The following is a 71,131-nucleotide window of genomic DNA, read 5'->3' as shown; positions in this document are numbered from 1 at the left end:
TTGATGCATCACATTTACTATCAGCATAGTTATTTCATTCTTTCATATGCATTTCTCTTGTTATTTTGATGATTTTTGGACCACACTATCAATTTGTCTGATATGCAAGTGCATTTTTATGAATGTAATCTGAACATTTTAACACTATTCTGCACAAACAGACATTTCATAGTGCTGAATGTATCTGTCAAGAACATGCTCCTCTGTAGGCATGTCCTGTGGATATTTTGACTAGAATGTTTTGCTTTAATAAATGTGTACATATTTTGTTTGGAAGTGCATTATACCCACTGAGAAAAACACACAAGGACTTGCAAAATTATACAAACGATGCAGTTCACATCCTATGACCACTTTCATTTCAATATACGATTTGTGACCTTTACATGCCCAAAAAATGTGCAAATGTCCCCCTAAAGGCAGGGAAATTTAAAATGATAAGCAATGTAAACAATGCAAATTTAAAATTGCCTTTGCAAATGTTTAATTAGAAGGGAAATGAACTAAACAAATCTGTTTAATTCTGTAGACACCCTGCAGCAAGAGCTTTTTGACCAGAATTACTCAGTGTAAACAAAGCATTTGTTTGTTTACAAGAAAATTCCACAGGGTCTCTTAACCCTTAGGTGTCAATTTAAAAGAAAAAGTTACAAAGAGGTCCTTACGGATAAAAAAAAATAGTTGTCATAAAAAAGTTTTAATGTGCATTATTTTTGTTTATGCAGTTTCATGTTTAAAAAAAACACTCAGGACCTTGTAATGCCAGTTTGCTTACATGAACACAAAAGTGAATTATTTTAAATATAAAAAGTGCAAATTTCTTTCTTTTTTTAAAGGAATATCACAGTCTGGGATTTGTCAGTGATTAGAACCAACACTGGTTCTGACACTTTTTTTTTCCAGTGTCAGACTAAAGAAAAACCTTTAGACAACATTGTCTTCATTTAAAAAAAAAAAAAAAAAAAAGAGGTCATATATTTTTCCACTTTCAATGACTGCTCTTTAAAGTCTTGATCACAATTACCTCACATTCATTCATCTTTAGGATTTTGACCCTTTAAATGCCGGTTTGTTTACATGACGCCACCCCTGTTCCTTTATGAGAAAAACACACAAAAAAGGAATATTTTGAGTATATGTAATGCGGAGTAGAAGTTCTTTTCTTTATTTTTTTTTTTTATTGTCACAATCTGGGATGTGTCAATGTTTAGCACAAACAGAGATTTTTATTTTAATGCAGTGTCATGTTAAAAATAATAATAATAATAAAAATAACTCCACAGTCTGGACCTTTAAAACAAAAATATCCTTCTCAAAAATGAAGCCTAAATTGCCCCTAAAGTACACAAATTCACCAAATTGTAGGATATATGCATGAAAACAGCCAAAACTATCAGAAATACGAAAAAATTAAAATAACAAAAACGTCCATGTGCTGCATGAGGGTGAACGCGTCTCAGAGCTGTTTTCTCCGTGCAGCCCCTGAACGCAGCAGCGGCTCCGTACACTTGCAGATGCCTGCAGCCGCAGCTTGCTTCACTGCGCGGGCGCAGCGGAACATAAAAGAAAAACAATGTGTAGGAAGAGGACAGCTGTTTCTGCTCACTAACACTGACTGATCATGGCCGGTCGGTGGCGAGGCGGTCCTCGGGTCTGTCCGGGAGAGCACACCGGGGGCCTAAAAACGGCGCAAGAACCGTCCGGGGAGACCGAGGAGTCGCTGCGGGAGATGCCGCGGTGGATGCGCCTGTACTTCTACGGGATGCACGGCGTGACTCTGGATGTCCTGCTCTCATCTCTGCAGCGGGTTGTAAAATATCAAGACCCCAAACTGGTGGGCTTCTCCTCCCCGTATCTCTGCGTCCTGCATTCACTGACCCACTTCGCCCTGGAGAAGATCTACTCCCGGAGGAGGTGTTTCCCAGGTCGGCCCTCGGTGTTCCATCTGCTCCTCTACCCGGCCGTCTACATCGGGCTGCAGGTCCTGATCGGGAGCGTGAAGTCGTGGAGCGAGCAGGTGAGGCTGCTTTCCTGGACGCAGCTGGCGGTGCACTACATCCTGGCTCAGTATTTCTCTCAGGTGCTCCACAGAGGGATGTCACGTCTGCAGTATCACCCCTCAGTGATGAGAAAACTCACCCAGGAGGGCGGCTGGAGACCTCCTCATGGTCTCCCCGGCTTTGCGCGCTTCTTGTTCTTCGGGATGCACGGCTTCCTGGACGAGGTGCTCTTCACGTCCATCTTCAACCTGGTGGAGAAGTCCGACCGGAGCCTCAGCGGCCACACGTCCCTCTGGTCCTTCCTCATGTACGGCAGCTGCAGCTTCGTGGTGGAGAAGCTCTACCTCCACCTGCACTACACCCGGGGCTGGGGCACCTGGAGGAGGCTGCCCATCTACATCTGCTTCATCTACACCTGGGAGTTCACCTGTGGGTTGCTGCTGAGGCAGTTCGACGCCTGCTCCTGGGACTATTCCCACTATCCCCACAACTTCATGGGACTCATCACCCTCCTCTACCTGCCCGGATGGATCCTCCTGAGTCTGTACCAGGATGTTCTGTCCAACGTCCTGCTGGGGATCAAGTGCACCAAAGACGGAACCGACTCCAATGGAGAAGTCAACGGACGAGTGGAGTCCAAGAAAAAAATATTTTAACACTTCTCTGGCCCATTTTCATTGACATTACTCTATGAAATTGAGTAAACAGGGCACATATTTATTACTAAACTGACTGAATGAGAGGAAATCCAGTAGATTTTGGGTGCACATATCAAAATATTTAACTTTAACTTAATTTGTTTTGGGCAGGAAACACATAGTTGAACACAGGAAGCTATGGTTTACATTGAAGTCTGGATAGGAGTCTGCAGATCAGACATTTTCCACTTGTCAACTCTGCCAAGTCTGATATTTCAGGGTCCATTAATGAAGATAAAACACACAGGATCCCAATTGTTTAAATTCCTACTGCCGTTTTTATCTATGAAATGTAAAAAACTGTGTAATTTTAGCCACTTTTACGTGTCTTCATGGCTAAAAAGGTGTGAATATTCAGCTTTTTTTATTGATTACTGTGGCAGAAGTGCAATCTAATCCGTTACAAGTGGGGTTGGACTAGCATGCTTTATAACTGTAGCTCATATCTGCATGCTAAAGCTACAAATATAATACCATCTGAAAGGTTTGTGATTTAATCTACAGTCAGTGTTTTCATGAAGAAGCAACTGTTCATCTGTTTAATTTCTTTTAATCTTTGTGTTAATATGACCCCTGCATGCACAGCAGCAAATAGAGACAAGATAATCCCAGTAATGGATGTAGCAGAAGAAAACACTTGTAGCTGAAAGGACGTGAGGAGCCGAGTGAGATTTTACTGTGAATTTTTCATGAACCATACGTTACTTTGCTGGAGTGCCTTCCTGTGCAAACCCGAGTCAGCCAGACTCACATAAACAACACTAAGAGTCCACAGGGATCCCGTCTTTATCTGCAAGTGCTACAGTCACATTTAGACTTGACTCTGTTGTGAGGGTTCAGTAAGTCCTTAAAATGTTAGAATCTCTCACTTTGGGTTTTTGAAATTAGAAACTAGCTTTTGTCATTATATCCTGTCACTTGCTTCGTTGATAAAAAGTGGTGCAAAAACACATTTCTGTCAAATTCTACCCAAGCATGCAACTAACACTGTGCCTTTACAGCACTAGTGAGCCCAGTACTGTGGTTGGTGTGGTCTAACTTGGCAGCTAAACTGATGTTCTTAAACATTTGCATTCTCTACCCACCTGACTGAATGACTCTTTAAAAATTTTCCATGGCCGAATAACTGTAATTTACCTTCACTTTTGTGTTGTTCACTTATATAGGAATAAAAGACCAAACTCCTTCTAGAAAAGGTGCAAAAAGCTGGGATAAAATGCAAATTAAAGTAAAAAACAACATCTGACTTGCAGTGGCATGTACTGTATGACTTGCAATTTTGATTAAATCTGAAATTTTCCTGTGACACAACTGGGATTTCTTCATTTCTGACCGTCTGCCTCCACCGTTACGATCACATAAAGTCATAAAATGGACAAAAAAAAATGGAGCAATCAAACATTGACAAGGAGACTGCACAGTACAGAAGACCAATTCTTATCTTTCTTGACTTCCTTATTTGTTTTTCTGGGTGTTTATGCTCCATTAAAAGATAAACTGTCATAGGCTACCTAAAAAACACTGTCAAGGCATTGTCGCCTGAAGGCAACAGTTTGTGTTTCCCCAAACAAGTCTCAACCAAAGGCCAAACCACAAGCAACATATGATTTATAATGTTACTTTTATGCATGTAAATATATTTCTAGAACAAACACACACACACACACACACACACAGAGTAGTTCCTGGTACACACTATTATCTTTCATTATGGCTTCCTTGTTGAGATACTGTTTAGAAAAATTCACAGGGAGGAACCAAAATAAGTCAACAAGAAGTCTACAGCACAGACATTTTTTGGATGTCTGGATTTATCTCGATTTTGAAAGCCCATTTTAGTTTCTTTCTGTAGGTGTTTAAACAGACAAACCAGCCATTGTCACAGCATTGAACTGGTGTGTATTACATGCAGATTCGTGTACAGTACGTGATCAAGTCTATGTTGTAATAGTGGAAGCAAAACTATAAAAACCGAGCACTGAAAGAGGCTAAATTTGTGTTCAAAGGCTACGTTTTATCTGTACTCTCCCTGTATTTATGACACCTTGGAGATCATTGTGACATTAGCAAACACACAACACCCAGAGGACTGTCAGTGAATACACCAGTGACCTACAAACTCCCATTTAAAAGCTCATTAGCGGTCTCAAGCAGTACATTATGACTGCTGTGTGTAAACAGAGAGCAGGAGATGAAACTGTGGCACACTAGATACTTCACGTTCAACAGCTGAAAAGTTAACCTTGTGATGTAGTGCTTAAACATTATCAGTTCATTAAGTGGGTCAATATATAATTGCAGGACTTTTTGTATCATAGTTGACATTTTTGCTGCATACATGCTTCTCAAAGGGCAGCTGCACTGCAAACATAAAATATTATATTATGTGATGCATTGCTATAGTTTAAACCAGCCCTATTCAATTAGCGGCCCGCGGGCCACATGCGGCCCGAAAGCAACCCTCGAGTGGCCCTAAAGGAACTGCCGAGTGATTGGGACTTGGGTCCGAGAAAAACAGAAAAACATCTTTCAGTAACACTGACAAGTTCTTACAAAAACTCCGACATTATTGCAATCTTTGAATGCAACACATACCGTAACCTAGCAACTAACCCACAATGCATTGTGTTGAGGAGACGCGTTTGAAAAGTTAACATTAGCAGTTCTATACAGGCGAAAATAGCAGCATGTCTTTTTCTATCCTGAAACGACAAATCGGTGAGGAAAACCGTCGGTTTAATCCTGCGTGGACTGACAAGTATTTATTTATTTACCACCAAGTCCGAACGTCAAACCAATGCGTTTACTCTGCAACGAGTGCTTTGCATCGCTGAAAGATTATAATGTCCGAAGACACCACATTGAAAAAACATGCCGCGTTTCGGACAAACTTTCCCGAGGGATGTCATGAGAGAGCGGCTATAATTCAAACTTTGACTGCATCTTACAACCGGAGCTGTACTACAATGAAGCGGACCTGCACAGCTCAGGAAAGGGCCACGAAAAAGAGGCTGTTCACAGACTCAGAAACTGTGAAGGACTGCATGTTGGCTGTCGTGGATGAAGTTTTAACGGACGATAAAGTTAAGACGAGTGTGACATCTGCTATCAAACAGGTCTGACACGTCAAACATTCTCGCCACAGATGTCTTCGAGACATGGTAAGTGCAACAAAGCAGCGTGCTGTAGCAGACACTAAAGGTAGTTTTATGTATTTATGTGACTATTTTATGTTCACTTATTATAAGTTTAATATTTAAGAAAGACATTTTGTTTTGACAGTTATTTCACTTAGTTGCACTTTATTATGCACTTTGATGTCAGCTTTATTTCGTTTCAAAGGGATAGTAACTGTGTCACTGTGCCTACTGTTTATTTTTTTTGATTATATGCACTGAAGCTGTGACTGTCTCAGATGAGACCAAATATGGACAGGGACAAACTCTGTTTTTTATTATTTCAAAAGAAGAAAAATGTCTCAAGTTCTGTAAAGTTACTGTTAAGCAAGTTATTTTTTAATGCACTTTGAGATGTGACCAAAACAAAAGATGGTGTTTCTAATCGGCACTTAGTTTTTATGTTCATATGCACCTTAACCTGTGCTCATATTTACCTATCAAAATGTGTTGAAGTTGTGTGTTTGAAATGTAAAATTTAAAGAAGCAGTATTTCAGCACAGGTTTAGTTTAAGTACTGCTCTTCTATTGTTTTTATGTCCTTTTGGATGTGGCAATACGTTAGTAAACATCCAGTGTGTTTGTTATCTAATCTGTTTGTGTTTATTTTAAATGGTTAACTTTGCTCACTGTCTGCTAAAAACATCCGGCCCAGCTCATGTTCTTAGTCTGAAAATCCGGCCCGAGTCAGTTTTTAATTGAATAGCCCTGGTTTAAACCATACAAAACAGTATATAAAATATAAACTGGAACAAAGGGGTTAGGGTTAGGCAACCAACAAACAAACAAGAATAAAGGAAGAAATAAAGGAAGCATGTCTGATAAACACACAGTAAACCACTTCCTCAATAGCAAACAGCTGACAAAGCTAGCTGCTCAAGCTTTTAGCAAGCTAAAGACCCAAATATTTCTCTCAGGAGTTGGTGGAGGCCTAAACACAGCAAGAGGAAGATGAAATATTGAGCTTACCTTAATCAAAGTTGACAGACTAATGTCCCCACATAAATGTAGACCCTGGTCTGTGTCTGCTGGATGTGGAAGTAGGTAGCGCCGTGCTAACCTTGAGCTAGCTGAAGCAGTTTGAGAAAGGGACACAAATTAGCTTCTTGTAGCCTGCCGTTAGCAAGAAAAGCTAAATGATAACATTTAAAAACAGATGCCTTCCATAAAGATGAATTAATTTCAGGAGGTTATGTGATACATTGCTATAGTTTAAACCATACAAAACAGTATATAAAATATAAAATGCAACATAAACACTGCTGGAGTTGTAATATTAATTCAAAAATTGTCATATACACAAGTAAATACTGACAAGGAACATTTTACAGTAGAATAAATACTTTTATTTTTACTACCTTAAGTAATTTTTGATGATAATACTCACATTTTTGTAGTGTGGTATTGCTTTCCTAACATGAACAACAAAACTATGAGGTAAGTCAAGGAAATGTAGTAACAGCTGGGTTCTCAGTGCATCTTTTGGCCAAAAAAAGAGGCAGAAACAGGTGCTTATCAGCTGGAGCTGGAGCACACAGCAGCAACACTTCAGTGTTATTTCTTCCGAGAGAAAATGGAGAAAGACATGAAGCAAACATATATATTCATCCCAAACCAGGTGTGTAATTGTCATTGGATAATTGGTTGAATAGGGCTTCGAATCCATTGGGGGATAAATCCAAAAGTGGGTGTTGAAGTGCCACACCTCCAGAAACACAGGAACACAGGCCTCTCTTAAAGTGACAGAGATGGAAATACAAAAGGTATCAGAACAAACAACCGTCAAAGATGACAATTCAGAGTAAGCATCAGAAAACATGTCAGAAGTGAAACAAACTTCTCTTAGAGGTACAAAAATACAGCTTTAAATATCTGTCAAATTCAGTTCCCCATTGACGCAAAAGGTCTCACTGTGTTTGAAGAGTGGATCCAACATGCAGAGATATGAGTTTAAAATGTCACCACTTGCAGCAGAAGGGAGGATTTATTCAATAACAAAGAACTTTTAACGACGCTGCAGAGACGTGGTTAGTCTATACATAACGTCAGCAAGAGCATAATCTATGTTTTGTGTATGCATGTTCACATATTTAAGTCTTTAATGCTCTTTCTGTTGGTCCAACATCCTCCATAGCACAGATACATTTCACCATATATGCAGCATGTGTGCAGCTGAAAGATTTAATATTCGTTTTAGGGGTTTGTTGCCAGTATGTGCAACTTTTAAAGTACTTGGTGTGTGATGAGTTAGTGGTGGCAGCAGAAAACAGGATACAGTGACTGTATTTGAACTCACCTACTGACAGCATGTACTGATTAGGCCAAAATGTAGCATGTAGTAAGCAAAAGAAAAGGAAAATCTTGCCAAAAATACCCAGATGCTGTAGTGATTTAGAAAAAATCTCATCTATGATTTAACCAGTAGACTTCATATCCCACAATGCAACACACTGGAACATTCGCATAACCATAGAAATGGCTGATAGTGACACCTCTGACTTAGTGGTAGAGAAACAAGATCATTTAGTTAATTTTTTTTGTTACATTGATTAAATTTCACCTGAAAAACTAAGCTCTCATCATTTTAACTTTGTAGCTGCAAATGTTAAATAATGCAGGACACATATAATCATTATAGACACGTGTTATTGAAATTCTAAATATATTGAAGAGGAGAACATGTTCACAATATGGCAAAAGTAGTGTGTACGTTAGAATACAAATCAATATGCCGTCAGTCAGTAGGTTTGATGAAAAGGCACCTATTTAGATTGAAGCAAGGATAAATCCATGCTACATTTGCAGTGCAGTTATGCGGCCAAATGCCAGTAAATCTGATCTCTTCTAATAATCAGATAGGCAATACCCAGGTCAATGTTTTGGGGAAAATAACTAAAATCTACATTTTTAACTGCTCTGGGATTTTTACAGCATAGTTGCCATGCTGTTTTTTACTCTCACTCTCCCAAACTGCTATCTAAGCCTCCCCTTGCACACTGTAAAATATGACAACTAAACAGTTCCATACCGGATACAAAAGGGAAAGAGGATTTCAAAATAAAACAGAATGTAAAATTAACTTGGCTAAACCGCAGAGCACGACTTTGTTGTTTTGTCAGGTGAATACCACAAAAAAATAAAATTAGGAATTGAATTAGCTGCTTTTCAGTTACAGATTACTTAATTGTTGCTCTATCACAGGACACCTGAACAGAACAGGGCTTTTGTTATTGTCATTTGTGCAACTATACTTTCCTGTTGATGACAAGTTAAATTGTCAGCTGTGAAAAAGGCCAATTAATTCTAATTAAATAAATCTGTCCCGAAAGGAGCTCTAATTGGGCCATATAAGTGAAAACACCAATGTGAGTGTACCAAAAGAGAGAGCATGTTCTGTATTGTGCTAGCAACGGCACTTTAGAGTGACTTAGAACTAAATAAACTGAGTAAATAAAGCACCACTCTATATTAATTTGCTGAATCACATTTCAGGACTGAATATTCAAATGTTCGGATGTCATGTTTATTTTAGCAGAGCTCTTCATTCACTCGGGTCATCCCAGAGCAAGAGAAACAAAAACACAGCTGCAGCCTCTGTTTTGTTTTTTTTCATTTATTTACATAAGCAGTCAAATTACATACAAATCGAGACGGTGAATATTGTCACAGACAGGTGATACGACTCTGACATGGCGTAGTGTTTGTCTTTAGTAGATTCTGTCAGTGGTCATTGGTTTATTATTAGCACTTGAGGTACAGCTGGGAGAGCAGTTTTTGCTTAACACACCTAAATAGCAACATGTTTGTGTGATGGGAGGCAGTACCATAATAGAAAGGCTGACAAAAGATAATCAGTAAAGACTTTCACATAAAAAGAATTATCATTAATGGGCATTTATTGTTGCATCAAGACAGAAATCTGCCTTTAGGACCAAGATGGGTACTAGACTGAGCTGGGATGTAGCTTGAAACCACCTTTTCAACTATTAGCTAAACATTAAAGTTCTTTTTCACATTATCTTTAGTAATACTGGTCTGCTGTGTGTCATCTAACGCGGTTTTAATCAAAGCACGTGACTTTTTGTACAGTCCTTGCTTCAGACTAAACATCAGGGCCTTGGCGAGTTCCCTGTGTGTCCTGGGACTGCAGCTCAGTCCTTTGTAGCACCGGCAGGTAAACCTCCTGCTCAAAGCCTTCAGGTTGGCGAAGGTGGGCCGCCCTACAACGAGGTAGCGGCTCTGAATACGCACGACCCTGAAGTTCTCAGCGTTCAGGTGGAGGTAGTGATTGGACTTGTAGCTTTTTCGGACGCAGCGACCATTCCCGCGACACAGGAAGTTGCTGCAGAGCTGGGCGGCCGCCGTGACGTTGGTGATGTAAGGGTTGAGGGTGGAGGTGAGGTAGGATGAGAGGGCTTTACAGGAAGTCTGTGAAGAAAAGGAAAGAGAATGGCAGGAGGAGGTGTAAGACTGTCTGAAACAGCATCACAATTTAAGAGATACCGCTTTTGTATCTGTTTGTTAAAGACGACGGTACAGTTAGCTGATCTTAGCTTAGCTTAGCTTAGCTTATATTATCAATATATTGGACAATATCGTTTATATATTTATATGTTTGATGAATTGAAAATGATAAATTAATGGAGCATCGTTCAGTAACTTTCTGGCAATAAATTTCACAAACTAGTTAGCGACTCACCATAAGGACAAAGCTTTACTCTCTGGCTGAACAAACTACGTAGTGACACAATTTCCTAATTTCCTCAAGCGTCTTTTTTAGATAATATGTTCTGTAAAAGAAAATTTATCCGACAATATATACTCATACCGATATATCAGTGACGAGCCAAAATCAATATATCTATTGGCCAATATCAGCCAATAGATATATCGGTCAGGCTCTAATTCTGGTTTTAGGGAAGATTTTAAGAAGCAGAACAGCTAGCCGATTGCTCATGGTCATCATCAAGCACTAAACCAAACTACAATCTGCTGTTTTTACTCTTCACATTGGATATATGGATTCAACAAATGATCTACATGCTTGTCAAATGAGATACAACTTGTTGATTAGTGACCTTTAGAGATGCTTAATAGCTGCATTCAAATATTCAATTAAGCTAACCAATTCTGCGCTAGACTGCTAACTGTAGCCGTATATTGAAAGGACAGATATGAAAGTGGTATCAATATTTTCATTTTAAACTCTACAAGACAGACAACTAGCATATTTATGAAAGAACCCTGCTAAAATGCACCATCAACCACAACATTAGCATCATCTGCCTAATATTTTGCAGTTGTCCCTCATACCGCCAAAAAGAGGTCTAACCCAACAGATCCTGGATATGTGACCTCTGGTGATGTCCTATGGATTGATATCTAGGCGGTTTGAAGGCCTGGTCAAAGCCTTGGGCTCTTGGTTGTGTTCCTCAAGCTATAAATGAGCAGTTTTTCTGGTTATGGTGGGATGTGTTGTCTAGCTGGAGGAGGCTACTGCTGTCATGAGAGAGATGTGATGATCTAGGAGGTACATGAATGCCTAGACTCAAGGTTTCCCAACAGAAGATTGCAATATAACCAGATGACTGTTAGTGGTTTGAATGTTGTGGCTGACTGGTGTGGATAACTTAAAAAATAACAACATTTCACAATAAAATAAGAAATCAGTGCTCTGAATAACACAAAATGAGGATTTCTAACTTGAACTTATTGCAAGGTCTCTTTCAGAAGACTTTAAACATCCAGTGAAAGTCACGATCATCCAGCTAAATTCAGCTTCCCTGCTGTAGACTGACGAACGCGGTTGTATTACCAAACTGGCACAATCAATCACCAGCTATTGTCAGTCAGTTACAGAGATGAGCAGCTTTCAGGATCGTCTCATTTAACTCTTTGTCTCCGACAGACTTCCCGCCATTGGTGCGCAGTTGTGTCTTTGAGCAGCCCAGTGGAGGTCTGTGGTGTGATGTTACCTGGTCGTCATAGTCGGCACTGGCCCCCCACAATACAGCGCCAGACGCTCCAACTGCTGCACCCTCCCCGATGGTGCTGACCAGATCCACCTGGATGCAAAAATAGTATCAAACACATTCACAAATGTCTCTGCAATCATAATTCACAAATAATTCGAATGACACATTGCGAGCACGCTTCTCCGCTGTTTAGTTTCATACACCATTAGGTATTAATCCACACATCGTACGAGGTGAGAAGAGAGGATAAGGATTACACCCTCGGGTGGGGGTTACACCTGAGCAGTGTGTTGTTACACTAAAGAAACCAAACTCCTGTTAAAGCTGGACCTCTGGGCTGGAAACACTTCGCTGCTGGGATGTAAGAAGTAACCTAAGATGTATCTAATCTAGGCAAGTGTGCAGCCGCTCTTGATGGGTGGCTTCAACAGAGGGGGCGTGTTTGGGAGGTGAATTTTAGCAAGATTGGTGAGCGGTTGTCAAAAAAAATGTCACCTGAGGACACCTCTGCATGCAAAACCCCATGCTGCATGCTGCTGCATCTGTGAACAAGCTATTAAACTTGAGTATTAAACAAATCAGCATTTAAATCTACCTGACTGAGGAAACGTCTGTTCTGGTCAACAAAGACAGGTCGCATGTAAACGAACACAGGTGCAGTGGCACTCCGACCGGGCAGGGCCGACACCCTCAAAGCTTCCTGGACTCGGTTCCTCACCATCAGGGCAGCTTTGGGGTCGTCTGCTAAAGATTCCTGTAAAAAGAATGAAAATAATTACATCTGAGGAGGAAATAAGTGCAGAGACAGATAGCTCATTCATAAACTTTGCTAACCTGCAGGTACACAGAGGGGTAAAGGGCAGTGCTGGACTCCCACAGCCAGAGCAGCTCATCGTTCTGCCTCCTCACCTCCTTGGAACACTGGCCGGTGTAGTCGGGTTCATGCCAGCCGTAATTATAGCAGTTGGGAAACAGGTAGAAGCCCCACAGGTAGTTGGGTCTCATTGCTCTGCCCATTGCCAACATCCCTGACATGAAGCTCTTTGCCGCCTCCTAGAAAGGAATCATGAAGGCTCATCAAACTTTAATGGCTGCTCAGACTAAATATAACTTATAATTTGCTAAACTGAGCTTCACACTGACCTGGAATTGCTGCTTGGCTTTTTCTGTGGCCTCTTGTACTGTGAGAGAGCGGTTTGTCTGCAGAACATGAGCCACCGACAAACTCTGGTAGATTCTCTTCGTGCCCCAGTTTCTGTCCCACAGGGGGCGCCATTCCTCCCAGTCGATCACGGCCAGGCCCCTGGTGGTCCTGAGAGGAATGAGGAGGGGGTGATGAAGGTAAATATCAGCATCAGATGTGTGATCAGTTGCAAAGAAACAACTTTGCCAACTTAGAGAGGACTCAAAGAATGTATTCTAATGCTGGAAATCATATAAAAAGATTAATTTAAAGTTAGATTCCATTGATTGTTTGCTTTACAAAAATTGCAAAAGACTGGAATCAACATGTACAGCATTTTCCAAGTGCCCACAAGTGTCACCAGTGTTGTAAAACATGTGTAAACACAGCCTGCAGTTCATCCCAGTTCAGCTGAAAAAGGACAGAATTTTTATCACAAAAGGCGGGGGTGTCAAACATGCAGCTCGCGGGCCAGAACCGGCCCATCAGAGGGTCCGATCCGGCCTGAGGACGACTTTGTTAAGTGTAAAAATTACAGAGAAAACATGAACTGCACACTGTAAAAGTAAAGTAAAATACTAGATTGTTCATTGTTCTTTTGTCATTTTGTTACTCATTTCTGTAATATTTTGTCTTGTTTTTGTTTTTTTGTCTTTTTTGTCATTTGTCTCATGTTTTTGCTGCTTTGTGTTTCCTTTTTGTCTTGCTTGTGTTTTTTTTGGCTTATTTTTGTCATTTTATGTTTGGCTTTATTTGTTGTCTTGGGCATCGTTTTTGTCATTTTGTTTCTCGTTTTTGTTATTTTGTGTTTCCTTTTTGTCTCGCTTGTGTTTGTGTTATTCTGTGTTTTAAGCATTGTTTTTGTCGTTTGGGTTTTTTTGTCTCGCTTGTGTCGTTTGTCTATTTTTTTGTCGCTTTGGAACTTTTTTGTCTAATTTTTTGTCTCTTTTTTGTTTTGTTGTGTCATTTGTCTCATTTTTTGTCATTTTTTTGCTTTTGTCACTGTCACATTTTTGTAATATTTTGTCTGGTATTTATTTTTTGGTCTTTTTTTCTGGCTTTTGTCATTTTGATCATAAAATAAAATTCTATATCAATCAGTTCATGATACCTGTGATTAAAATTTTGAGTTGTTATTATTTATAGGTTATTGTGCTGTAGTTTAACTGGTCCAGCCCACTGGAGATCAAACTGGGCTGAATATGGCCCCTGAACTAAAATGAGTTTGACACTCCTGTGCTAAGGAGTGCAGAATTTTTCATTTTTTACAGAATCTGGTTAAAGTCATCGGTTTATTTTTGCTGAATTTGTAAATGACACACATAGAATAAAATGAGTTTTGACAATGATTTGCTCAAGGACTGTCAAAAAGTTGAAAATCCAATGGTTTTTTCTGTTTTGACAGCTTATGAATCCAATAAATGGTGTAATTTTGGCAACTTTTTAAAAACAACATGCGTTTCACACTGGATTTTGGGGTTCAGAAGGGTAAACGTACTTACTTGGATGGGATGTAGTAGTTAATATCGGCTCTGGCCTTGTTCATGCTGGCTCTCAGGTTACTTCTCTGAGGGATGCCGCCATGGAACTTTTTTCTACTTGTGAGGTCTACGTGAGGGTAAAGACCCAGTCGGTCTGTATAGAACAGAGACAAAAACTGGCCTGGAACCTGCAGCAGGAAGAAGACAAACAAAATCAAGTTGTGTATTTGTCTTAAATAGGTAAACCATCATGTTTCCAGATCGTTTTCAGTTTTGTGCTTAAGATTCTCAGCATCTCAGAATCTGAATGTGGTTCCAAAATGAGCTGCATTTTGCAGAAAAAGCTGTAGATTTTTCGATATTTCTCTCTCACCTTAGCAGGTGTGGCCACTCCTTTAAAAGGCGAGGTGTCCAGTGAGATATTATACCTGTTGCACACAAGATCAGGGATGTTCCAGGTTACAGTAAAAGGCTGGTGCTCAAACAACGGATCTGTTGCGTGTTGGAGAGAGGGAGGCAGGAGTGGTCCAGGCTGGTGGGACGGTGTTGCTTCTGGAGGAGATGGCGAGCGTTTAGGCAGAGGAACGGGTGAAGGTTTGGGCGGTGGAGGTGGCGATGTTATAAAGGTTGGAGACGATGATGTTGAGAGAGGAGAGGGAAGCTTGTGGGAAGCATTTTGAGATGAAGCTGGAGGTAAAGTTGAGTCGGAAAGAGGAAAGAGGGAAGTAGGTGAGGATGGAGGTTTAGCAGTTTGAAGAGGATGGAGAGATATTTCAGACAGAAGAGACTGAAGAGTTTTGTGCAAAGAAGATGCTCTAGATTTATGGGTTGAATGTTTGCAGGTGTGAGGTAGCAGCCGTGAAATCTGGTTGAAGGGTTGAAGAACAGAGCAGTGGCTTGAATCTTGACTTAAAGAGGATTTTTTGCCAAAGTGACGGACTTTTGTTGAAGCTGTTGGTGATGTTATGAGGACATTTTCGGGGGATGTTTGGTCAAATAACGGCACTGACATTATAGAGGTAGAAGATACCGAATTTGACGGAGTTGTAACTCTGAGTTCGGACAAAGAGGATGGAGAAGTGGAAGGAAAATAAAAGTAGGAGGACTGTGTAGCAGTGGGTGAGTTAAATATTGCAGGAGAAGCAGTGGAAACGTTGTCCGTAGGGACTGAGGTTGATTTGTTACTGTGGCCCATAGAGGGAGCTATTGCCTTCGGTGTTCTCAGGGCAGCTAATGCAAGAGCAGGCCAGAGAGAAACAGCTAGGAGAGTGAAGAAAAAGGAGGAGAAAGGAGGACACATTGATTGGTAGAGTGAGAGAAGCAACAGCAAACAGTTTCTGCTCTTCTGTGTGACTGAAACCATCCTTTGACCTGACTGAAAATAGAACAGAAACAAAACAGTCACACTCCATATATCACTAATATCTGTATAATACTCACTGCAATAAATAAATAAACACATAAATACTGCAATGTTAGGGAATTTTATGTGGTATGTTGACAATTTTTTTTCTAAAACAGAAAAAAACACTATAGTATAAATTATAATAAAATGAACACATAATGTGAATTTACACATCACTTGTGTAAAGTACCATTGAAAACCTGTAACAGTAAATACATAACTACACACAAATTTAAAGAAAAAGATGCTATTCAAATATATTTGCATTAAGCAATTTCATAAATATGTATTTTATTTATTTATTAGATAAAAGCATTCAAGTTTAATATCGTAAATATTTTTCTAAAAGTAGATGCAATTTTGATAATTACCTTTAAATATTTATATATAACAATATAATGATATGTATATACAATTATATGTATATAATATATATATATACACATACATGCATACATATATATTTTTTATACATTTTGTAGCCTTGATTTTTAAATAAGAACATGCAATTTAAAACTGCAAAACTTATTTTAAATATGGAAAATTAATTTAATTTTTTAGACAGTTATATTTCCATTATTTGATAGTATTACTGCTTTTTTTGTTTTGTTTTGTTTTGCTTTTTAAAAAGAATTACACTATACACTGTGAAAAAGCATGCAAATGACAGACTTCACATAGAGACAATTATGTTGTTTCTTGTTGTTTGAGTGCATTTATATAATTCCTGAGCATTTCATGGCACATCCTATTGCTGCAAAGCTGCCAAGTCTAACCTGAAATCTTTAATCCCACTACAGGTGTCAGTTACAGCATAAATTGAGAGTTTCCCTCCCCCCAAATAACACACAAATTCCCAAAATTTGAATCCAATCTGCTTTCTGAGTCCAAGCTTTGCCAAAAACACCAGGGCCTGCTATCTCTAATGCAAACTGATTTCTACTATGTAGGCATTCTTAATCAAGACAAAAAAAAAAAAAAAACCATCAGACACAATACCTGGACATGCCTTCAGCCTATCTGTCCCAGCATAAGATGTCTTGACGTGTTGACCGGCACACGCAGAGTGAGGATGTCCCTACAAAGTGATATAACGGAGGTGCATGTCCAGGAGGGTGAAAGAGGAGGAGAAGCAGGATGCTCTCTGCTCCCTGTTGTTTGCCTCAGTGAAACGTCTTATTTTGATCACACTCTGCCAAGTTTGTCTTGGAGCAGAGGAGGAAGACACCTGGGTGTGAGGTTATGGAGCGTGCAGTGTTTCACAGCACAGCAGGGCATCGATGCTGTAACTTGCTGGTGCTGGTGTTGATGCTGCCGCTTGTCACCTACAATCAGGTAAACAAAGCAATATACAGCAACAAACGGCACAGTGATGTCATTTAAAGTGAGGCTCATGGATCCATTAAGACCCATTCAATCAAGTTATTTTAACAACCTGGTACTGCAAGAGAAAAAGGGGATCCCAGACCATTACATGTACAATATGCAGGAGATTTCTGGATTCAAGCAAGCTTGTGGTAAAAGAATAAATAAATACATTGCATAACATGTTAATGCTATCAGTCAGTGACCTCACATTCTCCCCTGCAGTTAGGAGACAGCAGAGTTTGACACCCAAGTGGGAAGAGAGGAGCTGTGTGCTGATGTCATTAATAACTTTTCCATGAGAATAGGTATATTTAAAACTGACATCTGCCACAAAGAGTTAAAATTTACAGACAAAATAGCTGGAAATATATATTAAAAAAAAAAAAAAAGACAGCAATTTTGATTTGGAAATACTTGTAAACACTGGTCTGTTTACTGTCTGTTTACTTCAGGTGTTTATGTGTCTGCTCAGGCACGTGTAACACACCATTTGTTGGTGGTTGTTTCACATGTTGGTGGCACCGTGTGACCGCTTGGACCGTGACCTCTGACCCCACTAGCCGCTTTTAGGAGGGTGTTGTGTGTGTTCCTGTGTGTGTTTGTGTTCGAAGCTGTTTAATCATGATTAAAGGACCAAAATGTGTCAATGACCTACTTACAGTGTAACATTCACTTTACATATATCAAATTATATCTGGAGAAAATAGACCACACTGTAAAAATAAATACCTAAACAAGAAGAGCAGTCAGAGAGTGCAATACTCCGCCAAGGCTGCTCATTCCCCCATATGGCATTGTCAGAAATGCAGCATTTGTTTGTTAGTTTTTGATGATCAGAAATCATGGCAACGTAGAATGTGGCCATTTAAAATAGATGTACCCACAAACAACATGACCTTGCGCTGATTTTTCTGAGTAACAGTACTGTCCTTTAGCAGAAGAGACAGAGAAGGAACAGTTTCATTTTACGGCCGCTGTTTTACTTCTTGTCTTTAATCAAAAACAAGGTACGGTTATTGTAACATTGGTTCTCTGAGGGAAGAGACTATCTCTTCATCCAGTTATGTATTTCATATGTACGGAGCTGGAGAGGTAGTCTAATGTTTTTTTCTTTGTTCTTTTCTTTTTTTTCTGAAGCCATGTTCTGTTGGATTTTTTGCTTGCATCCAGATGTTCTTTTTTCCAGAGACGATCTTCTTTGTCAGGATGCTGCTGAAGACAAACCCTGTTGTATTGATGGCTCTTTGTTATTTTCTCTTCTTCATTTTATTTTGTTGTTATTTTCTTGAGCCATGTTCTTTTGGGTTTTCTGGTTGCATCCAGACATCGTTTGTTTGTCAGGCTGCTTCTCAGTGCTGTAGTTCTGCTCTTTCTTTGCTTTCTGTTTCTGGAGCAGATCATTCTGCTCCTCAGCCCAGGCCTGCATCTGCTCCAACTCCTGGTTTAGATAATCCACATGTTCTTCCAGCTGGATAATCTCAGGCTGAATGCTGTCGTCCTCAGCATCTGGAGAGCTCTGTAGGTGGAGCTGATATTTAAGCTCTTACATCTCCTGCTGGAAGGACCTCTCAGTGTCTTATTGCTCATGTGATGCTGCTCAGCCAGCAGACTTTTGATGAGCTCAGTCTGCTCAGAGACACTTTGCTGCAGCGACCACATTTCTCTCTGTGGTTGTTGCTCCTGTTGTTCTTTGAGCAGCGTCCCGTGAGATCGTTGGAGCTTGCAGCTCATTGAACTCCGTCCTCAGCTGCTTCTTTTCATCAGCCGTCAGCCCTCTGAGATTCAGCTCATGGAGCTGCTTAGTTGTAGCATCCAGCTGCTTCTCCAGATCCATCTTCTGTTTCTTGTTCTCTGCATGCAGATCTCTTTCTCTGTGACACACATCCTTCCAGTCATTGGTTGACTTCTTGGATTTGTCAAGCTCAATGGACAAATATTTTATTTGACCCCCCAGAGTTTTGTTCTCTCCTTCCTCAGCTGTGAAGAAGGCAGAGATCTGCTGGATCCTCAGATCCTGATTGGCCGTGGTTTCAGTCATCTGCTGGACCTCAGCATCCCAATTAGCTGTATTTTCAGACAGCTGCTGAATCTTGGCCTCTTGGTTGACGGTGTGTTCACTGAGCTGCTCGGTCTTGTGCTTCTGAACCACATTGTTTTCACAGAGTTCTATGTTTTTGTCTCCAAAAAGACAATTTCTTGTTGAGCTCTGTGCAGCTCAGCCTTCAGTTCTTCTACCTGGTTTAGTAGAATTTGTTGTCTGCTCTGCCGAACACGTCCCAGCAGAAAGGATTGAGAGTTAAACTCTTTGTTGACATCAGGCTGGTCATGTCGTCTTCTTTTCTGAAGATTCTCTGGCGACTCTTCACCCTTTGCTTCTAATTGCACTGAGGAAGTCTCAACACGGATGAGTGGAACTGAACATGTTGGGTATTTAAAAGCGTTTATTTTGAGTATTATGATTCATATTAATTGGATTAGATTAGATTATACAAAATGACAATGTTTTGTGTTTTGATGCAACATAGCCATATTTTTTGTCACTATTCTTATCTATTCTGACATCCTTGATGTGTGGACACTGTGTGGTCAGTCAGTAGATTTCAGGTACGGTTTACACACTGGCAAAACAAACACGGAAGATTTCCTTGTTCTGAGGTCATTGGCATTTAAAGGAAGTCCCAACCAATAAACCTTAAGTACACGTCTAATAATGACTTGAACAGCTGCTCGAACTGCATTGTTTTCTTTCCAAACAAGGACACTGCAGCACTGAAAACTCTGTTGTTGAAGCAGAAAAACATTTGTGCTTCACCTCTCACCTCCGTCTTTGCTCTGCTGCTGAAGTTACAGTGTATTTATGCAACATATTCAGAATAACAGAATGTAGGCTGTGTTCAGGCAAATATACAAGTTGGGCAAATGTAAATTGGTTCAGCAATGAATGTAATATTCAGTGCAATGTTGCCATCTTGTGGTTTAGCTACACAAATGGTTCACCTCATCTCTCAATAGTGGTGACAACAGCTGTGTTAATGTGGGAATTTTCCTAATGAGGAGCAAACCGATAGTGAAAAATACCACAGTATCCATCCATCATCTATACACTGCTTAATCCTCATTAGGGTTGCGGGGGGCTGGAATCTATCCCAGCTGACTCGGGCGAAGGCAGGAGACACCCTGGACAGATCACCAGTCTATCACAGGGATACATACAGAGAAAAACAATTCACACTCATATTCACACCTACAGACAATATATAATCACCAGTTAACCTCAGCATGCTTTTGGACTGTGGGAGGAAGCTGGAGAAATCCCAGACATGCACAAGGAGAACATGCAAACTCCATGCACAAAGATCCCAAGCCCTTGCCAGGCTGCGAACCATGGATCTTCTGATATCACACTACAACAACATATTTAATATGTGATGTAGTTGATGGTTTGGTCTAATGCAGGGGTCACCAACCTTTTTGAACCTGAGAGCAACTTCAAGGGTACTGAGTAGTATGAAGGGCACCTTGTTTGATACAAACTTCCTCAATAGCAAACTTGCGCCATCATCTTTTAATAATAACAATAATATATTTTTGTTAATATTATCCATCTGTTAACCTACCTGAATTTCCCTTGGGATTAATAAAATATCTATCTATCTATCTATCTATCTATCTATCTATCTATCTATCTATCTATCTATCTATCTATCTATCTATCTATCTATCTATCTATCTATCTAATATATATATATATATATATATATATATATATATATATATATATACTGTATATGTTTGTGCATGCAGATCTCCATAATCATATAATCACTAATCACAAATGCACCTCTTGAATATATTTTTGAATATATTTTATTTTAGCTGACCCGGCCATGACATTTCCAAAACAATCCACGTTGTCGAACATTCGGAGGAGATGCGGAAAAGGCCGACTCTATTAAATATTCATGAAGAGGCCTGTAGGGAATGTCTTTCTCCACAAATCCAAAATACAATATTCATGTTGTCCTCTTCCCTCGATCTCTCATAACCTCTATTCTCTTTTGTTGCGGAAACTGGGTCAAATGTAATGTTACAAAGGGTCGTACCAGAAGCTAATGAATAACCCCCAAAACACACACAGCATTAGCATTAAACTACAAAGAGGTAATGTAGAGTTTACCCTTTTTTTCAATACACATTCATGTGTGTGCACATGTTAAACACTACACACACACACTTACGGACACTTAAACTCGCATTTACATTGAAAATATTTCCCTGCTTATGTTCACACCTTGTGCATTCTTGTTAGCATTGCTCAGAAATGTCACTTAGGAGCGACAGTATCTGTTCTCAGGTGAGCTATTGTGTGAGTAAGTGCATACCAATCAGTATTAGCTGTCAGTATCACTGAAATTCTCTGACTAGTCCATCTATTAGCACATTTATTACCTTAATTACATAATTATTCACTCATATTATGACAGCCTTTGAGAAATTTGGGTTTCACGCACTCGACTGAAGCACAAGTTTTGAAAAGGAACCAAAAAATACAAAATAAGGAAGACTGGTGTGGTGTTATTGACTTTCAGGGTTTGTATCTTGGTAATCAAAAACCAGATCACGTTATCAACATAATCTTGAAACAGCAGGCAGCTTCCTGGAATCAGATCAGTAAATGAGCTCACTCTCAGGTTTAATTGCTCCTTTTTGCTGCTTACATTTTTCTATATTCTTTGTCTCACTCAACCTCACTGTTATTTCCTGATCTTTCTGCATCTGCTTCGTTCCTTCCCTCCCTTATGTCTCTTAATCCCTTCTTCAAAATGCCTTTTTTTCCCATTTCAGTGCACACAAATGTTCAGGCTGAATCATCTGTAACAGTCTTTTAGGTGGAGCAGAGTTTCCTCAGGTGTTTTCCTGCCTGTCGATCAGGTTTTTCAGGTTTCACAGGACTCCGGTGAGGAGCAGAGAGTTGAAGCAAGCATGAAAACGACATGTTGGGTGTATGCTCGAGGTGAGGTTTGGAGAACAAACTGAAATCCCAGATCAGGATTAGAGTTAACCAAGAACAGAGCGAGATTAATCAGTGAAGGAGATTACACATAGTGGTGCATTACATAACTGCACAATCAATTGTAAGAGTGCAGGAACCAACCCTGTATAAGAACACTGTCACCTCAGCTCTGTTTACAAAGTGATGTCATGGAGCAAAGACACATTTCTCACTTTCAAATATATCATCAGAGCTTAGTCTCTGCTTTGAAGTCAACAATATGATGCAAAACAATATATAAAGCAAAGGAAAATGCAGATTCTGTTCTTACATATTGCAATATCCATCCATTAAATCCTAATAGAATCAGCTGAATTGCAAAAAGAAGATAGACTATTTTGGCTGCGTCTGCTTAATGTTCAGTGTCAGTCGCTCCAGGTGTTAGAAGTGACATTTGAGTCATCTCCACAGGAACATTATCACACACTGACCCAGCCAGAGAATAAATGGCTTGAATGACCTGAGTTGCTGACTGCACACAGTCACAATCACATGCATTTATGGACATAAAAACAAGCGGATACAGAACTACAAACATATATAATATCTGTTTTATGGACCAGTGCATGTTTGATGATGATGACAGGAGTAGTAGTAACTTGGATACAATTTTCATGAAGTTTCTGCTGGAATTATTTAGCAGGAGGTCACATTTTACACCAAAATGTGTTGACGTTATTCAGCATTTGAAGGCATCTACAGCGATTTAACTGAAAGCAATGTTTAAGAATGAAAAATAGTTCAAATTTAAATGCTAGTTCAACTATGACGCTAACGTGAGTTTGTGCCAAAAATGAAAATACCAGACTTTCAATCTGGGTCATGAAGATTACAGAGGAGCTAATTTCAAGTCATGCATGCATGTGAATCAGAATGCAAATCAGAATACATTTCCTCATCAGCTACATGAAATTTGACTTTATGAAGCCTAATACAACCTTACTGTGCATTTATTATTTACACTGACCCCTCCTAATTGCTATTTGTCACATTTCATGGAGATGTGTCCTTTTTAAATAAAGTTATTTAGAAAATAAAGGGATGAATCTACTTTGATATGTGACGTAAAGCTGCTTCATTTAAAGGACAGTGAAGAATTTATCTCAAAAAGTACGTTATGTTTATACAAGCAGCACAAATAAAGGCAATTGCACAAAGTCTTTTCCTCTGTATCACTATACAAAGACTGCAATCCTGCACACAACACCTGTTTATGAGCCTGACTGAGCATGTTGCAGAGAGCTACAAATACCCTTAGGTGCATTATTAAAATATGCACAAGACATGCAGGCTGCCCTTGTTCGAAGCTACTGATTGTAGCCCATAAACGTCTGTTTAAACGGCTTCATTGTGAAGATTAGAATATTTAATGTGAAAATGTGTGGTTTGAAGGTGATAATTAAAGACTGAGGTGTGCATCCAGGACCATGGGGGTAATTTATTTTGCCATCTGAGTCAGCTGTCAAGGATTCTGGAAAGAGGACACACTGAAATGTACACTTTGAAGCATATGTTTGACTTGCCTCTGTTACCCCTGAGGCTATGTATAGTAACTGGAGCAGTCTTAATATTATTTATAGGCTATTTATAGTTTATTGCAATGAAAGGAGTTTGCATTTTAGTTCAAAAGGGTCACCATTTCCCATGCAGGGGATGTTTATCACCTAAGAAAGCCCTCACATCTCTGATTTGAGGCTTTTAGAAACATTATCATGAGAGGGAAATTGTAATTATTCTTTTGCTAGTGTTAATTTAAAGTCTGGGCTAAGCTTTGCATTAATTTTCAGCTCAATAATTCCTCTCAGAAGGAGCATTAGAACACTATCTCTTCTACCTTATTCCTTATCTCCTCCCATTCTGCACTCGCACACATTCCTGTCATAAAAGCCACGGGCGGACAGGACGAAACCATATTCAAGGGGAGCGTGTTGGGAGTTGTGATTTTATTTAGCAGAAATTACTCTAAACAATTCAACCACACTATGTGTAATCAATAGAAATAGACAAAATATGAAACTCTCACTCTTTGGTATGTAGGTTTCTTTCTCGGTGATTATGTGGGACACCGTTGGGAAATCTGCGACCCCCATTCCCGGATAGTGGACTCGTCCCCGCTCTGCCATGTTGGATGGAACTGGCTGGGGGCTCTCTGGCGGCCGGACTTCCCAGGAAAGTTTTTACCGTTTTCCGTCTTCGCTCAGCTGCTCTAATTTTGACCTTATTTCGAGGAGGAGCGGGACGTCGCACTACATTCCCAAACGGCGAACATTTTCACGGCAGCCCAGCGTCGCGGAGCCCCCCGGGATAAAAGCGGCCGGTGTGAGGGGTCGGAGGCAGGCCACGGATGACCGAGGGATTGTTTATGTATCTTTTTGGATCTCACGTAGCGAGTTAGAGTCGGTGCATACTTTATAAACTGACCACCAATAATGAGCGGACACCCGCCACAGCGGCGGCAGGCTAACGTCGGTTCGATACTACTGACACCGCAGGAAAATGAAGCCCTTTTCAACCACCTTGGCAGGAAATGCATCGTAAGTTTTCTCCCCAGTAAATTGTTGTGTGATAGCGGGCTAAGAAGTAAGCTAATGCGGCTAACTTGCCTGTCAAGCGCATTAAGCTAGCCGAGAGGTGTAACGGTTTCGTCTGTGGCCTGCAGTTTTTGTGATTTGGGAAACACTTATAACTTAAAGGTTTGTTTTGATAGCCGAGGTGGGGGTGTTAGACAGACATTTGGGCAAGTTTCGCTCCAGCCCGAGGGAGGCCTGACCTTAACTTAACAGCTTGACACACCTGAAATCCTCCAGACTAACAGCAGCCAGCCTGACGCTGGCAGAGTTCAGAGCTGCTAAATCCATCAGCAGGAAAAGCGGGGCAAAGGAGTGATTTTTTTCTTCTTCTTACACTGGCATTACATAAGCTAGCTAAACCTTGATTTGTTTTCGGGAAGTGTGTCCACCGACAAGAATGTGCCGAGCAGACTTGGCTGAAAGTCCTACCAGTCACTAAACCTGGCCAGACAGCGGTGGGAGTAGCCTCCTGTACCGGAGCGACTGCAGTCAAAATCACCGGTGCAATGTCACGATTCAATATCATGAGATAATCGGACATTACGTAAGACGTTTAACATTCAGCTGACTCATATTTATGCCCTCCTTATGCATTGAGTTTCGGCTGTAGCCCCCCCTACCCAGCAGATTATTGTGGCATCTTAAGGGGCAAATCTGCAGCTGCATCTTCGTTTTTCCACAGCAGAGCTTAGTCTCATGTTACCTTCAATCCTGCATGTTTGATTTCTGGGCCATATGATCTGACAGAGCAGACTTTCAATCCCTTTATTCTCAGTTTGGTACATCAGAATAACTGTAATCTTGAAGGATTTGGGGGAAAACCCTGCTTTTTATGACAAATTTTGCAATTTGGTATGCTATATAATTATCACAACAGATATTAAGGCTGCACAACATTATCTGTAATATAAGAATTTCCAGCAGATGACTTGCATAACTCTGTGATGCCGGTTTAAATGGTAAAACCAATATATAACTACTGTGTGACATCGTGTAGTGGCAACATTTGCAAGACACTGCCGGCATAGAACCTGTTTTTGGTCAACATCAGCCATCATCATCATTTCTGTAGCCAAAATATTTCCATTGCAATTCTTTTTTGCAGCCAAATATTCCTTTTCAGTGTTTGTCTCCAGTTCCTTGCTCATTTTTTTGCGTACATGTGGAGCGTGCACATCGTCAGTCGTTGTATTTTGTATATAAAGTTGCTTTCAAAACTAGTAAATCATGTTTCACCACTGCATCAAGCAACAAAAAAAGCCTTACTTCATGCTGCACATGTAGTTTGTGCAGCTCAGATATCATCAACAACAAGACTGTCACACTAAAACCATTGACAACAGTTTAAATATACCCTACATTTCAGCCTTTGCAGCTTGCTAATTGCATTATAATTAATTAATTAATTGTCCAGCGCTAGTTGAAACTAACAGTACTGAACTCGGATCAGTACATGCTGGCCTACCAGACAGTATTAAATTTGTACTGTGCGAACATTTAGTTAATGTTCGGTAGTTACACACCCATATTTTAATCGCTTTATCAAGTGAAACTGGGCATTTGGCTGAAAAGTAAATAGTTTATTGACTTAATGTAGCAATGCTCACACATCGCCTCTGGAGTGTTTTGAGCGATCGTGACCCTTTGTCTCGCCATGGCCCATGAATGTCGTCACCACCACCTACCTTGAAGGCAGCAATGCACTTGCAAGTCTTTCGCTGTAAAACTGGGATGACGGGGCTCCAACCTGTTTATTTCCTCAACAAGCGTGTTGCGGCTCAGCAGAAGATGAGACGCAGGGTGGGAGATTGTGATTTTTTTTCTTGTATGATTTTGTAAATTGTTTAATTCCTGTCACCATCGTGGTAGAGCAGCTCTGCCCTGAAGCCACCCAGTGATATCAGCTGGAAAGAATGCCACAGTGTCACCTGGTATTGATTGCATTTGCAGATAAGACTGGTTGTAAAGTTGAGGTTTCAGAGTAATTTAAGGTTGCTCTGATTTCGTTGTCAGATTCACTCTAGTCATTGTGAAAGATGACGTGATGGTACAACATTGCACTTTCATAGTGATGTTCTGGTTGCCTGTTTTCAATGCTACTTCCCCATAGCAATCATTGTTTGCTGTAACTGCGTGAAGTAAAGGTGGTTTTGCCTGAGCGACAGAGAAGTGTCTCTTCCTCTTTGTGCCCACGGAGCTCAACTCGCTGCAGTGGACCAGCCCAGGTTCTTGGCATTCAAGGTGCCTGTGTGTGCATGTTTGCTTGGAAAAGGCCACACTTCCTGTCCCATGACACGGCCCGGACGAGTTCACGTGGTGGGATGTCCCGCCTCCTCCTTGTACGTGAACACACAGGTTTCTAAGGTGTGTCCTCGCAGCTATGTAACCTGCTTAAAATCCAGTGACAGCGCTCCTCTGGCATTCTCGCATTGGTATCACGCAGCATGTGACAAGAGACGTGGAATCAGGAACATTCCTCGCAGTCCTACGCTCTTGTGTGTTTGTACACGTCTTTTCATGCAGAGAAACAGTGTGTGAGTGTGTGTGATAGACTGGGGGGGACTGGAAGAGACAGACATTGTGTGCCTCCCCAACCAGTCTAATTAGAATGCGTACCAGTGATGTAGTGGCTGACTGAGTGATTGCAGGTTACGTAACATACTTATTATGCAGAAAATGTAAGAATCACAGAGTCACCTTTATTTTAGTTCATTGCACTGTTGTCTTTCTTGCACAGATAGCTCTTAGCTGCTGGATTTATTGTAGGTGTTACAGGCCTATTTGTATACTAGCTAGTTCTTTGAAAGCATCTTGTCTGCCTTTGTTTTCAGGGCAAGGCTTGGGCAGCTTCTTTGCCCAGCATTGCTTCATGAGTTGCCCTGGAGATGTTGCCCTAATAACAGAATAAGATTGTCCATGCAGCATGTTTTGTAAAATGCTGTGAAAACCTTTGTTGACCATTTCTGTTGACTGTCCCGATGGATGGATGGATGGATGGATAGAGCATTTAATTGATTGCCTAAGAGATACTGCAGTGTCACAGCAACAATTTATGTGTGACACATGACACATGCAAACCACACATAACTTGCAATGAGCTTACATATGATAGGTAGCACTGTAATACAGGGGGTCCTCGGTCTACCACATCCTTGACCTATGGCGTTTCTTTGTTATGTTGGAAGTGGTTACGTGGAACTAGTTGGCAAGCAGAGTGGATGAATACGTCATCTGCAGCACTATAAGACGACTTTATTTACATTCACCGGTTGTACGCCACCTTGGATTGTGCTACATTGGCTAACTTTTTGCCCTTCATTATGGTTCCCAAGCGTAAGTCAGACTCTTCTGATGCTTCGAAGAAAACAAAAGCCGTCTTTCACATCTCCATGGGTGCCATCTTCACTGCAATGTAAAAGCTGCAGCTATCCAACTAGTTAAACTCCTGCTTGCAAAATGCATTGTGAGTTTTCGCAAACTTGACTTCTTTACTGTGGATCTTGATACACATTATAGAGTGAAAACTGCAACAAAAACAGAATTAAAGCAACATAAATACATGTAAATAAATCCTTTTAACTTAACCAGTAAGTCCAAAATGAAGTTAATTACTTACGACGTTGCCTCTGTGGCGTTTACAAAGTAGAGAGCCGTGCATCCACAAAAGTAGGTACATGTGTAAAGCTACACATCAAACTGGTGGACAGGAAGTGACAACTGTCAATTATAGAATAAAGGCTTTTTCAAAATCAAAGTAAATCGATAATTCTGCCTTAAGGGAAACACACCATGGAAGTGAAATTAGATTTAATAAAACGCTCAGAACAGGGCGAAACACTGATGAACACTGGCAAGATTACATCAAATTGTAAAAACAGTGCAACATATTCTCTTGTCTTCTTGTAAAATGACTCATATGTGCATGAAAATCATTGTTATTCATGACTTATGAAGAACTGATCAATATCGCGATGCACAAAACGGCTTTGTTTACATTTTCTCCGGAGTTCCGACTTACGTTGAAAATGAACTTACATCAATCTGTAGGAATGGAACTCAGATATAAGTGGAGGACCCCTGTACATGTTAAAAGTATAGACACGTGCATAAAAATCACTGTACTAAGTTAAAAAAAAAAAAAGTAGGTGGATAGAAATATAAAAAGAATTACAATAATAATAAAGCATTTGACTGAACGTGACTCAATGCGTTACATGAACATGCAGCTTTTTGCACATCAGAATTCTCTACTTGTCAAATTACTCGTATGTGAAAACCTACTGAGAAATACAGTGGCCGGTATTAGCTTCATTTTGCAAGAGAAACAGTGGACATCATACATATGTTTTAGTAATAATTTGGGATACTTGCATGCCAAAATCTCACTGCTATTCAAATTCATAGGGAAATGAGACACATACAGGTACGTAGACAGTGGTCTTACTCATTGGTTTTACTCATTGGTATTCCTTGTGCTGTTTTTCACCATTGGCAGCACTGTCTGACTTGGCAAAAGGTGGAAGGCGTCCAGTTCACACTGTGTGTCTGTGTGTGTGTGCACAGACTGCCTGATCAGCAGTCCTGTCCTACAGGAAGTCCCGTGGTCGGCCTCCTCTGGTGATTTGTGCTGGAGAAGCGGAACACTACTCCTCTTTTCCTCCACTTATCCCCTTTTCTCATTTCCTCTCATTCCTTCTCACCTCTTTAATGCCTTCTTTTTTCCTCTTCTGTCATTCATATTTCTTCTTCTTCTTCAAGCCTGTTTTGCATCTCTTCCTTCACTTTTTTCTTATTGTACCGAATCCCCTCCATTCTTCAATCATACTTCCTCTTTTTCTCCCTCTTTTTTCCCTCCTCTGCCTCTCTGCCAAGATGAAATGGACATTCAAATTATGCTGTCAGCAATAATTTGATTTTGTAACAGCAAAAATGAAACAGCTGAGCAGCATCTCAATGTCCCGCTTCTTTGTTAGAGGAAAAACTCCACCTTCTTGGGACTCGGTGCTCTTTTAAGAGATGTCAGCAATGTCAACTCGGCTTCAAAAAAATTTCACATGAAAGGAAGATAGAAATTGCAACCCTCTTCACTCCAAAAACATTTTCATCACAGTTGAAGAGTCAGTTGCAGGAGTATTTGAGTTGCTCTTTCTGTCTAGTATTTCTCACATCAAACTATTGATGTACTCATTTAATAGATGATCTCAACTTAACTTACTAAAATATGACTTCAGACACCTAGCACCCTTTACATAAAAGTGTTTTAATATATAATAAACAGGGTGATTTGAAGTTTTCTTCATTGTAAAACACATGTATTCTTTTTCACTTTGCTCATCACTGCATCTCTGCATCTTTCCTGTTTATTCTGTCTGCTTTTCTAGCTTAGTTAGGATCATATTTGTGATTTTTCTGCCTTCAAAACTAGTGCTTTATACCTGCCACCAGTTACTTTCAGGGAATTTGGAAAATGTCACCTAAATTTTGCAGTGTGAGATTACTACACATGGAAACGTTTCATTTTGTGGTCTCCTGCTCGAGTGTGCTTTGAATATATGAGCGTCTCTTGGTTCTCTGTGAGAGGAAAATATAAACAGTTCTTCTGACTGTGCAGACTTTGAGCCGGACAGCTGATTGCATCATCATCATCATCATCATATCTCAGGTCAGGACAAATGTAGGAACTGTGTGTGTTTTGGAACAAGTACACAAGAGAGAGAGAGAGAATTTGTCCATGAGAGAGCGAGGCAGTGTGTGAGCGTTTGTTGTCGGCCTTTGATGACGCCATAGACACAACTCCATTTCCTGCAGCCTTTGGCCCTGTCAGGAAGAATCAGAGCTCCATGGGCAGATGAAACCGTAGGGCCTCAGAGCCGAGATGCCGTTTCAGCATCGTGAAGGCAGAATTCGTATTATTCTTCTGGTCTTGGGTATTTCTGATCTATATCCAAACAATCAAGAGCTGCATTGCTGCCAAGGAAATCAATGTTTATATAAGTTTGAATAAAAATATCTTGCACAAGCAGCGCTGAAGGACAGATTGCCTCTTTGAGGACATATTTTAATGTGTTTTTTTTTCTGTTTTCCCATTTAAGGCTGCATTGTGCACCTTTTAATGTTAGTCATACAGTGTGGCTACGTTAGCTGCTGGCCTCTCAGCTGTACCCTTAGTTCTGTGTAATCCGTTTAGTGAAGACATTCATGCTTATGTTCTGAATTTTGGATAGTCATGCTTATGAAAGGCGAATGATTGTTATCAATTCTGTCAGATCAGAATAAATCATAACCTCCTTCTTAACCTATGAAGACTTGATACAACATAATAATAATAACAACTTTATTTATAGCAGAACTTAAGAACCGTGTTCACAAAGAGCTCTGAAACATGCAACACGGACAGTCAAACAAGATATAGCAGACAAGTCAGAGCAGTCAATTAAAATAAATAGTGAAAATGATCATAAATGAATAATTAGCTAGGTTAGCAATCATAACAAACAAAGGAACTAGGCAGTTTTAAAAATTAAAGATTAAGATTGAGGGTTAAATTTAGAAATTAAAAATCAAAAAGTCAGAGAAGTGAAAAATTAGAGATGCGATATCAAGCCAAAGAACCAGGCAGCTAAAAATAAAATAAAACAAGAGAGAACGTATAAAATAAACAGGACATAATACAAAATAGAACACTAAAACTAAGAAAAACTAAAAGTAAACTTCACATAAAAGCAAGTCTATAAAAGATATACATATGCAATGTCTTAATGGTCTTAATGACCCAAAAGAAGATGCAGTGTTCGTGTTTAAAACTTCCCCAGGGGGGTCAGTTTTTAACAATCAGACAGAAGGAATTACCTTTACATTTAACTGTATGATTGTATTTTCGCTTTTGCTTCCTTGGTCCTACATCCTTCACCAAGAAATTTCTGAAGTATCATGTTCAGATATTATACAAATTCTGATGTTGGAGTCTGTTGTCTTGAACTATAATGAACACACGAGCCCTGAGAATGGAAAAGTTCTGTGTAGTATTTATTCTTACTTGAAGCAAGCCCTGTTTGTTGCTAGTATCAATATTAGGGCTGGGGACAAGAATGTCTCCTGATGTTATTGATTCTGCGCTGTAGCTGATGTCTGATGGCATATCTAAAAACAAGCGAAGAAAAAAGAAGTGTAAACGCCTGACAAATAACCAGAAAACTACCCTGGAACCCATGAGGTGGTTGAATTTTTATTCTTCCTCTTTATACTCCCTGAAATGTACACATTTGCACTAAATTACAAAGAACAAAGTATGCAGTGATTCCTGGAACTGAGTTAAAAAGGCCCAAAAAGCACCACCAGGCATTTCCCTTCGTCATGCTCCTGCTTTCATGTGTTTCTTAATGGCTTGGACCCCTCAGTGTGAGAAAATCCCTGCAGTTACCTGTAAAAACTGCAGGAGTCTAATATTGTCCTATGATCATGTCTGTGTGTGTGGTACAGGTGTGTTTTTAGCATGTGTGTACCTGTAACTGACGGATATTGTCTTCCTGTACCTTTAACCTCGCTGCTTCATTAGCAAGAAAACAGTCGTGTAAATGTATTTCACCAGCAATGTGATTAAAAGTGATGACGGTAGCTCAAGACATAGTTTTATTTCCGTCTCTCTGTTTGTGTTTTTGTCTTTGAGTCACTTTGTGTGCGCTCCGGTGGGCAGCATGGCAAATATCGTTTAAGTAAGAGTGCTGAGATGTCTTGTGTTGTCATTAAGGAACGCATGTGTGGGCTAAACCTTAATATAGCCTGAGTCCTTGGGGGATTTTTGGCTTTAGGAGATGCTGAAATTATTGCAATTCGCCTCCATTGTCAGTGCTTTGCTTCGTTTGCAAGGTAAGACAGGCCTCTTCAATCAGATTCTGTGTTCCTGCAGTAAAACAGTACGCAAATATAATCAGTTTAGACTCATGTTCATTTCATTTTAGCAGCCTTGATAGCATGGCTGTGATTCGGTGAAGATTTGTCTCTTATCGGAGTCATGTTGCGTATGACTGGCTGCTTGTTAGGCATTTGGCATTGAACGACTCCAGGGCAAATGACTTGACCTCTGCAGAGCTGCTGTCACTGTGGTTGTGTTTTCATACTGCACATCAGATCTGTATTTCTATTTAGCAAAGACAAATGTTTCAAAAAGCTAAAAATCTGCTATATGAGTTTATGTGCTATGGATAATCAGAATTCAACATAAGCATTTTTGGTGTTTGCTACTAAGTCTGTCTCAGGTAGATTTAAAACGGGTTCTTTCTTGTGAATTCAGCTCTGCATAATGAAAAAGACAGACTCTCAGTTGGTGAACATAGGCGAATACCAATTTCTAACTTATTCTGCAGATTTTCTTTGGGATTCAGATCAAGAAAGCCGTTGACTTAGTCATTCTTGTTCAACAACATCTGGTTTTGTGCTCTTGGTCGACATGCTTTTGCAACTGTGCTGCAAAACTGTGATTTAACTGATCTCAGCTTTCTCCTTATCCTTTGCATGTCTCTGTGGTAGCCACTGGGAAGCTCGCAGCATGTTACTGCAGCTACTGTGTGTCACGCCAGGAAGGTTGTTCGGTGCATGATAAGGATACAGTTTGCCTCTCACACATTGATGACAGAAAGCTAAGCTGGGTGATATTTGAGGTTCAGCTGTGGGATGTGGTGACAGCTTGCACAGTCTTTTGGTCGGCAACGGAGCTGGAAACAACCCGTCATCACCCCTCTGACTGAAGAGTTTTTGTAGAGTTTTGGAGATTGCAGGATCCCAGTCCAACATTTCATCACCTTTCACCCTAAACCCTGACCTGCTGCTGTATCTCAAACATTGCAGCTCAGAGGTCTTGAGTTTTGCAAACATTGACTTTACGGATTTAAAGTCCACTTACTCACAGGAACCTAGAAGCCTGCATTGCTATCTGTCAGTCAGACTTGTTAAACTGTCAAGTTTACTAGTCTCATAGATAAAATCTCATCATGTTCTCAATCTTTATTGTATGTTTTATTGTCTTCTCTTCATGTCATGGAGCTTTTAAATCCTTGAGACACAGGCTTTGTATTGATTCTCCCCCTCCCTCCCTCCAGACATTGTCGTCAGCAGTGGTCCAGGTGTTCACAGCAGATAGGAACTCCAGCTGGAACAAGAGATGCTGCGGTGTGGCCTGTCTGGTCAAAGACAACCCCCAACGATCCTACTACATCAGGGTCTTCGACATCAGGGTAGGTGAACAGAAAGCAGGAAGCAATACTGCATGATTGCATCTTATTGGTTTATCACTACAATAAACGGCACAACTGTCTCCTGAATGAACGATGATTTACCATAATGTAGTATTCATAAAGACCTCGTGCTAAACTGTGCGGTTTATGTTCTTCTGTTTCTCCACAGGACGGTAAGATGATGTTTGAACAGGAGCTGTACAACAACTTCAGCATATACCTCCCCAAACCGTACTTCATCACATTTGCTGGAGATGTGAGTTGTCCTCTTGTTACTTTTGTCTGTTTATTTCTGATGTTTATCTGTTCATGAAAATGCCACGGGAGAAATGGTGAGGAGATTGGAAATGGTTTTATTTGATCACAGTGTTGACACCAGAAACTCTTGTAAAGGTTACTCATTTCTTCCAATAAAACAACCAATGAAACTGAGACCTCAGGGTTAGTTGACAACATTTATCCACTCCTGTGTGTTACTGGTGCAAAATGTACTCTGTTGCTTCCACAGTACAGTAAATTTACTAATCCTACAATCAAAGAAAGGGCTCCTGTTTGTGATATTGTGAACACTGCAGCCATAATGGACCTTTAAAGTCTTAATGATGCTTTCAGGAATCAATAATTAGAATCGAAGATCACGTTTAGCATGAAAACATGTCCACATCAGTCATTAAAATTCTGCTGTGAGAGGCCTGTATGAGTCACCTTTCAGCTTTGCTTACAAGCCTGTTCCTTTGCTCTAGAACAGGGGTGTCAAACATGCGGCCAGCGGACCAAAACCGCACCGCCAGAGGGTCCAATCCGGCCCATGGGACGACTTTGTAAAATGTAAAAATTACAGAGAAGACATTAACTGCAGATTGTAAATTTGTAAAGCTAGAAATTTAAAATAATTTCCAGACCATGACAAGTTGTTTTGATCTTAAAGTAAAATACTAGATTGTTCATTGTTCTTTTGTCATTTTGTGTCTCATTTTTCTAATATTTTGTCTTACTTGTCGTTTTTTTGTCTGACTTTTATCGTTTGTCTCACATTTTGTTGTTTTGTGTTTCCTTTTTGTCTCACTCATGTTTTTGTCTCCTTTTTGTCATTTTGTGTTTTGCTTCATTCATTGTTTTTTGTCTCGTGTCCATTTTCTGTCACTTTGTAACTTTTTTGTCAAACTTTTTTGTTTTGTTTCATGTCGTTTGTCTCATTTTGGTCATTTTGTTTCTCGCTTTTGTCGTTTGTGTCAGGTTGTAATATTTTGTCTTGTTTTTGTTGTTTTTTTGTCTTATTTAAAAGTAAAATAGTATATCATTCAGTTCCAGATACCTGTGACTAAATGTTTTGTGCTTTTAGACACACTGTGATCTCTACGTTGTAATGTGTAAATGATAAACTGAGGTGTAATATTGCTGAAATTGAACTTACTTTTCTTCAGAAATTTCAGGTTCTTCATGATGTTTTGTAGAAAGATAGTTCATTAAACGTGAACATTTTCAGAATGTACTTTTTTGCACTAAAACAAAGGAAAAATGTGGAGTTGTCGTTATTCATAGGTTGTTATGCTGTGATTTTACTGGTCTGGCGCGCTTCAGATCAAATTGGCTGAATGTGGCTTCTGAACTGAAATGAATTTCACACCTCTGCTCTAGAAAATGTAGCTGTGTGTCACATCTAAAGATTTTCACATGACAAGACCCCATGTCTAGCAAACATCTTGCTGGTAGGTGCAGTGACTCCAGCAGACCATGAAGTATTTGACACCACTGATTGATGCCATAACGCTGAGACTGGTCACTGTAGACGCATTGAGGAAAGTAAGTTTGGAGATTCGGTTATGAAAGAAACCAAATTTCAGTTGTTTTGTGTGTTGACAGACATGCCAAGTGGGTCTGAACTTCGCCAACGAGGAGGAGGCCAAACGTTTCCGAAGCAATGTGACAGAACTAATCGGGAGAAGACAGAGGAAAACCGGTACCATCTTACCGCCGCTGCTCACCTACTCACAAACCTAACTAATGATCTAACTTGCTCCAAAAATGACATGATTAGCAAATATATTATCTTGTGATCAAAGCAATCAGATGCTTTTTTTAAACCTTATTTCAAGCCAAATCGTCTCTCTGCAGTTTATTTAACAACTGTTGTAAGTGATTTTGGCTTGACATTAACTGACCAGTGGGAGCACAAGATCAAATTCATTTCTAAACTTGTCATTTTTGACTCAACTACACAGAACTGGGCAAAAAAGTCAGAATTTCAGTACATAAGGCACTGGAATGATGAGAGCTATATTTTGAGTCAATTGAAAGTTGAGGATTTTTTGCCTGGGTCTGTTCACCTCACTGTGTCATCTTCTGTTCCTCTCCACATCTACAATCCTCTTCTTTTTTTCAGCTGTTGGTAACACATCAACAACGACAGACTTCTGTCTTACTAATGATAGAAATCACATTAAAAAAAGAATCATCTTTAAAGCTGTCAAATCAGAGGTTTCCTAAATTTGGTGCTGCAAGAAACCCTTTCAAATACTTTGATAGAAACTGAAATTGTTGGTGCTTTTCTCCAGTTAAAGCAGGGGTGTTAAACTCACCTTAGTTCAGGGACCATATTCAGCCCAGTTTGGTCTGAAATGTGCCAGACCAGTAAAATCACAGCATAATAACCCATAAAAAACAACAATTCAACATTTTTCCTTTGTTTTAGTGCAAAAATGTTCACATTTAAGGAATTATCTTTTTACAAAACATTATGAGCAACTTAAAATTTCTTCAGAAAAATAAGTTACCTTTCAGCATAATTATGCCTCAGTTTATTATTTACACATTACAACTTACAGATCACAATTTTTTTTTTTTTTTTTAACAGAACCCGCTTAATGCAAACAATATATTTTAGGCACATTTTTAAAGACACGAGACAAGTACAATGATCAAATATCCTTACTTTGGTTTGAATTTGCATAATTTTTGCAACACACTGTACATCACATATGAATAGTGGAGTGAGTAGTTCCCAATTTAGCAATTCTTCTCTTTTATTTGATTATTTATGCATTTTTTAAAAGCACAACTTTCAGCTATATTTAGGTTTCATAGGGTTAATTTAAAATGCTTCATCAAGAGTGCTTATAAGTGTTTTTTTACAGCACCAACAACGATTAGACTTTTAGAAATTAGAAATTTTAGCTGCATTTAAGTCTTCTTGTACATTCTGTCTGATCTCAAAATGAGCATCCACAGCCATGCAGATGCCATCGTAAATTTATGATTGACTCCTCATCCTGAACTCGTATCATCATCTGCTTGATCAAAACCATCCATCCACCTTCTTCCTTTTCTGCCGGTCGTTTCCTGGCCTTTCCGATGGATTGTTCTCTTTCATCTTTTCCCTCTGCATTGGGTGCATAATCTACAAGGCTTCTTCTGGAAACACCAAGCCATTAGTATTTTGAAGCGTGTGTGTGTTTGTGTTGAGCTCTGCAGAGTAACCCTCCTTAATTAACAGCCTCTGTGCTTCTACCAGCTCTGTTTTATGTACTAGTGTTTGTATATTTTGTCGTCTAATATGAGATAGAAAGAATTTTTATTGAGGCTTTTGTATGTTTGAACATATGTGTGGATGCAGTGTTAGCTGTGGTGTGTGTGTGATTGACGTCTCCTAAACACACTAACGGATCATTTTGCTTGGCAATTTATTTCTGAATAACTTTCCGTTCTTTGCAGCACATGCACAATCCCGCCGAATCCTGCCCTCAAAATACAAACCAACTTTCTTACCTCTGTACATCTGGCGCACTTTCAGTCGCTTCTTATTAACACAACCCGCTACTTGGAGCAGGATTGTAATGATTTAATTTGTCTGTGTTCACAGAGAAGAGACGCGACCCTCCAAATGGTACGTTTTCCACTGTTTACTAAAGAGATAATCAGGGAAAAAAAGTGTAAAACCAGAGTCAAACCTGTGTCTGATGGTTTTTAGAAAACATTTGTGACAATCTGCTCACTTTGACGGGCGGGTAGAGTTTCTGGATGATTTCTTTTAAGTAGGAGACACCAACAATCTGGCATCGAAGGATATATAGAAAGACCTTTTAACATCTAAATCAACAGCTGTTTCCTAATTCCATATTGCAAACTAGCTTCCAGCAAGTTTCAGTCACATTAGAGAGATAAACATGCTTAAAAATAATTTAGTGTGAACACTTTAGTGCTGCAATACAAATCTAGGAGCTGCTTATATCAGGAAAATGCTTGTGAACGATAGTAAAACATAAATATAAATCATTTCATGTCATTTTAAGTTAGCGATGTGTTAGTTTAAAGAAGGTAAAAATTGGTCATTATTTGGATGTTAACAGCAAAAAGTAGTAAATGCCTAGCAAGTGCAAGCAGTAAATAGCATTAGCAGTTACTTTGTAGTATGGAATCAGGTCACCACTGTTTGTTCTGCCTCTTATTTTCAATCTCAGAAAGAATAATCGTAAAAGACCTTAAAAGCATCAACAGCCTTTCCAGCAGTAGATACACACAAACTCCATCTGCATATTTCCTGCCAATCCAATCCAATGAACTGCTTTGTTAATTATAATTGTGGCTCACAGTCATAGTTGGAATCCGGAGGAACTGAAACTTCAACTTCCTAATAGCAGTACTATGTGATTACATCAAGTATGACGTGATGTCAGAGTCTTGTAATGGAGTCCTGCCCTTTGTGGCATCATTCTGCCACTCATTAATGGTGCGATGACTAAACAGATGTTTGTGGATGTGTGCACGCTTGGTTTTTTGGACGCACCTCAAAGCAGAAGACAGCAGGGGCAGGAGATGAACTGGTTTTGGACTGACAGGCTGCACGATGTGACCCAGCTGGCTTATTAGTATCTGTGTGTGTGCAGCCATGTAGAGGTGTAAACGATGGAAATGACATGTTTTAGCATTTAGCTGATGCTGATGTTTTTTGCTTTGGTCTGATGCTATAAATCAGGGGTGTCAAACATGCGGCCCGCGGGCCAAAGCCGGCCCTCCAGAGGGTCCAATCTGGCGCATGGGACGACTTTGCAAAGTGTAAAAATTACAGAGAAGATATTAACTACAAATTGTAAATTTGTAAAGCTATAAGTTTAAAATAATTTCTAGACCATGACAAGTTGTTTGGATCATAAAGTAAATACTGGATTGCACATTGTTCTTTTGTCATTTTGTGTCTCATTTTTGTAATATTTTGTCTTGTCTTTGTTGTTTTTTTGTCTTTTTGTGTCTGACTTTTGTCATTTGTCTCATGTTTTTGTCGTTTTGTTTCCTTTTTGTCTCACTTGTGTTTTTTGTCTTATTTTTGTCATTTTTTAAAAAAAATTTTTGTCTTGCTTGTGTTGTTAGTCTACTTTTTGCTGTTTTGTTTCTCGCTTTTGTCATTTTTGGCCTTGTTTGTGTCATTTGTGTAATGTTTTTTGTCTCGTCATTTGTGGGGGGGTTTTGCCACTTTGAGACTTTTTGGACATTTTTTTTGTCTTTTTTTTGTTTTGTTTCATGTCATTTGATTCATTTTTTTGTCGTTTTATGTCTCGTTTTTGTCAGTTTGCGTCAGATTTTTGTAGTATTTTGTCATGTTTTTGTTGTTTTTTGTCTTTTTTTGTCTGACTTTGGTCATTTTGATCATAAAGTAAAATACTATATCATTCAGTTCCAGATACCTGTGACTAAACTTTTTGTGTCTTTGTAGATACTCTGTGATCTGTAAGTTGCACTTTTTTGCACTGAAACAAAGGAAAAATTTGGAATTGTGGTTATTTATAGGTTATTACGCTGTTTATTTACTGGTCCGGCCCACTTGAGATCAAACTAGGCTGAATGTGGCCCCTGAACTAAAATGAGTTTGACACCCCTGCTATATACGGTCATCCACAACACAATTAAACATTCCTAAACTACTATATATAATTTAGAGGTGGATAGGAACCTATTTTGAACTAAAGATGGATTTTAGTTGCAGCCAGGAGTCTGATTTTTGACTTGGCATCGTTTTTCTCTCATGTTGCTTCGCTAAGATGACAGTTGGACAGGAGATATGAAACTGAAGCGATTTGAAAGGAACCTGTTGCACGTACGTCAGCCTAAATATGCATTTGTATATGAATGTTCACACCAGTTTCTCTCTTGGATTAGTCATGCATGGTTTCAGTTTCTCAAGAAGCACATGTTAGTGTGCAGATTGTCTCATTTCCTTGTCCTCCCACAGGAATATCTCCTCTTGGTCTCATTTCCCATCACTGCATAATCGCTGTCATCTCTAGTCTGTTTTTTTTCTACTCTGCCCTTACCAACTCGACCTCAAGCGCCCTTTCTCCTCATCTCTTCTGTTAATCTGTCTCAATTTCCCTATTTTCTCCCTCTTTTTCCGTCACCCTGCCTTTCCCACTCTTTCTTTCACCCCACTGGTTCGTCATGTTTCAGAACCCCCAGAGATTAATGTGGGGATTATGCCATGGTTGAGTTTTAGTGGTTACGTAAAAAATCCATCCCTAAATCCAGAATAATTTGCCGGGATTAGATCCATTTGTGTGTTTTGCGGGGAAAGGGAGGAGGTGGGTGGAGAAACGGGCACGGCGAGCCAATGCAAGCGTTTTAATCTAACAGCGGGGAATAGAGGAGGATGAATTAACTTTGGATGCTGGCTGGGTGGCTCTTTTCTCCTCCTAGGGCATTGCTGGATGTCTGCTTTTGCAGCTCAGACAGAGTGAATATCGACTCCACCTGATGAGGAAGTTGCTTCGGTAGCGTCCTCATCCATAAGAAGGTGGTATATTTTTGTACTGTTCGGAAAGTCTTGGATCTCAGCTTTCAGCAAAACACCTTTGAAGACTGGAATCATATCTGAAACAAACCAAGACAAGACGTGGATTTTCTTTCCCGGTTGGAGTTAAGAACTTCTCTTTGGGTCAATTCCACCTGAAGATCTTCTACATTTGCTTCGTGCCAGAACTAGATCTCCATCTCTCATGCCAAACCATCAACTACGATGATGTTCTGCACCACCTTTCTGTCGGCTCCCTCTGAGGAACTTAACTGTGAGGGTAGTGGAGGAGGAGGAGCAGCTGTAGGAGGTGGAGGTTTGGGCCCTGGTGGCTGCCTGTCATCCTTACACTGCCTGGTTCTCCCTCAGGACGAACTGTACCCGTCTCTCTCCGACCCCACTGCCCGGCTCTCCATTTGCGCCGAAGAGCGAGCTTGCAGCCTGGTCGGCAAAATGCTCTTAGACGTCAGCATGACCACCTGCGGAGCACCAGACAGAGGGTGTATCTGGGACAGGGTGAGGAGGCGACGCAGCCGGTCGGCCTCACCTTCGCCAAGCAAAACCCCCAAAAGCCCCTGTAGTGAGGGTGTCGGAGGTATGTGCTTCAGCTGGATTAGTGATGGTTAGAAAACAGGACAGAATACGTTCTGTCAAACTTAGAGAGAAACATGGAGAAAACGCTTGTGATATTGTGCAAATCCGGTGGTGGACGTCCTTTCTTGTTGATGTAAATTCAGTGTTTATGTGTTGTACGGTACAGATTGTTGTTGCGTGTCGCATTATGATGTTGACTTATGGGATTTGTGGGTCGGCCTGCATGGCGTCATCCAGTCCAATTCCTTTTCATAGATTGAAAACGAAAGCAGAGTCATCCTCTTCCCTTTATATATGTGTGTGTGTGTGTGTGTGAGTGTGTGTGTGTGAGTGTGTGAGTGTGTGTGTGTGTGTGTGTGTGTGTGTGTGTGTGTGTGTGTGTGTGTGTGTGTGTGTGTGTGTGTGTGTGTGTGTGTGTGTGTGTGTGTGTGTGTGTGTGTGTGTGTGTGTAGTTAAAATGCAATGTAATGTGTATTTAATTAATGTTTTGTTAGTTTGGTAACTCATTTTCATTTCTTAATTCTCATGGCAAAGCCTCCTTTTATGTACACTACTGTTCAGAAGTTTGGGGTCACGTAGAAATGTCCTCATATTTGAAAGTAAATCATTTTTTTCAATGAATATAACATTAAATGAATCAGACATCCAACCTAGACATTGTTAATGTGGTAAATGACTATTCTAGCTGGAAACAGCTGATTTTTAATGGAATATCTCCATAGCGGTACAGAGGAACATTTCCAGCAACCATCACTCCTGTGTTCTAATGCTACATTGTGTTAGCTAATGGTGTTGAAAGGCTAACTGATGATTAGAAAACCCTTGTGCAGTTATGTTAGCGCATGGATAAACGTGTGAGTTTTCATGGGAAACATGAAATTGTCTGGGTGACCCCAAACTTTTGAATGATAGTGTAGGTTAAGTAAATAGAAGAATATCTATTGACAGTTTGGTCGACTGATTGAGGCATGCGTCACCAGTAAAAGTGCACTCACTTAAGAATGAATGGGAACGCAGAATGGATGTCGTAAAAGATAGTAGGTCACAGAACTGACTAAACAAGTTGCACAACAAGCTTCCATATCTCAGAGACGCTGTCAGTCCTAAATAGACTTGCTTAGTATCAGCGTTCAGTCTTAACCGTTGCTGTGATTTAGTTAGAATAACCTGTCAGTAATACATTAAATACTATATACAGTATATACAGTTCTAAGCCTCTTTTCTCACGGACAGATTTTTAAAAAAACATGCTCTTCATGTCATCTCTGCACCACACAAAGTCTGTAATAGTCATTAAATAATGGATTACATAATTAAAAGGACATCACTGGCCTGGAAAATTCTCATGCTCAGATTTCCATATGGAGTCGGAGCAATTTATCATGTTTTATGACTTGTTAAACACTTTTACGTGTTTCCGTTTTAGTATAAAGAAAGTATTTGCATTGAGTGTATAAAAATACTTCATAAGTGTCTTTGAAAACCCCACAACTCATTTTGTCTCAGTTTTTTTCTCAATAAAACTGTCCTATGTGCTGTTGTGCAAACTATAACTTCAGTACCGTCTCCATCAATTTTCCAGGACCTACGTTGCCCATGGCCACTGTGGACATCAAAAACCCAGAGATCAACAGTGTTCAGCGTTACCATAACAACTCTCAGGTGAACAACATCGTGCACTCTTCCTTCCAGAAGAGGGAGAAAAAGGGCAAAGGGAAGAAGAAGAGGTTGACGAAGGCAGACATCGGCACGCCGAGCAACTTCCAGTGAGTCACCGCAGACACTAACAGGGTCGGGTTTGTTTCAGCTGATGGATAAACACTGACCTCAGTGTTGGTTTGTGGGTTTTTGTTTAGATTGTTTTTCTCAGACTCCTTCAATTTAGATATTTACGGTTTTTGCTGAACATGCATCTTGCCACTCTGAGTCACAAAAATCATTCTGGTTTGCGTACAGACCCATAACTGAAGCATATTGGGAGCTGCACAGAACAGTATAAAGTCCTGTGCATGTGGCACTTAACCTGTAGGTGGCGCTACAGCCGTGTAATGGGCTTAAAAATTAAAACTCTGGTCATGATTTTCACTTAAAATATGTAGCATTTTACAATACTCCAGCATGGACCCGTTTATTTCCACTTATTTGCAGAAATATCCAGATGTAGTAGCCATTTCCTCTTGCTGTATTTCATTATGAAAATACCACGTTTGGTCAACCTTTTTAACATTTAATCAGTAGCAATATAAGCTATTGTAGTTATCAGCAACTGCTCTTTGACTAGTTTGAATTCCAAATCAACATGACCACGTAACTGGTAACACTGCTAACCCTAACCCGGCCTCTCCAACCTAGCCACAAAGGATCCATCCGGCTTAAATCACAGATTATAAGAGCTTTCTTCAGAGGTCATTGGATGAAAATTTAAAAAATAAAAAGTCTTTCTTATGAAACATTGTTTTGTTTCATTCCGTTAAGTGATATCTGTCTATCTTTAGCTCTAATTTGTTAAGAAGGTACGCCTTTGACATCCATCTATCAAGATGAGGTGTAATCCAGAATCAGCAGCAGCCCTTTTATATTGATGATTTGTCTTTGTATTTATTATATATTTTATTAAATGATTTCCAGTTTGTTTTTTTCTCAGTTACATGACTATTTATCTTATGCCACTTTTTGTTTATGTGTTTATTTATTTAGTATTTATTGTGAATTGCGTGTTGTTTTGTTACAGCACTTAATCTTGTCTGGATTTCCTAAATTTATTTGAGGAAGCAATAAATCTTAGTCCAAAGTGTCCCTCTCCTGACATTTCTTTACTTATTTATCTCAGATATTAAACTTAAAGGATATAAAAAGCACAGTTTATTTTATATATATTCTAAACTCCCTCTGTTGTTATTCTAACTTTAACCACAAGTTTACAAATTCATATTTACCTTCCCTATAGACGTCAACCCTAAACTTAAATAAGATTGTTAGAAACTGAGCTCTCTTTCGTCTCCAGCTGTGGACGTCCCTCCACCGCTCTGTCTTCTTTTCCGACTCGGGAGCTAACAATGTACCAGCACTTAGCTCACCAAGTAAAGAGGCAGGCTTTGGGAGGCCGTTAATGCTGTTCTTTGACCTGTCCTACGGTTGATTAATTAATCACAGACCTTTTGTTATTATTATTGATTACCAAAACCTTTTTAACATAAAGCTTTTTTACTTATCTTATGGTTAGCCCTTCTCTCTTCTCCCTGTTAAACAATTTTTATTACCAAAAAAAGCAATAGCAGTTTTGGCTAGAAAGGTAGAGATAACTCAGAAGTGTTTTCCTTGCAGTTTAACAGTTATTAAGCGATAGATCATACAAAAAGAAAAAAACACAACTTCTATTTTTTGGTTACTTATATTAAATTAAGAAAACCTGGAATCCTCATGTTTTTTGATTGATCAGTTAGACTAAATTAGGTGTTTCTTGTATTAGAAAACAAATGATGATGCCACCTACCATTTATATTTCACTAAGTAGAATTTGTTATTGTTTCCACACCTGGCTTTATCTGTGTAAACACAGCCTGCAGTTCAGCCAAGTTCAGATTGAAAGTTCCTGAATTTTTGTCATCTTGGAGGGTTTTTTTGCTAATTTTTAAATGTGACGTGTAGAATCTAGTGATGTCAATGAAATATCACAACTTTTAGCTCAGATTTGACTCATTTTTCTGACTGAACAGCACGACACAGATTAGTAGTTTAAATACTGTTGGAAAGTTGAGAAGCAACAGTTTCATTCTCCAATTATTAAAAGATAACATGCCTTTCAAACCTGCTGGATTAGGATTTGGGGGTTTTAGGGGTTTAAAAATATCTACATTTCATTTCTAACTACTCATGATGTTAATTCTTGATATCCATTTTTAATTTCTTACTAACGGAATCGTACTTTGTAGATCGATGGTGAAAACTAAATTGCTACTCGTCCGCCTTACTCGTTAAATGTTAAGGAAGCTTTTGAGGAGGAGATGCTACCTCGGTGTATTCTGGTTTAACTGGTCTTTCGCACACAACAGGAACAGTGTATTAAATGTATTTGAAGTCAAAGGTAGGGGTCTGATGAGGACAGAATCTTTTAGAAACTACAACACAAGAGCTTTGTGTTTGAAGGGTTTTCAGTTGCTTATGGAAATACGACATACTGACCCAGAGCTGGTGAACTTGTGCGTGTGGTGTTGCATTAATCCAGGCTGTTTATATTCAGAGTGCAATCCTGTGTGAGATAAATACTGCAGAAAGCGTCAGTTGCAGTTCTCGTAATGTTTGGTTAGACATTGAAGGTTACTAATGGACGACCTGGTTAGCAACACATGTGTCCCTCTCTGTCCAGCTCTCCTTTTTACCACATCATATCTCATATTCTTTCTCTTTTTTTCTCCCACAGGCACATTGGGCATGTAGGATGGGATCCAAACACAGGCTTCGATGTAAGTATTTATTTACCCTAATGTCAGTGCTTGTTTGTCTCGGTGTGTCTGCACATGTCGGAGTGTGTGACTTCTAAAACCTTCTTCAAACTTGGCCCGTCGCCTCTCAGTTTGTCAGTCAGGACTCCACCTTCCAGGCAGATTTTTCAAATTTAATATCGGCTCCGAAATATTAAGCTGAGCTGCGTGTCCCGAGTCATCAGAAACGTTACACAAGGAGATTTCGGAGGGAACAGAATCGACCTGCATCTGCATAATCCATGGACTCATTCCCAAAAAGCATCATCAGTAATTATGCCGGATTCTGCGTGACGGCTTGGAGATCACACAGGTCAGCGGACTTACTCTGGCTATAAATGAAAAAATGAAGTTGAGATGATTTTGGTTTGAAGGTAATGCTTTCAAGGACTTAGACTGATTTTAACAGGTGACGTCAGTCTATCTCGGGGTTTTAAAGACGGGGATTCACGAAAGCATGAGAGATAAGTTTTACAGTCTTACCAGCTATATGCACCTATGTCTTTTCCATCATTAGCACCCAGAAACTGTAGATAAAGTAAAAACTGCTTTTTTTTAAGTAAAAGTTAAGAGCTTCAGCGTAATCTCACTTTTTTTTGAGAAGTTGAGTTTTATAATGGAACACTAAAATAATATTTAAAGTAGCACAGACTATATTATCAATAATTCAAAGGTCAGTTTGCAGAGTCCTTAAAGGAGTCATTAAGTAACCTCTTTCAAGATGAAACCTGAAGACAAAAGTGGCACAACCAAAGCAAAAACAAAACCCACTTTTTTTTAACTTGTCTGTTAATTAAATGAGAAAGAGACATGACTCATACGTCCACAAGGCAAATACATTTCTCCAAAAGTATAGTATTTCACTTCTATGATGTGTTTTCTCTTCATTTTTTATAAAAGACTGATACTAGACAGCCTAATTTGCCTCCTAAAGTTTGTAAATTGGGTATCATTAACTCTTCCATTCACAGATAATAACCCCAGCAGCTGAGATAAAAACCGTTAGAGCTGATTCGATAATCTTGGGTAAACATTATCTGCCCTCCAAGAGACAAAGGTAAACTGATTCAGGTGCAGATAGACTTGGGACACTCCTTTATTGTTTTGTGACAGAGCCAATAACGCATGCCTTTTACATTTCTAGAACAAATTCTATTCTAATCGTTGCTGATAAAATGCTTTTATGAAGACTGACAGGTGTAGAATAATACTGGATAAGCTTTTTTTTATTCCTGATTTTCTCTTGTGAAACCAGTCTGATCTGGGAATTTTCTTGGCCCAAGAGTTCTTATCAATGCTTAAATTAAAATCCTGCTGCCATATAAGCCTGAGGTTCTTACAATAATCCCACTTCTAGTTATTTTTTATATAGCATGGTAGCTGACGTCGTTAGTTTAGATTCAAATACTTATATAATACATGACGGTGGGAGAATATGCTGTTTAAAAAGTGAGCATTGATGCACCATCGCAACCTAAACGCCTCATCTAGACACAGGACACATGTCCAAAAATAATTTTATTTTGCTATTATGCTTGATCTCTTTGTAATCTGTGCTAAAAATGACAGGCAATAAGAAATAACGAAAGAGCTGAAGGAGGAACTCTGAACAAATGTGTTGTAATCAACGTAGACACCACTAGGTGGCAGCATAATGGCTCATATTCTGCTCTGATTTTCAGCTATTTCAGATTGTTGGCTAGAAATGTCTCCCCAGAACCATCTATAACGTCACAGAAAGTTCACCCTCACGTTCGCTTTTTGATTGAATCGGTGGATTTTATTTCTAAAAGTCCAACTCAGGCCAGTTGATCCTGCTTTGTCAAATCTTAACTGAACCAAACTCCCGACATGTCAGTCACACAATGTGTTACTAAGCTGCTGAGCTCATACACACAGCTTAACACGAGGACGGTCACATCATATATAGAGCCAGGGATCGTGTGTGTGTTCGAACATGAGGGATTATGAGCTGCAAAGTCACTCTGCTATAGTCAGTATGTTTACTGATTTGAGGAGCCCAAAGTCGGTGGAGATGTCATGTCATGTGAATCGGGAGAATATTATTAGATTCCCCCCTTTGGCACAATATTTATTTTCTTGTATCTGAACTGCTTTGTCATGGTTGCTGACTGAATCCAAACCTCTGATAATCAGTTCTGCCCATCAAGGAAATGTGTCTGTAATGATGATTTCACAGAAAATTGTTATGCTTTTCTGATAATGGCTTCATTTTTCAACCCTGTTACATCACATTTTATGCTTCCAAGTTCTTAAATGTTAGACTTCCTTGCTTTTAAAAAAAAAAAATCTCTTTTTATTCCATGAAGAGGTCAGCAGATGCACAATTTCTTAGAAACATGCACTGCAAACTGCTTTTCAGTTTTGTAAACGAACAGAGATACGGAATGAGTATATAAAAATAATAAAAATAAAACACATACATACATGCAAGGAAAAGAGAAAAACAAAAAAACCCCAAATATATTATGTCATTTAAAGTCTGATCTATATGGGCTGATAAACTCAATCCAACTATTCCAACACTTCTCAAACGTATCTGTCTTGAATCTCAGAGGAAACGTTACTTTCTCCTTTACATAAATATCATGCTCCACATTGAACCAGTCTTCTGTCGAAGGTGAGTTCTGACGTAGCTGTATTCCATTAGAATAAATTAAAATCTTTTTTTTATTCTTTGGGAATATTGGTCAGCTAAAACAAGACATTTCATGTCATATATTGAGCGGTCATTAATAAATGTTGTTGGCCCACCGTATTCACAGTGATAGAACACATACTGTGTTTAACCTTCTGAACTCAAAGCAGAGTCCTGGTGTTTTATACTCCTGTTACATTTTACCCACTGTGGCCTCATTTTTCCCTATAATATAAAGTCCTGGACTTCTATAGAAACTACACAACCATAGTTAGAAGTAGAGAGAGCTTAAAATGTCCTCTGTATGCCATAAAACATAAAAAAGAATAAAAGTTGAATTTATTTGGATATTTGTTTTACAAAAAATGGAATTAACATGTCAAAAATTCCCCCAAGTGGCGCAACTGCTGGAAAACATAATGGCACTTTATAATATAGATATTTCAGTACTTTTTTGTACCAGAACTTTCCTCCTGTCTGTGTAAAAGCAGCCTGCATTTCAGCCAAATATCCCTGAATTTTTGCCATGTGACTGTTGTTTACTAATGGCGTCACGCTTGCTCTGAGGAGCGCAGAGTTTTTAGGCTTTCACAGAATCTGGGTCATGCAAAGAATTATGAATAAAGAGTGATATTGATGAAAAATCTGGATTATTTTCATGACACAACAGTGCATTACAGATGAATAGTTAGAGCACCATCAGAAAGTTGAAAATCAGATAACACTTTCTGGCCCTGATAAACTGGGAGTTTTTGGTGATTTTGGGTTTGGTTTTTTTTTTTTTCAGTAACAAATTCAGTAGCAGGTTTTGGAGTTCAGATGGTTAATACAATGGTTTGATGGCTTCTCATTGCATTATCATTCTTAGATTATCAATGTGGCTGCACAGTGGCTCGGTGGTTAGCACTGTATGTAGCCCTGTGATAGACTGTAACCTGTCCAGAGTGTCCCCTGTCTTCACCCTAAGTCAGCTGGGATAGATGTATAGATAATAGATTATTAATATGCATTTCATTATACAGTATTACCTAGTGAACATCTACAGTGTTGGTTTCTGCCTCTACAGCCGTACATAACCCAGTTTATGTGGCAGAATTTTATTATTTCCTCTCAGAAATCACTCTCCTGCCTCCAACTGGTCCAGAACGCACCTGGTTTTAACAGACGACATCACATCTAACCTATTCTGGCTTCTCTGCATTGACTCCCTGTCCGTTTTAGAATTGATTTTAAGATTTTGCTGATCACTAAAAATGATCAGGCCTTGCCCCTGGCTGTATTTTAGACATGTTAACCCCATATGTCCCTGCAGCAGCCTTAAATCCAAGGGTGACCGGGCCCCTCGGCTTTGGAACGGCCTGCCTGAGGAGATAAGGCTTGTTGAATCAGTAACTTCTTTTAAATCACTTCTAAAAACCCACTTTTATAGACTTGACTTCAAGTAAAGTTCTGTTTTGTTTCTCTGTTGTCACTTTCTGCCCTTTTGTCCCTTTTAACTTTACTAACTTTTTAACTAGTGTTTAATTAGCTATCCATTCTGTACATTTTGTCTTTTTAATGTTCTGTCTGTCAAAGCACTTTGTGAATGTTCTTCTTAAAGGTGTTATACAAATACAGTTATTATATTATTATATCTTCAGTCATTTGTATCTACTGTGTGAGTGCATCTAACAAATATCATGTCTTCCTCTGTGTTATTTCTTCAGTTGAATAACTTGGACCCAGAGCTGAAGCACCTGTTTGATATGTGCGGCATCTCTGAGGCTCAGCTGAAGGACAAGGAGACCTCGAAGGTCATCTACGACTTCATCGAGAAGAAAGGAGGCGTGGAGGCTGTCAAGAATGAGCTACGGAGACAAGGTAAGAATGTCACACAGCGAGAAATGCAGCCGGTGATTTGTGTGTTTGAAAAGAGAATTAAGTTTTAACAGAACCTTTTCATTTGATTTGAGAAATTAAAAAGAGGGAAGATGCCACTGAAAAGGTGTTACTGGCTTCGGCTGCCAGATTTGGTACCTAAAATTCCAAATAAAATACAGTATGTGTGTTTTTATGGGACGCTCACCGTGTGAAAATGTGTTTAATTGGTTGGTTGTCAGTGAAAGACAATCTAACTGGTGTGGTGGTTTTATCCCCAGGTCCTCCCAGGTGGAGCGGTAGGTCTCTGTGCATGACCTGCTGTGACAGCTTACGACTGCATGTAGAGTCAAACTATCAATTCAACAGTCTCCGTAGTTACTTTGGTAGTTAAGTGTTTGCTGTTTGGCTCTTGATTCGACTTAAGTTGCTGACTCTGAGCCAGCTGGAGACGTATCGTCATGTTGGACAGATTCCCTTCTTTTCACAGTGGTACTGTCGTGCAGTGAAACTTCTTTTTGCTGTTGAACGTCTGTCTAACTCTTAACATGAAGGTTAGCAACACCTGTAAACACCTGAGCAACTTTGCATGTAAATCGACAGCATTTAGTCGTAAAAGAGCAGCAGGTTCAAAGTAGATTTGAAAAATGGATTTGAAAAGCATGTTTTAAGATGATTCTTACAAACATGGAATGGGGTTTTGAGGTTCAGTTTGAACTTGTTAACATCTAAGTTTTGAAGATTGTTGACAAAGATTTTCCTAATAATATTAACCCAGATGAGAAGCCTGCCCCCTGTGGCTGAACTTCATAACTGTATGACTCGGCACACAGCAAGAATCGGGGGGCTGACGAGCATTTTGGACTTTTGAGATGCTGTGAAATCTTTAGTGATCTTCCAACTGTTCCAGTCTGTAGTCGGTGAATGTGAGAGCTGTCTGAGATGACGTTCTTCAAAGCTTCACTGTGACCTTTGAATGATGGAAGTTTTCTGCTCTCACTCTGAGTTTTTCCTTGTTTTTTCTCTCTTCAGCTCCTCCACCTCCTCCATCCAGAGGCGGTCCTCCTCCACCACCACCCCACCACAGCTCGGCCCCTCCTCCCCCGCCTCCCGCCCGGGGCCGAGGCGCCCCGCCGCCTCCTCCCCCCTCCAGAGCTCCCGTCTCTGCGCCCCCGCCTCCCCCTCCATCACGACCAGGCATGGGCGCCCCGCCGCCTCCCCCGCCCAGCCGAGGCTCTCTCCCGCCTCCCCCTCCACCGGCCCACGCCTCGACTCCAGTCGCGCCTCCCCCGCCGCCTCCTCCGCCCTCATCCTCAACTCCATCCGGCACCGGCGTGCCTCCTCCTCCCCCTCCTCCCCCGCCGCCTCCCGGACCTCCACCCCCTGCTCCTCCGCCGTCCATGGAGGCCAATGGAGGGGACAGCGGCCCGCCGTCGTCCGGGAGCAAGTCGGCGCTGCTGAGTCAGATCAGAGAAGGAACCCAGCTGAAGAAGGTGGAGCAGAAAGAGAGGCCGGTGTCCAGCAGCACCGGCAGAGATGCACTTCTGGACCAAATCAGACAAGGAATCCAACTCAAATCTGTAAGCGTTGATTCGTCGCACACCTCTGCTCCGTTATCAGCCGTGTATCGGCGTGTTCTGACTGCTTTAACCGTGCTGCTCGTGTGTCGTCTTTACAGAGGGATGATAACACCGATTCAACACCTTCCACCCCGGCCCCGTCGGCAGGCATCGTCGGGGCCCTGATGGAGGTGATGCAGAAAAGGAGCAAAGCTATTCACTCTTCAGGTACGTACAAACACAACATTTACCACCTTATCAACTATATATAACATTATAAATTAACTAGGAAAGTTTCAAATCATTGATTTCTCTGCCAGTTAAACAGAAATTTTAACTTGGACTAGTCGACTGGAGTCAGAATTGAGCACAAATATTGTTACGCTTCGCTCAGTTTGAATGGTTATTTTCCAGTTTATTCTGGCACACCTAACATACAACCTTCATTTTATTTCTTTATTCAATATGATGCCAAACTATGCTGGTTTTTACAAAGATGTCATCTGTCCTACTTTCCATCTTGCTGGTTTACAACAGCTGAGAATTAGCCGTTTGCCCTTAACTTTCTGTTTCCTCTCATGTTCTGTAGCAAACTGCAGGAATTTATATACACTGTAATTACTAAAATAACGTCCCAGCAGAAGTTAAATTAACTTTATGTTCCATTCATTTATCAGGCACCTCAGCTTATGCTAACTGCTGCAGGGTCGCCCATCAGAAGAATTAAGAGTTAAGCCTGACTCACCTTTTGATGCTCTGTAATACAGCATCATTTGGCAAAGTGGGCATCAAATATGTGAAATCTCAGATTAAATTTCTGCCTCATTACCACGCCACTATTGTGCAGTTTGGTAAGCCTGTAAATTCATGGATCTATTACTCAAACTGTCCTTTCTGGATCATGTTGTATTAGCTCTCTTTTGTGTAAAATGACCACAACAACCTGCATTATTTTGAAGCAGGATTGTTTTGAGTCTGTCTGGATGACATTCACACTGGTTCAGTTCCATATGATATAAATTTAAACAGCCCATATTCTGGACATTTACCGGTTTATAGTTTTATTTCTGGAGTCTACTTGAGCAAGTTTACATGGTTTAATGTTTAAAAAACAATTTTTTTCCTATACTGTACATTGCTGCCGCCTCCTCTTTTGGAACCACTCTCTTCAAAACACCCAGTTTGTCCTTACTGGTCAGCAGCCTGGCAAAGACGAGTCAACGTTGGTTACATATCGTAGCCGCAAATCTCTGAGAATCAGGATGTAGCTCCAGTAGACGAGTCTCTTTCAAGGGAATAATGTTCAAACTGTGAGGAAGCTGCTCATTATTTGGGAGAATACTAAACTAGCCACTAAGTAGGCTTCATGCAAATGTGTTATATCGTAATTTAAGTAAGTAACACAGGAAAGCCTGGACTTCAAATGAGGCGTTTCAGACAGATAAGTAGCAGTTTCCCTTCTACATCCACAAAAAGCATTAACACACTAAAGAAAACCGCATTTGTGCTCTTTAAATGAAGCATTTAAGATACTTTTAAAGCTGTACTCTAGTCAAGCTAACATGAAACGGGTCACTGACTGAGCTACAAACAGCTGTGAGAAGTCTATCTGGGTTTGTTTCACGTTGAATTTGACTGGATGCTGAAGTGTGATGCTCTGAGAAGCTCACCCGCCCTCCTCAACCTTAAAAAATGCAGCAGTTACTCAACACCAGCTGCAGGCGCTCAGACTTTATGTCATTTAGGGAATGTCAGGTGACACTTTCTGTACTTCCTCATCAGTCTTGTACGTTCTCATGACTAATTTTTTCCACTTTAAGCCTCTCGGTTCAAGAAACTTTTTTTCCTGCTTGAAGGTAGTTCTTAAATAAAGTCAAAGATGATAGAAGGAGAATACTGAACTCAAAAAAAGTAGATCATCTTTTTTAAACATGCCTTCTTCTTCACAGATGAGGACGATGACGATGAAGATGATGAGGACTTTGAGGATGATGATGAATGGGACGACTAGCGATTTTTCTCAACCCCCTGGATAATCATGACACTAAAAATTGTTCTTGTCTTTCTAAAAAAAAAAAAAAAAGAAAAAAGAAATCTTTAATTTCAAAATTATAAATGTAAATGTTCTATCAATTTGCTGTATATTTTTGTTGCCTTTATGCTTTTTTTTATTAATCTGTGCAATACCTCATTTAATCTGTAAATGTTTCTCATCTTAGGTTGTTGTTCCTCTATCTTCGTCTGGACTCTGTTGGCTACATCTCAGTCTCTTATAGCAATATGTCTATATGTCTCATCTCTCATTTTAACTTTTTGCTTCTTTTTTTTTTCTCTTTCTCCTCCACCCACGTCCCCAACTCTGTTCATAACCTCCATCTGCTACTCAGCCATCTTCCATGTCTGCTGCCTCCCATCACACATGCTCCCTGCCATGTTTTCCCAGATTAACGTGCAATTTTAAATCAACGTGTCTCTTGAATCTTAGATATGAATGGGGTTTTTTTTGGTCAGTGATTGAAGGGAGGGCTTACAGGACAACAAGACAAGTTGCCAGAAAGTTTTTTTGATTAATCGTGTCATCATTGTTCGTTAGGAGGGCAAAAAAAATTAACTATTTTCATACCCTATTGCTCTGTAGTTTATTTTTACGTATTCAAATGATCCTAGTTTAGCACTCATATTTTCTTAAAGAAGAAAAAGGCTCTTTTTTGGAATATTTAGCTTCATTTGCTGTGGACTGTAAATTTGCTCCAGAGTTTGAGTCTTGTTATATTTTTGCACAGATTGAAAGAGGAGACTCGCTGCATGAATGCAGGACGTTTTCAGGTCTGCGTCATAATTGGACATACATTATGCTTTAAGTAATGACATAGAACACACGTGGACATTAAGCATTTTTTAACCGTTAACACATCACACTACATACGGTAATGGAGGTAGCCCACAGTGTTACGGCTGCCTTGTCTCTTGTGAATGTTTTTGTTTTGTCACACTACAGATTCAGTTGAATTTGTGATTTTTCTTTCTTCCTTTTCTCTCTTTATTTTTTAACATTAGCAAGCAGAGTATTAATAAATGCCTGTTTGTTTGAATCAGGTCATTCATCGTGTAAAGCTTGAGGAATAAAGACGTTTTAGTTTTACACACCTGATGCTCATAATGGGTCCATATGCAAAGTTACTGTACAGAAACAGCAGGGTTAAAGTAGTGTTCATCATGTTGTAGACATTAAATGCTGACACATTTTACGGAGAAACTTTAGATTCATGGCATTCTTCTAACAAGTATCAACATTTTCTTGACTAACTAGTACATCATGGCATAGGAATCACTTGCATAAATAACCCAGACGGTGGCTAATTATTCCCTGCAAAGACCAAACAATTATGTTGACATACACGATTCAGACTTTCTAAAAACCCCTAAAAAATATATATTATATATATTTATTTAAAGGCGGATTTGTCACAAAGGACAGCACTTTTAAACATATCAGTTATGGAAATTATGCAAAAAATCTGCTTTATTAGTAGTGAAAGATAGTTGCAATGGTAAGAAAGTAGAGCCCAACCAATGCCAATATTGACAAATCATAATATTGACGTATTGGCTGTTGAGTGTTTATATATATGAATGTTAGCGTGATATTGAAAAATGATGGGGTCATTGCATATCTCACCAACTAGTATTCAATTTAACAAGAAAACAAAGTTTGACTCTGCACCACTATCTGCTCTGCTACATGTGCTGCAGATCTTGATGACAGTATTGGAAACAGCACCCATTTTTCTGTATTATGCTTTCATATCAACACATTTCAGGACAAGATAGACAATACCTGATAATATCAATCTATCAATCAATCTGTCAGGCTCTAAAAGATATAAACTATTTGCAGCTGTTATTTCAGCAGTTAAATTATAGCCAAATGTGGAGACTTTTCAAAATTCTTACTAACCAAAGCAACACTATCTTATCTTTTGCACTAACAGTACCACAAACTGGAGAGAGACGTTTGCAATGAGGTAATATCCATCCTAAGTATGCTAATATTAGCTCACATAGTAGCTAGTTAGGCTAACGTTTGGGTCAGGTTAAGCATCATAAGACATGACTCGTTAGGGTGAAGGCAATCACATATCAGTAAGGAAACAGACAACATAGGTAAGAGGAAACGTTTACTACTTTTTTTCTGAATGCAAGGTCTCATTAAATCTTTGCACTGATGCAAAAATGTTTGCTAACTGCTAACCCTCTCACTTTGGCCTATCAAAGCTTCTCTGCGGCGGCCATTTATCTATGCAGTTAGCTCGCTATTAGCTAACTAGTAACTAAACCTCTCATTCAGGTAGGCATAAAGCTGTTGAAGTTATGACTTTTGGTCATTTAGGGTAATAGTATGTGTCGTTCTAAACCTAAAAAAAAACATGTCGCAACACTAACTTTATTGACAAGCTAATGAGCTGTGTTGCAGACATGCTACATGCTAGCACTGCTAACATACGTGTAGAAGACCCAATAAAGAAACTCATAGTGTGTCCAATAGAAGTGTCTGTGTCATCTTAAAAATTGTGTCTTGAGAGACAAATTGCCCCTTGTTTGATGTAAGAACTGACCTCTTTTGTCAAATGTTACGATACTTTTTGAGGAAATTAAAAACCTAGCCATGTTTTCGCTGATGTTAGCTTCTGTAGGTAACTTGCTAACAAGATGTTATGGACGCCAAGTCTTATCAAAGAGCCTGGACAAATAATGAACTCCTACATTGTACACTCCAATAAAAGGTTGATATTTACATACTTGGTTATTTGGGCATCTTTTACCTTCATGTCCTGTAGGGATGGATGTTTCTGAGTGTTTCTAGAATGCATAATTTCAGAAATAAAACTTTATTTGCTATAAAACTGCTGGTTTAGTTTTGCAATCAAGGCTAAGGCTCATTTAAATTATGTACAGGAAGAAGATGATCCTCCTGCACACAGACTTTGCTGCATTGTGTCTAAGAGATCACAATCTTGTCAGTCCAGTATGTAATTTGAGTATTTGTGTTTAGGGAGTCGATGAACGCAAGCCTCATCACCTGCAGGGGACAGCGAGAGATCTGATAACAGCTGAGCGGAGGATTATTACACCCCTTATCGCTACAATTTCATCTGCTGACACAGGTAGAAATGAAAACTGGGTGACTGAAGGACAAAAAGAACCCAAAACAAGTACAGTTTTTAACTCTCAATGGGAAACCATGTGTGATGCAACAGTCCTGACTTTAAATTCCAGCTGTTCCTCTCCTCTTTGGGAATCTGTTAGTAGAAATATACAGAAGGAAAGTCTTTAATTCTGTGTGGGCGAGACAGACAGACAAGGGAAGTGCTAGTATTTTTAGATGTCACTGTGCAAGAATAGACTATGTAATGACTACAACAATTCTGTGCCTTGACTGTTTATTTTTAGCAAATGTCCTCATCATCTGACCCTGTATCAGTTGTCTCTGCTGCAGAGCTTATGAGAAGGATTACAGCAGGTATGGTACTTTCCTCTCTTAGATACAGCGCTTCCATAGAGACCAACCTACACGCTGAAATCCAAAGGCCCTTATAGAAGCAGCATTACGTAAGCTGGATATAAATGCAGAAGACCACAAAGTGTGTGTTTCTTTTAGGAAAAAAATACAAGACTTGCCATGCTGTTCAGTAATTTCACCCTAGGAAATTGTTCTGCTAAATACCACAAGCTGAATGTACACTACTCTTACATTTTAGGAGTTTAGAGGTTTAAAATAAGCTAAAATGAACAGATTTCATATGTCAGTCACCAGCTTTAGATGCACAAGCAACAGAAAATGTAGTTTCATGGATGTGCAGGATTTGTGCTTCAGTCTGTATGTTATGAATTCTATCTGAAGATAATGCAGCGATCACTCTGAGTGCATATATGAGCAGGAGATCTGCTTTTTGTGGAAGAATTTTATGGCAAAATTCCCTTATTGATAGTTTGACAGATGTGACAAAGTGCTGTGCTTGAGAAGAGGAAGTTTTACAGTTTGGACGCTCAGCTTAAAGGAATGCGTTTTGCATACTGAGCTGCTATGAGGCCGACTAGTTTTCAGCATGGGGACTTTACCCTGCATAGATATCTAACTAATAGTCTAACTTAAAACTTACTTTATGAGGGTTTTTATGCAATACGTAGGCTGAAAATCATTTCCCATCATCCCAGAAGCCACTATGGCAAGAAAATGTACGACTGAGGATTCAGTTTTTTGTTTCTGGCATGAGTTATTTTGAAAAATGTTCCATTTAGTGCTTTCAGTGGTTGATGGGAACATTTTAGGGAGATTTCAAAGGCAAAACAAACAAACAAAAGATTATGTAACTCCCTGTATTAACAGAGGGTTTAGTTCAGCTGTCATTTCAGATCTTAGATGCTAGAACTTCTCTCAAGCACTTCAAAGCTTTCAGATAAACACATTAATAGATCTTTTTTACTATCCCAACATTAACAACTTGCCTTTAATTTGGGGAGTCATTCTAAAAATGTCTGGTATGCATTTGGAAATGGATAATTAAGTTTGTAGTTTTCTCGTTGCCACCCCTGGGGTCCATGACTGCGTTGTCTTTGAACAGCTGCACTGTGGATTTAGAAGTTGGGGGACTCTTCCAAGACATATAAACAAATGCGAGACCGGGATTAGGCTGTCTGATACTAATAGCTCCCATCTCTCAGTCTCTTGCTTTCACTCTCTTATCTGTCAACCCTCCTCTCATATTCTCTCGGCCTTTTCCTCGCCAAGTGTCACCTCTCTGTCTGTCTAATTCATCATCGCCCTCAATCAGTGCCTGCCTCTTGTTAATGTGCTGCTTTTACGAATCCTCTCAGTTGGCAAATGGCTCTGTAGTGCTTTTTAACACAGCTGAATTTCCAAAAATTCACAAATGAGCCCATGCAGCCTACTAAGGCTACACTTGAATTTCCCTCTGGATTAATAAAGTATCTATCTATCAATCAATCTATCTATCTATCTGTCTATTTATCTATCTCTCTATCTATCTATCGATCTATCTATCAGCAGTCACTTCAGATCTGTTTCCCGTTCTGCAGTAAACAAGTTAAGAAATAACAGCTGTTCTGTGAATTCGATGATATGTTCATGTCAAATGATCTCTCAGAGAGAAAGTTAGAAGCAGGAGAAAGTCATGGTCTCACTCTCTCGATTGTGTACAGTGTCTAGAAATAGCATTCACCCCCTATGGAACTTGTTTGAATCATTGTTGAATCATGGTCAATTAATTAATTTGGTTTATTTTTGGAAAGAACTCACTGAAAAGGACTCTTTCGAGTCAAAACTAAAAACAAATTTTTACAAAATAATGTCAATTAAAATGATAAAATACAACATTACATAAGTATAGATTCATTTTAAAGGGACTCTCCTAATTCAATACTGGTGCATCCAATTTTGGCTCGATGTCACACAATTAATGAAATCATCTGAGTGATTGTAGCATAAAGACACCTGTATCTGGAACATGGAGTCACTTGTGAACCTTGGCTGTGACTGCACCATGTGAAACAAACAACTCCATGAAAAGGTTACTGTGTAAGTGTCTGAATATCCCTTGGAGTAGAGTTAAATTCATTATTAAGAAACGAAAGGAATGAGACACAAATCTAAACCAGTTAAAAAACTGAGCAAGAAAGAGACTAGTGAGGGAGGCCACCAAGACACCTATAACTTTTCTGGTTCAAGCTTAACCGGCTGAGACGTTGCCTGCTCTTCACTAGTCTAAGCTTTATGGGAAATTGGAAAAAGAGAACATCACTGTTGAAAAAAAAAAAGCTCGTAGTGAATCTTGACTAGAGCCCACCAGAAGGCCTGTGGGAGGCTCTGGAGTCAACTGAAAGAAGTCTCTTTGGTCTAAAGATCCAAAGGTGAGCTTTGTGGCCATCAGACTAGACGCTGTGTTTGGAGGACAAGTGTTCTTGTTGTAGTTATATCCAGGAATACTGATTCAGAGGTGAACACCTATGCAATCATGTTTTTCATTGGTTATATTTTACATGAGTTCATATTACTTTCTAGGAATCTATTTTTATCAGCATTTTTGTAAATTCTTGTCAAAAAAGGTCAGAATAAATTTACCACAGTTCAGTTCTGCAAAGCGACAAAGGGGGAAAACTTCTAAGGAAAGGGAAATACTATTTATAGACATTGTATGTTGGCTGCTGTGTGGTCCACGATTTTACTTCGTACTTGCAAATCAGAGAGAGTCTTCTTCCTGAAGCGATTGTGGACAGCAGCAGCTCAACTCAAAGAGCCTGTTTAGAACAAAATTAAAACCAGGTTTATATAGTTGTGGTGAAAAGAACCATATTTGCAGTATTCTGAACTGGAAAAAATGTGAGAAAAACTTAGAAATTTAATTTTATACTTAAATTAGGACTTTAAAATAAGAAATCATTTAAATTAAAAGCTGAATTATGAATAATCACCACTTTATGGTGACTGATTTTAGCTAATTTTAACAAAATTTGTTTAGATGTTGCTTTACAACAGATATTTTGCCAACTTATCAGCTGTTTCATTTACTTATTTTAGCCCTGTAAGACCCAAATATAGAAGAAAAATTAGCAAACCAAAAAATGTTTTTATTTATTTTTTTTTTATATATATATATATATATATATATATATAGATAGATAGATAGATAGATAGATAGATAGATAGATAGATAGATAGATAGATAGATAGATAGAGATATAAACCCAAGAGAAAGAAAATAAAAATAAATAATAATAATAATAATAATGATATAAACCCAGATATAGAAGAAAATGAGCCAAAAAAGAAAAAAAAATATGACAAATATAGAAAAGAAATTAGCAAAAATTATAAAATAGAAGGTAATATTAAAAAAAAAACCAAAAAAACAACTGATTTCTGTAACAGTGGGTTTTACAGGGTTAAGTATAACACAAAACAGGTCCGTTATATTATTACCCTGCATTCAGTGAGCTTAAACAAAGGTTTCTTTTACTGTTTCAATGTGTTATTTCTTCCAACTGTAAAGTGCATTATGTCGAGCAGCTTTTAAGCAGCCCACAGCTTTTTATTTGATGCTGTGAAACTTTTATTTCACATTGATGTCACAGTGACTCTATTCCTTTCTTTCTGTTGTCACGCATTGTGAATTGTTCAAAGTGCGCAAAAAGCCCCGCTCTAATGGCTGCAGTGGGTGTCCTGTGAATGTGTCGGAGTGGGAATATGCATCAGTGGCGCTTGACCAGAGCACTGACTCACTGATAAAAACAACTCCATAACAGCTTGACCCATTTCTTTCAAATGGAGCTCATCCAGTTACCGAAGAATAAGCAAACAGTTCTTGGAGGAGTAGTATTGTAAACAGCAAATGGCTATATTTAGACATTGAAACATACAGTAGCTCAACCAACAACAGGTCATATTTACAATTTTACAATTTAGAAAACTTATTCGTAAACAAATCTGTCCACTCGTTTTTAAAACCATCATACAAACACCATCTTCTATTGTGAGTAAAAAATCGGAAACATTATTAAAATGTAAAGCTGTCGGTACGGCAGTGCAAATTTCCAGTATATTTAACTAGAATTCAGGTTTGCCTCCTCTGAACACCCATGTTTTCACCTTTCGTCCTCCAGTGGTGTCGTCACTGTTGGTCACTCCGTCATGATCATTATGCAAACTCCACATTCAGCGTGATATAAAAGATGATGTTTTGTATTTCTGCTTGCATTATCGGAGATGATGTGGTACTTCCACCTGGAAAAGGACAATGAGATGTTAGTTTTAAATACAGGCCAAACAGCAAATTTAGGAAAGACAGGGAGATGAGTCACGAGTGCATCAAACTACTGATTTCGAAGACGTGGCCACAACAGTGTAGTTTTGAAACCACATTTTCCATGTAGTGGCTTCTTTTTAAATAGTAAAGTAGATTTATTGTCGTTAATTTTCTCTCACCACATCACTACATCCGGATGCATTTCAAACCTCGAAATCCAGCTTTTTTTGTTGTGTATGCATAATATCCGTGTTGTTTTGTTGGTTCCTGCCGTGGCAACATGTTGTATCTGTTTTTATCAAGCAGCTCCAGTGGACAGTTTCTATAAATATCTGCACTAAGTGGCAGGAATTTCACAGCAACAGGAGGAGACCCCGCTATCTGAGGGCAGAGACGATTTTCCACTCTAACAATGTAACGGACTGTTCTAAACACTGCGAGGATGATACTTATCTGTCTTTACAAAGAAAAAAAAGGAAACACTTCAAATATTAACATGCAGATGTGTGTTAAATTACAGCATTGTTCTGATTATTTCTGTTCCTGTGTCTCGTTTATTGATCTCCGGGGTGAAAATACTTCACTAGCTCGGCTGTATTTTGGCTTTTTCCTGTGTCTCTGGCTGTAGAAGCATTGTGATTATAGCACAGTGCTAACCGGTGGCCTCTTGCCTGCCTTCCCTCTTCACTGTAGAGTCGGAACAAACCATGTCAGCCTCAGAGATGACTCAGACTCCGCTGACTCATGGTCATCCTCGTCTAAATTAAACTCCCTACTTTGCCTTTTGGAGAGGCTCTGCAGCAATTTTGCATTAAGTACTTGTCTGATTGCGTTTGAAGTATCTGATCTGATATGAGTCCTGATAGTTGTGGACCATAAAGTGAACCTGATTACAGGTGTTAGTAATTTCACTGGTATGCGTTTTTCTGCTCAAGAAACTCTATGCTGTGTTGACTTTGGGGTCCACTGTCAAGCCAGAGCTGATTTGTGGCCCTTAGGGATATGCAGAGTCGAGGGTCTCCGTCTGAGGGGGTATTGCTTTTGAGTAAGGGTTTTTAAGTGTCAAACCAGATGTTGTAATTCTATCCTTTACCAGAGGGTATAAAAGCAACCTGATTTCTTTGTTCAAATGGGAGATTCATATTGGCTGGGAAACTCTCCACAGGCAGACCATGGTGCCTGTTCAGATGCTGTCTTAGTTTTGTAATAAATTATATCAAAAACGTAACAGTGTCAACGGACGTTTTCTTCACCATCTGCACATCCTTGAGGCCTAAGAGAAACTACGACAAGTTTCTGCTCAGTGTTTTTGCCAACCTTTCACACAATCAGGCAGTGTTTTACCTCCGTCAGAAAAAGGATGTTTGTCCCACACTCTTTTTTCGAGGACTAAATTTTAAGTGTCCCTCACCCGTCTCAGGTTGCGGAGGCTGCTGTTGCGGATGGACTCCATCAGCTGATCGTGGGCCGACCTCATTGGTGTGGACGGCCTGCTGCCCTCCTCCCCCCTCCGGTCCACCGACACTGGCCTCAGTGCGCTCTTCAGCTCCTTCAGGATGCTGCTCGTCTCCTCCTTCTCCTTCGCCTTCTTGCCCTTCTTCCCTTTTGTTTTCGCCACCTTTTTGCTGCCGGCCTCGTGGGCCTTGATGACCTCCGCGATCATCCTCGTGGGCTTTTTCTTCTCCCGCTGGGGGGGAGGTGGCGGTGGAGGTGGGGGAGGAGGAGGAGGTGGCGGCGGAGGTGGGGGAGGAGGTGGAGCAGGGGGAGTCTGTTTTTTAGCCGTGTCGCTTCGGGGCAGTTTGGGCGAGGACCAGGGTGAGCTGTAAGGCGATGAAACAGGCGTTCCTCGCTATAGATAGAAAAAAATGAATAGATCATTACAAATGTGTGAAAGAAAAGTGGAATAAAAGCAACTTTTTTGGAGATAAAGGTGTGCACTTTATCCACGGAACAGCTTAGCATTGTTTCTCACAGAGGGAAAGACTCAGAAAACAGTGATGGAAAACAACAAGGTAGTAGAATGTAAGTAGTAGTAAAGCTGCTAACCAGTGCAGTGGTTCTGGGGTAAACAGCTCCGTCTGGTTGCCCCTGCTGCTGCTGCTGCCTCTGCTCCTGCAGACGTTTCTGTCTCTGGCGGTCTTGGTTCCTGGTGAGGATCCCAGTCATGCTCATTCTGGGACCAGGGAGGTTGAACTGGTAGCCCAGTTTGATCAGTGTGTGGTTTTCTCTCAGAATCTTCACCATCTCCATTTCTACCTGTTGGAGGTAGTTGCATAGTTACTATCATGTCTTTGGAGCTTCAGTGGAAGGCAACTAGAGACCTCTTTTTGGTTCTTGAAGGTGTTTCACCTCTCATTAAAGAAGCTTCTTCAGTTCTTCTTCTTAAAAAATGAAGAAGAAGAACTGAGGAAAACTTCAAGAGGAAGAAAAGGGACGTCCAGTTGCCTTCTACTAAAACTTCAAGCATCATCATGTTGGCTGAGAATCTCCACAGATAATTACTGTCATGGTGTTGTTAGATTATGAGAGATGGGTTTGATCGATTCAGGAAAGCGAAGGGAAGGAAACCAACCTGTCCTCCACACATGTGCCTCTGGTTGTGGAACCGAAGTTCAGTCAAAGTGTTGTTTCCTGGGAGCGCTTGAACCAGCGCCATCACTCCCTTCCCAGTCACATAGTTGGACTCTATATTCAGACTGATGATGGACGAGTTCTCCCTCAGCATCTTAGCGATGGCCAGAGCCACGGGGTCATCGGCTCGAGTGTTTGCGAGGCTGAAGACTCTCACATGAGTGTTGGACCTCAGAGCCTCAGCAAATCGGATGAGAGTCTCCTGAGGCGTAAATTAGATCATGTGAGAACTTCTCAGCATGAAGGCATGTGGAAAATAATTGTAACTGTATCAAAGAAGAACAAATACCACAATGAAACTGGTTGAAACAAATGACAGGACGATTCTTATCACTTGACAGCCTCAGAAGTAGCAGCACCACAGAGGTCAGAACATCCCTGCAGACATTTGAGTGGGGCTGGTGTTTAGCATGTTGACAGAAGGGCGGCTGTTCCATCCAATACTAAAATTAGCCATTACTTGCCATTGAGTAACTACAGAAAAGTCTCCAGAAACCTTGTTGAAGCTATTAAGTGAAGATAGCTTGTTTTAGTTGGGTTTCTTTTCTTCATTTTCCAGCCACAGGAAGTGTTTGGAACAATTATTTAACTATGGCCTTGATTACAAAACCACAGCGAGATGTCTGGTTCTAATAACATGGCATGGCGTACAATCAAATGTTACTCAACAAATAAAGAAGGGCGTTTAACCTCTGTACCGAAACATAACAACTGTATTTAAACTGACAGCAAATCTACTGCTGGACATTACTGGACAATGCTACTGTAAATGTTATGTTACATTAGTCAGTTGCTAGAAGTGGCTGGTTTTTATGGTATTTAATACAATATTAAAGAGTTTTTACTTTGTCGAGTAAATGTATTGAACAAATAATATGGAATGGTCTTGATTTTAATCTTTAATCGGTTCGTTTTATATATAGTATTGAGGAGTCTTAACTTTAATATTTGTATTAGTTAGGTACACTTATGTAATAAATATTATTGTAGAAACTATAACCCAAATATTTAATTTATTCAAGTACATTTCTGTTTTCTAAAATATTCTAGAGTTTTAACCTTAATATTTAATTCAGAGAGACAAATTTATATACTAAATAAATATCTTGTTAGTTTCCACATAAAGACATGGTAATTGTTTGAAAACATATTGAACCCTGGTATTAGCTTAGTATTAGCTTTTAGTATTAGCATAGCTCCCTTAATTATGTCTACATTCTGCAAAATTGAACTAAATATGAAGATACATTAAGTTGTTGACCACTAAAGTTTCGACATATCCCTCCACTTCCTGGCTACATGCTATAACAGGCACAACGGCAAAGATATTCCTAAACAAAAAATGTGAAAATTTCGTATTCGCACCTGTGAGATGTCATCAATATTGTTGAGGTTGACCTCTGTGAGTTCGGGGTCGTTGCTAAGGGCTCGCTGCAGAGCGTCGTCGACAACAGTTGGGTTTCCAGTCGTGTTTGGGTCGACAGGTGGAGGAGGAGGAGTCAGTCTGAGAGGCTCCGCCCTCTGAGGCCTCAAGAGCGTCAGGGTGTTGACCCGCGACGTTAGCGGTCCTGGATCTTTTGTGGGTTCAGGTTTTAATTTATTATCCTGTTCCTCCTCTTCATCCTCTTCTTCCTCTTCTTCTGTTACAGGTTCCTCTTCTTCCTCACTTTCCTCCTCTTCTTCTTCTTCTCCTTCATCTTCCTCCTCTTCCTCCTTTTTCTGCTCTTTCTCATTTTCATCATCTTTCTCTTCCTCTTCTTCACTGTTTTCTTCCGTCACACACTCCTCTTCTTGCTCTTCATCCTGTTTCAATAAAATCAGTCGGCTTCAAATGTTAGACTACAGTATTTGTTTTGTATGAGGCTTGTAACAGGTATCTCTGAATACATATGATTTGCACTATTTGTAATGTTTTTCCTTTTAGCAATTAGGAAAGTTATGTAAGCTTCTTTGAGTAATCTGGTGAGTCCAACTGATACAGCTTCAAACACTCGTGCACTGCCTTTGGCACACTTTACAAATTACCCAAAAGAATCAAATTATCACTGACCGGTTTAGGGCTTCCTCCTCCGATCTCGTCCTCCAGCAGTCTGCGAGTCTCGTTTTCCCAGTACTTCATGAGGGCCTCTCTGCTGAAGGTGCCCGTTGGGGTCTTATCTGTCTGGTCTCTCTGTCTCAGTCCGATGGGTACGTTAGCGTCAGGATCGATGTCGGCCAGCTCCTTTTCCAACTCAGCCAGCTCCTCGGGGCTGAGGGAAGCCAAAAGCTCGTCCTCGTCGACATCTTCGTACTTACTCAGCTCTCGACGATAACCAAAACAGCTCATGGTCAAAGTTTGATAAGCACGAACAAGTCGGAATAAAACTAACTCAGATAGAACAGTTCTTGATTTTTGTGTGATCTAGTGTAGAACCCAAATGGAAGCAGTTTGACTATTCCAACGATAGATATGATCCACCACGAGACTTCTGGAGGTCTTAGGACATTTTGTGTCATTGGAGTCTGCTCAAAATGTTTCTTGCCAAAAGAAGATGCTTGGACATCCTTGATCCAGTCCAAGTCTGATAAGAGTCCTCTCCGGTCTGATCCAGATCGGTCCTGGCTGGCCAGGTTTATGTGTGAGCCTCTGTGTCCTATCCTTTCTAATCTCCCCAGCTGCTGTTCAGGCCTTAAGAGAGGGATCAGAGGGGAACGCACTAAAGTGTGGGCCTCATGATGCAGCGTCTTTTTTTGGGAGGCAATGCTCAGTGAGGCAGAGCTACAAAAAGCCAATGAGCTCAGAGACCGTGTGGCCTGTCAGCGTGGCACTCTGTCACCACGACTGGAGAGGCTTTGTTCATGGCCAAAAAAGACCAACTGGGCCCAACAGATATGCAGAACAAGAAAGATAAACATAATGTATCGCCTAAATAATGGCAAAAACGGAAGAGGTGTCATCGTCCTTTGTTACGTTTTGTTGATCTGGATGTTTCAAAACTCCCATAACTTTGTAGTTTTACATATGGAGCAGGGACAAAAGCCTGATGAAGGTGTCATTTGGGATTTAAGTAAAATGTCTCAACAAGTATTGGATGGATTACCACGAAGTTTGGTATGAACATTAATACCCCTCTCAGGACGCCTTGTAATGGTGATCCCTTAGCGTGTCATCTACTTGGTTTTAGGACTAGACTTAATAAGTACACAATTCTGGTCTGATATCAGTAAGTTGCCAATGTTATTTAGCCTGAAGTATAGTCACATAGAGCTTGGTCGTGGACACTTGTTCACATACTTTTACTTTATTTGATATTTTAAAAGGGTTCAAAATGGTGTGAAATCAGAATTATGTTAAATAGCAGCTGGTGCTAAAACATTTTTGAACGGGTCATGGTTTTGAAATGGTGGATTGTAGGTTCAGTCAGCCAAGTTATATTTTCAGTAATACACTTTCCGTTTAAACTGGCCTCTCCTGCACTTCTGGTCAACTAGCAAGCAGATGAGCAGTGTGAGAATTGGAACTTAGTAGTGAGTGTGAACAAGATAAAGAATCACAGTAAGAACTGGATAAGCACCCAGAAAACGCTGTAGTCTTCCAAGGTTGCTCAGTCGTATCATTTACGACAGCTGAAATCTTTAAGAAATTCATGGATCCAAACTATAAGGCGCATAACTGTCAAAATCTAATCACTTGGTCGTTGTGTCATTTCTGACCTTCCCTGGAAATTTCATCCAAAACCGTTAGTCCATTTTTGAGTAATGTCGCGAAGAGACAAACAGACAAACCAACACTGATCGTCACATAACTCTGCCGAAGCTCCACCTCCTTGTCAGATTAATGAAAACAATACTGATATGCTACTGATACCCAGACAGCTGCACCCACAAGAAAATCTGAAGCAACCAAATTGAGAGCAGCCTCAGGTTGCCTGTTTTTTGGTTCCCCTCACGTATGAGACGATACGATTCAATATGATAAGCTATTAATTCAGCCCAGAGTGAGGAAATTTGCATTGTTACAGCAGTAAAAGGGAAAGTGCAAACATATAAGAAATGTAAATACAAAAATAAACCAAAAACATTCAGCTTGTCCAAATTCCTCTGAATGTATAACTAACAATATTGCATATATCAATGGTATTTCATTGACTCCTTCAGAAGTATGTATATGTGTGTGTGTGTGTGTGTGTGTGTGTGTGTGTGTGTGTGTGTGTGTGTGTGTGTGTGTGTGTGTGTGTGTGTGTGTGTGTGTGTATGTGTGTGTGTGTGTGTGTGTGTGTGTGTGTGTGTATGTATGTATGTATGTATGTATGTATGTATGTGGTTGACCATACATCCAGAGAGAGAGAGAGAGATGAACCAACTACAATTTTAAAACTACTTTTAATAAATGCTGACAGACCTACCAGAGAAGTAGTACAACTAATCAGTGTAACATGATTAAGTAGCCTTTATTCTCTATGTATTTGAATGTATTTGAAAGGGGGTGGTGTCACAGCTCCCCACATTTACCAGCTACCACTGATCATGTCAATAGACTAGTGTGCAGTAATAATACATCAGGTTTATGAGGAAGTTAAAAATAGCTGTTGCATTACAGAGTTTCTGTGGGTTGATCACTAGATTGTAATCAGACTCAGAAGTATTGTTCTGACACACATTGAGAACAAAACACTCCAATTGCTGCTTTGGTCATTTAAACCTCAATCATTAAGCCCAGCACTGCATTCAGATCCAAAAGACACACAGGTTGTACACTTTGAACTTTTTAAGAAAAAATAGCACTATTTATTACAAAATAATAAAATACTCTAAAAAAACATATGCTTTATTTAAATAACAGTATTTTTACACTTTCAAACCTTATATTGACTATACACACTGAAAAGCAGCAGAGCATGACTGCACTCTTGTCCACTAATATGAGGGTTTTCACTTCATCAGCACAGTTTGTCCTCTTCTGAAGCCTGTAAAGGTTTGTACAAACTGTGCTTGATTGACATGTGTGTTCATGGTACTTTTACAAGTTTGAAATGCAGTTCAGAACATAACTAGACATAGAACGAGGGCCAAAGCCAAACAGCAACACAGAGTTACTGTTTCTGTCCAGATGGCATGAAATCAGATTGAGGAAAGAGAGATAAAATGTGTGGTCAGTGTAAAATAAATACTGAGGACTGGCTTAATTTGATTAGTGCTGCTTTATAATGAGTGTTTCAGTCACAGCGATGAATAAAATGGGTTTCATGTAGATGAGAGCTCACTGTACAGGTCGTACTCTCTGTAAGTCAGATACTTTGTCAGTGTGGGAGGGAAAGGAAAAGTAGTCGTGGCTTCAGGGTCGTTCAGCGTCTTCAGGCTCATTCGACTTCTGATCACCAGGCGACACAAGTGCTGCAGAGACCGAGGCTTACCTGGAGACACACATAATTGTCAGCTATTTAAATCAGAAATACCTTATTATGTATGCTTTATATGTTCTTTTCATGTATCTGTTACTCAGTATTTCAGAAATCTCCTCCCACTCCGGCCTCCTCTCCAAGATTCTTTGGAGATGAGAACAGATGCTGACGTGACTGACGTAGTCCAGGAGCATCCTCACAACGCTGCCCACCAGATGTGTGAGCCATGACACCGAGACAAACTCGCAGAACTGAAAAAGAGAGCAGATTAGGTGTGTGATTAACTAAGTGTAACTACTGGCTCTTGACTGAGATGATGGTTCTGAACATATCGCCTCTTACTGAGATGATCTGAGGTTGAGTGTAAATCCGGTATGCTTGGTTATGAAGGTCAGTCCAGGAACTGTCCATTCCTTCACTGTTGCCATGACCACATTGAAAACACCTAGAAGGTTGCAGAGATGAAATGTTAAAATATTTAACATATCACAAAGAGTAACATGGAATCCAACATCAGAAAAACTGCAATACTTTGCTACCACTTCAAGTCAAAAATTGATTTTTAGCACATTAGCACTGGTAGTTTTACAGCAGGTTTACGTGCTTATGAGCTTGATATCCGCTGTTGAGCAGCAGTCGCAGCATGACGGGGTCTCTGAGGCAGTACTGCAGGGCTGTGGGAAATACTGTGTTGCTGATCACTCGGAAATAACAGTTGACCTCTGCTCCATAGGACAGCAACAGCTGCACCAGCTCATACCTGGATATGGACGGAAAGGTTATATGTATATATACAGTCGTGGAAAAAATTATTAGCCCACCTTTGTTTTCTTTAATTTCTTGTTCATTTTAATGCCTGGTACCACTAAAGGTATATTCCCTGAAGAATACAATGAACATGACAAAAAATGCAGCTGATTCCATAATACTTTATGTCCTATTTGACATGCTTCAGCTTAATTGTATTCCCAGGGTATATATGAGGTCATTTCATGTCATCAGCAGCACATGTAAAGGTCTAGAGTGGTTTCCTGCCGACATTCAAGTCGTAGCACAACTCAGAAGTTGTCAGCTCTTGCTGAAGACAATGCTCCTTGCCACACAGCAAGGTCAGTTAAAGCCTGGATGGAGAACCAGAACATTGGAACCATGCCTTGGCTGCTCAATCATCAGATCTAAATCCAATTGAAAACCTGTGGAAAATCATCAAACGCAAAATGGAGAACCACAA

General features: G+C 39.7%; 5 protein-coding genes across 11 annotated transcripts in view; 2 read left to right on the top strand and 3 right to left on the bottom strand.

The window, feature by feature from the left end:
- The first annotated feature begins 1,496 nt into the window (after nt 1–1,496).
- On the top strand, nt 1,497–4,026 carry tmem229a (transmembrane protein 229A). The gene has a single exon (XM_023290252.3). The coding sequence runs from the start codon at nt 1,622–1,624 to the stop codon at nt 2,654–2,656; it is 1,035 nt and encodes a 344-aa protein (XP_023146020.2). The 5' UTR covers nt 1,497–1,621; the 3' UTR covers nt 2,657–4,026.
- Nucleotides 4,027–9,483: 5,457 nt separating this feature from the next.
- LOC118471623 (hyaluronidase PH-20-like) lies at nt 9,484–18,941 on the bottom strand. Its single transcript, XM_035957247.2, has 8 exons — nt 16,918–18,941; nt 14,887–15,888; nt 14,535–14,701; nt 12,993–13,161; nt 12,684–12,902; nt 12,445–12,603; nt 11,850–11,939; nt 9,484–10,302 (listed from the first exon to the last, which is right to left on the bottom strand). Exons 2-8 carry the CDS (start codon nt 15,874–15,876, stop codon nt 9,865–9,867), a joined length of 2,232 nt encoding a protein of 743 aa, XP_035813140.2. The 5' UTR covers nt 15,877–15,888; nt 16,918–18,941; the 3' UTR covers nt 9,484–9,864.
- A 5,516-nt stretch (nt 18,942–24,457) lies between these two features.
- On the top strand, nt 24,458–56,862 carry waslb (WASP like actin nucleation promoting factor b). 5 transcript variants are annotated; one of them, XM_035957244.2, is made up of 12 exons: nt 24,459–24,873; nt 34,005–34,139; nt 34,309–34,395; nt 36,003–36,099; nt 37,999–38,022; nt 43,094–43,277; nt 45,932–45,974; nt 50,358–50,511; nt 50,790–50,807; nt 51,541–52,088; nt 52,187–52,295; nt 54,017–56,862. In XM_035957244.2, exons 1-12 carry the CDS (start codon nt 24,769–24,771, stop codon nt 54,076–54,078), a joined length of 1,566 nt encoding a protein of 521 aa, XP_035813137.2. In that variant the 5' UTR covers nt 24,459–24,768; the 3' UTR covers nt 54,079–56,862. The 5 variants fall into 5 exon arrangements, with proteins under 5 accessions (XP_035813138.2, XP_035813137.2, XP_023146018.2 ...); XM_035957245.2 differs by lacking the exon at nt 37,999–38,022 and having other exon boundaries at nt 24,458–24,873; XM_023290249.3 differs by lacking the exon at nt 50,790–50,807 and having other exon boundaries at nt 24,460–24,873.
- Nucleotides 56,863–61,459: 4,597 nt separating this feature from the next.
- On the bottom strand, nt 61,460–67,192 carry lmod2b (leiomodin 2 (cardiac) b). The gene is made up of 6 exons (XM_023290246.3): nt 66,570–67,192; nt 65,885–66,322; nt 64,461–64,721; nt 63,935–64,144; nt 63,300–63,737; nt 61,460–61,866 (listed from the first exon to the last, which is right to left on the bottom strand). The coding sequence occupies exons 1-6, from the start codon at nt 66,843–66,845 to the stop codon at nt 61,840–61,842; spliced, it is 1,650 nt and encodes a 549-aa protein (XP_023146014.1). The 5' UTR covers nt 66,846–67,192; the 3' UTR covers nt 61,460–61,839.
- Nucleotides 67,193–69,680: 2,488 nt separating this feature from the next.
- The window catches only part of asb15b (ankyrin repeat and SOCS box containing 15b), a 7,063-nt gene continuing 5,612 nt past the window's right edge, over nt 69,681–71,131 (bottom strand). For 2 of the 3 annotated variants that reach the window (XM_023290245.3, XM_055006278.1), the window contains exons 11-14: nt 70,505–70,660; nt 70,243–70,345; nt 69,998–70,151; nt 69,681–69,912 (exon numbers count right to left, since the gene is read on the bottom strand). In XM_023290245.3, coding sequence (XP_023146013.2) covers nt 69,743–69,912; nt 69,998–70,151; nt 70,243–70,345; nt 70,505–70,660 — 583 coding nt within the window. In that variant the 3' untranslated portion in view covers nt 69,681–69,742. Of the gene's footprint in view, nt 69,913–69,997; nt 70,152–70,242; nt 70,346–70,500; nt 70,661–71,131 lie in introns of those variants that run through there. The other variant, XR_004848967.2, reaches the window with a different exon arrangement.

Source organism: Amphiprion ocellaris, chromosome 21, assembly GCF_022539595.1.
Source record: "Amphiprion ocellaris isolate individual 3 ecotype Okinawa chromosome 21, ASM2253959v1, whole genome shotgun sequence".
In the NCBI taxonomy this organism is placed as follows: Eukaryota; Metazoa; Chordata; class Actinopteri; family Pomacentridae; genus Amphiprion; species Amphiprion ocellaris.
The sequence above is the reverse complement of the archived record's forward strand: the minus strand, read 5'-3'. Positions and strand labels throughout refer to the sequence as shown.

Bases quoted from the DNA above. Each gene is read 5' to 3' on its own strand.
- LOC118471623 (XM_035957247.2), bottom strand. From the start codon at position 15,876: ATGGTTTCAGTCACACAGAAGAGCAGAAACTGTTTGCTGTTGCTTCTC. The intron at 13,162-14,534 runs GTAAGTACGTTT...CATTCCTCTCAG, and splicing joins AACTACTACATCCCATCCAA to GACCACCAGGGGCCTGGCCG. The intron at 12,604-12,683 runs GTTAGCAAAGTT...TTCTTTTTACAG, and splicing joins ACCCCTCTGTGTACCTGCAG to GAATCTTTAGCAGACGACCC.
- lmod2b (XM_023290246.3), bottom strand. From the start codon at position 66,845: ATGAGCTGTTTTGGTTATCGTCGAGAGCTGAGTAAGTACGAAGATGTC. The intron at 66,323-66,569 runs GTCAGTGATAAT...TTATTGAAACAG, and splicing joins GAGGAGGAAGCCCTAAACCG to GATGAAGAGCAAGAAGAGGA. The intron at 64,722-65,884 runs GTGCGAATACGA...TTTACGCCTCAG, and splicing joins ATATTGATGACATCTCACAG to GAGACTCTCATCCGATTTGC.
- tmem229a (XM_023290252.3), top strand. From the start codon at position 1,622: ATGGCCGGTCGGTGGCGAGGCGGTCCTCGGGTCTGTCCGGGAGAGCAC.
- waslb (XM_035957244.2), top strand. From the start codon at position 24,769: ATGAGCGGACACCCGCCACAGCGGCGGCAGGCTAACGTCGGTTCGATA. The intron at 24,874-34,004 runs GTAAGTTTTCTC...CCCTCCCTCCAG, and splicing joins ACCTTGGCAGGAAATGCATC to ACATTGTCGTCAGCAGTGGT. The intron at 52,296-54,016 runs GTACGTACAAAC...TCTTCTTCACAG, and splicing joins CAAAGCTATTCACTCTTCAG to ATGAGGACGATGACGATGAA.